This window comes from Podarcis filfolensis, assembly GCF_964270895.1.
Source record: "Podarcis filfolensis genome assembly, chromosome: Z".
In the NCBI taxonomy this organism is placed as follows: domain Eukaryota; kingdom Metazoa; phylum Chordata; class Lepidosauria; order Squamata; family Lacertidae; genus Podarcis; species Podarcis filfolensis.
In genome coordinates, this window is record NC_139617.1 from 33,807,991 (window position 1) to 33,880,079 (window position 72,089).

General features: G+C 45.6%; 3 long non-coding RNA genes across 3 annotated transcripts; 1 reads left to right on the forward strand and 2 right to left on the reverse strand.

Annotated features, from left to right (window-relative positions):
* Window positions 1-6,847: 6,847 nt before the first annotated feature.
* On the forward strand, window positions 6,848-9,384 carry LOC310754685. The gene is made up of 3 exons (XR_014543957.1): window positions 6,848-6,934; window positions 7,397-7,564; window positions 8,584-9,384. It is a non-coding gene; the product is annotated as an uncharacterized lncRNA (long non-coding RNA).
* Window positions 9,385-24,274: 14,890 nt separating this feature from the next.
* On the reverse strand, window positions 24,275-25,739 carry LOC310754597. Its single transcript, XR_014543908.1, has 2 exons — window positions 25,577-25,739; window positions 24,275-24,413 (listed from the first exon to the last, which is right to left on the reverse strand). It is a non-coding gene; the product is annotated as an uncharacterized lncRNA (long non-coding RNA).
* Window positions 25,740-36,656: 10,917 nt separating this feature from the next.
* Window positions 36,657-42,038, reverse strand: LOC310754612. Its single transcript, XR_014543924.1, has 2 exons — window positions 41,845-42,038; window positions 36,657-38,170 (listed from the first exon to the last, which is right to left on the reverse strand). It is a non-coding gene; the product is annotated as an uncharacterized lncRNA (long non-coding RNA).
* Window positions 42,039-72,089: the final 30,051 nt, after the last annotated feature.

Genomic DNA, 72,089 nt, shown 5'->3' on the forward strand with positions numbered 1-72,089 from the left:
GAATATATCCAGATTGAAAACTTTCATCGTCTTAACTGAATGAAAATTTTGAATTGATATGTGAAAGTAAAATCACTATTTTCTCTTGATAATAAAGTTTTGATTTTTCATTTTGAATGATTGATTCACATAATTTGTTCACACTCAAGCACACATCACTTTGTTTTTTTAGGACAACCATATTTTTGTGACTGCAAGTTATTTTAATACTGTTACTAATATTGTGTTTTAGTGCTGTAACCTGTCCTGGAATCTTAGGGTAAAGGGCTGGGAATGAAGAAAACGACAACTACAACTACATCAAGTACAGTACCTAATGAAACTGGCTGCGTTTACACCTTACATTTAAAGCACAGTGACACCACTGTAAACACACATGGCTTACCCCAAAGAATTGTGGGAGCTGTACTTTGAGAGTTGTTAAGAGATACCAATTCCCTTCACAGAATTACAATTCTCAGATTGGTTGTGCAATCAATCCCTTTTCCCAAGGTACTCTGGGTACTTATTGCCTCTGGCAGTGGAGGGAGAACATAACCCACATGACTAGTAGCCACTGACAGTTTGTCCCCCATAACTACTGACAAGTCAGCTTGATGTTGACACCAGGAAAAGCCTAGAACAGATAATTAAACAGTCGGTCTGTGAGCGCTTAGAAAAGGATTTTGTGATTACTAAGACCAAGCATGGGTTTCCCAAAAACAAGTCATGCCAGACAAATGCCATTCCTTTTTTTGATAAGAGTTAGAAGCTTGGTAGATCAGGGGAATGCTGTGGACATAGTGTATCTGATTTAAGCAAGGTCGTGCACTTAGGTAACAAGAACCAGTTGCCCAAATAAAAGGTGGGGGACACCTGGCTTGCCAGGAGTACATTTGAAAACGGTCTAGGGATCTTAGTAGACCACAAGATCCCTAGATCCGGGAGGGGGGCCATTATTGGCTTGTTGTTATTTTATTTTGATTATGTATTTATGTGGTTTTATATTCTGATTTTATTTTGTGATCTGCCCTGAGACCTGCGGGTATAGGGCAGTATATAAATTCAATAAATAAATAAGCTGAACATGAGTCAACTGTGTGATGCAGCAGCAAAAAAAGCAAATGCAATTCTAGGCTGCATCATCAGAAGTATCAAGTCCAGATCAAGGAGTAGTACCATACTATTCTGCCTTGCTCAGACCAAACCTGGAGTGCTGTGTCCAGTTCTGGGTGCCACAGTTTAAGACATATATAGACAAGATGAAAGGTGCGCAGAGGATGGCGACCAAGATTATCAAGGGTCTGGAAATCAAGCCTTATGAGGAATGGCTGAGGGAGCTGGGTGCGTTTAGCCTCAAAAAGAAAATACTGAGAGTAATTATGAAAGCCATTTTCAAATATCTATAAAGATCTGTCACATGGAAGATGGAGCAAGCTTGTTTTCTCCTGCTCCACAGGGTTGGTCCCAAACCAATGGCTTCAAGTTACAAGAAAGGAGATTCTGACAACACCAGGAAGAATTCTCTGAGGGTAAGAGCTGTTTGGCAGTGTAATAGTGTTGGAATCTCCTTCCTTCAAGGTTTTAAAGCAGAGACTGGATAGCTATCTATCATGGGTGCTTTAGTTGAGATTCCTACATTACAGGGGATTGGACTGGATGACCCTTGGGATCCCTTCCAACTCTACAATTCTATGTTTTTAAAGCAATCCATGAACCAGTGTGGGGGTGGAGAGAGAGAGAGACGATAGAATATTAGAAGAGCCCTGCTGGATCAGACCATCTAGTCCAGCATCCTGTTCTCACTACAGCCACCCAGATGCCCCAGTGAGAAGCCTGCAAGCAGGATGTGAGTGCAACTGCAGCACTCTCCCCACTTGTGACTCCCAGCAGCTGGTATCAAACACCCAGCAATGAAAGTAGAACACAGAAGACCTAAAGAGCCCTGCTGGGTCAGGCCAAATGGACCAATTAAGACCAGCATCTTGTTCTCACCATGGCCAACTAGATGCCCAATGGGAAGCCCAAACAATAGTGAGATGGGGGGGGCAAAGGGTTCTGACAGAGTCCTCTCACCTCCTTTCCAAAGCCTAGCCAGCACTTCCACAGCTTTGGGAAGGAGGTAGAAGGGCTCTAGGACCCGGCCAGAGCCTCATGATTCCTTCCCAAAGCCTGGTGCCTGGCAGCGCAAAGGCTGGGGGATGTCAAATGTTGGCCTCGCTCCTCCGCCCCTGCAGCAAGCAACAAGGCAGTGTGCAGCCCACAGCCAGTACTCTTGAAACCCACTTGGTGCCACCTATCCTGACCTAGAATGTCTCTTCTTGACATGCCCCCATTTCTTCTTAACTTGTAAGGGTTTTCGCAAGGAGGGGCAGAATGACAGCACCTTCACCCACAATTCCAAAATGGTAGAGTTTGCCCTTCAAGCCACTCATTCTGATTACAAAGCCACTCCCTCAGATGTCCAATGAATCTCCAGGCAGGCAAGGGACACATCCCTTTCACCTTTCATCTGGGCTGCTTTTGCCTTGGGTCGCAACCAGGACATACCTTTAAAAAGCATATTCAAAGCTCTTTTAAAGCACCCTGCTTCCCTCACCAATGAATCCTTGGAAAAGTCAAGGACTTTGGGACTCACTTCCACAGGAGGCGGTGATGACTTTTAAAAAGCATGTTTGTTTTGTTTTGTTTTAAAAAAGCTACTTGGACTAATTTATGGAGGAGAGGGCTATCGATGGCTACCAGCCATAATGGCTATGCTCTGCCTGCACAGTTGAGGGGCAGCAGTGCTTCTGAATGCCAGCTGCTGGAAACCACAGAAGGGGAGAGCTGCTCTTGTGTTTGAGGGTTGGTCACTGTGAGAACAGGATGAGGGACCAAACAGGCCATTGGCCTGATCCATCAAGTTCTTCTTATGTTCCTATTTCTGCATGTTGGGAACTGTGGCTCTGTGGGAACCACGGTTCCCAGGACTCTTTGGAAGAATATATGTACCTTAAATGTGTGGTGTGCTTGTGACCTCAGGATCTTTTTTTGATAAAGCAAACAAACTTCACTTCCTTTTGGAGGGGGGGGGGAGCAAACCCTCTGCGCATCCTTAGTGAAACCCAGTTCAAGGACCAGCATTTCGGGAGGGGAGATGGAAAGCACCAAAAGCCTACATTCACACAGCGTCTTTTCAATCCTGTGCTCAAACCCCCTGGCCATGAGAGCGGGAGAGGAGGACGGCTGTTTCTCAAAATGCTTCACTGATGTCAGGCAACGTCCCAAAGGCTGAAGGTCCAGAGCACAAGCCCAGCACCCGGTCAGCAGTTCTCTTTCCTCCCTGCAAAGCTTCTCTTGTGCCAGCAACTTTTTTCCTTCCAGCCTTTTCTCTCGCGCGCTCTGCAACCGCTTCCCTGGGTTAAAAATAAACTCAAGTTTCTGGGAAGCCGGTTCTTCCCCCTCCCCTTCCCTAGAGCCCCTGAGAATAGATCTCTGCAGTTTTCGAACCCAACAACTCCTCCTCCTCCTCTCTCTCTCTCTCTCTTTCTCTCCTTCTGTCCCTCCCAACTTCCTTAGACACCCCTCCTCTCCTCCTACTGCGATCTAGCGAATGTGCCTTGGTTTTGGCTTGCCAGTTCGACTGGAAGGGGATTTAACCACTTCAGCACCAAGAAGGACAGGGAGCCCTGACTCTCCTTAACGGGGCTTGTCCCAGATTTTTCTTTATGGGTGGTGGTGGTGTAGTACTTCCTATGCATCTGCTTAGTACATTTATCTGCTTGATTGATGGTTGCATTTCTATCCCTACCACCACCTTCCTCCTCTCCTCCCCCCCTCTCGTTTTATCCATACAATGACCCTGAGAGGTAGGCTGAGAGACAGATACTGACCACCCATGGAGCTTCATGACTGAGTGTGGCTTGAACCAGGATCCCCTGCCTATGCCCTAGCAGTACAGTGGTACCTCGGGTTATAGACGCTTCAGGTTACAGACGCTTCAGGTTACAGACTCCGCTAACCCAGAAATAGTACCTCGGGTTAAGAACTTTGCTTCAGGATGAGAACAAAAATCAAGTGGCAGTGGCAGCGGGAGGCCCCGTTAGCTAAAGTGGCACCTCAGGGTAAGAACAGTTTCAGGTTAAGAAGGGGATGTTGCTGAATTACAGCTCCTATCAGCCCCAACCAGCATGGACAATGACTAAGGAGGATGAGCTTGTCACTGCTGCTTAGCCTAACTTACTTCACAGGGATGTTGTGGGGATTAAATGGGGGAGATCCATGTACACCAACTTGCACCCCCTGGAGGAAAAAGTGGAATATAGATGTAAATATAAATACAGTGGTACCTCGGGTTAAGTACTTAATTCGTTCTGGAGGTCTGTTCTTAACCTGAAACTGTACTTAACCTGAAGCACCACTTTCACCACCGCCGCACGATTTCTGTTCTCATCCTGAAGCAAAGTTCTTAACCTGAAGCACTATTTCTGGGTTAGCGGAGTCTGTAACCTGAAGCGTATGTAACCTGTAGTGTATGTAACCCAAGGTACCACTGTATAAATATACTGTACATTAAAAAAAAAAATAGTGGGAGAGTGCTGTTGTGTTCAGGTCCTCCTTGTGGGGTATCTGCATTGCCACTGGAGGGAAAGAAGATGCTGGACTAGATAATTGATAATGATGATGATGATATAAATTCCTTCCCCATTCTTCCTCCCACAAGGAGCCCTGGGAGACTAGCATCAAAGTGGTAAAACGTGCTCTTAAAAAAAACAAAAAACGAACACGTGGAAAAGATTTTAAAACAATTATACACTGGCCTGATCCAGACGCGGCTCCTCTCATGTCCTTAATTTTCCTGCTTTCCTCAGGTCATGCCTCCCACCACCCACAATCTATGTCCCCCTCGAATGCTTTGCCTGGCTAGGATGTGAACATTTCTCTTGCTTACTTGGATGGAGTGTGTGTGTGTGTGTGTGTGTGTGTGTGTAAACTACTGGACATTTGTGTGCCTGGAGCATAGGATGTGGTACAGAAGTAAGAGGCCCATCTATATTGCCCCACCCAACACAGGAAACTGACCCCCATAAGGTTGCCTATGTTGGAGTGTGACCCTCCTGCTAAAAACATTTCCTTGCCTCCCCCCGCCCCCGCCTTAAACTGCTGGGAGTCAGAAGCTCTTGTCAAACTACTGCAGAACACCCAGGGTATGGGCATAGCCAGGATTTATTTTAGGGCAGCAGACTTTATGGGGGGGGTGGACCAAGTTTTCTGTGATGCAATTGGTCAATTAGTTAAGTATTTATCCCCCACTCAGCCAGGAAGCTCAGTGGGTGACCTTGTTCTTCTCTCAGCCTAACCTACCTCACAGGGTTGTTGTGAGAGGGAGAGATCCATGTACACCATCCTGAACTCCTTGGAGGAAGAGCGAGATATACAAATAATATTTATATAAGGTTTTATGCAGTGTGGCATAGGGGTTAGAGTGCCGGACTAGGAACTGGGAGAGAACAGCTTTCAAATACCTGCCCCACACTTAGCCATGAAGCTCACTGGGCGTGACCATGAGCCAGTTACAGTGGTACCTTGGATCTCAAACTTAATACGCTCCAGAAGTCCGTTCCAAAACCAAATCGTTCCCAAACCAAGGCGCATTTTCCTATATAAAGTAATGCAAAACGGATTAATCCGTTCCAGGCTTTTAAAAACAACCCCTAAAACAGCAATTTAACATGAATTTTACTTCTAACAAGACCATTGATCCATAAAATGAAAGCAATAATCAATGTACTGTACTATAAAATAAATAAGACAGTATTGTAGATGATAAAAATTAAAATTTAAAAAAAAATTCTTACCTGCACTGGTTATAGTCATTGTTTGGATGGGGGGCTTTTATCCATTTCCACAGTCACACAATCAGTCAATCAGTAGCTGAACTGGGTTCCACACAGTCACAAAAATAAATTAACCGAAAAAGCCTCAAAAACAAAAACGCAAAATAAATAGCAAAAACAAAAGCGCCAAACTTAATCTGTTATGTAAGTCCGTTTGACTTTTGAAATGTTTGAAAACCAAGGCAAAGCTTCTGATTGGTGCAGGTGCCCGGGAAACAATAGCTAACAGCCGCATTGGACAAAACTGCCACTAAGCCAGCAGTGTACATATGCTTGCAGCATTGACGTCAAAGCCATCCTGTTCACCATGAATGAGTTTGTGCAGGTGTATGACATCATCAGTGGTCCTGATAACAGCTTGAAGGATGACTCACACGATGGAGACTCTTTAGGCTTCATTGATGTTGGGAAAGAACGAGTCATCAGGGCTTGGCAATGTTGACAAATCCTGAAGAGGTGCTCAGACAGCAAGCACAGACACAGGCATGACCAGTGCTATTTTTATAGAAAAAGAGGGGCCGTAACTCACCATGAGGACCTCCCTTGTTCTCTTTTAATAGCAATGGCACTCACCTGAGAGGTGCTGGAACTGAGTTCCGGCTGAAAAAAGCCTTGGGCATGCTCTTCCCCCTAATCTCAGTAGAACAACCATGTCAGCCTTCAGGAGTGACTCTGTGCTTGGCTTCATCTTGGCTTGGCCTTAATCAACCCAACACATGTACTGGCAGGTTTCCTTCAAGTGTGCCTCTGTCAATGTGGTCCAGGGATGGGAGACGATTATCTTTTGGTCTGCATTTTAAGTTTAGCCTACCTGTGCTTCCCAAAACAATCAACAACCCAAAATGTGATTCTTCCAAAATCCTCACTTCTCTGAATTTTGCACGATGTGGTTCCAATTCTTCCCAAAATGTGTGTGAGCGTGAAGCATGCATGGAAATTATTATTAATTTTATTTGTATTTGTTATTGACTATCCCACCTTTTTTTCCAGGCAAGGACTCAAGGCAGCTTGCACAAATTAAAACAACACAGATAAATATAATGAGCCAAAAACATATAGAAGATCATCATTAAAAAGTAATTAAATTCTAATAGAATTAAAACAAAAAAAATGCCTATATTCATTAAAATAAACTTTCTAGAAAGAATTGTGTTAGGGGAAATGTTTTGCAAAAGTGTGTATATTAGGGAAAAATTTCCATGTGGAAATACACACTAAAAGGGTGATGAATTTCTATCAGGACTTTATATCTTTCTATATACATAAAAATGTAAGGTGTCGTCATGCTCTGCAGTTCATGCCAACTGCAGCCTGAGGAACAGCAGGTGTGCTGTGAAGTGCCTCTCCCCTCCTTGAAAAGGGGCTGGGGGAGGAAGGAGGAGCTTGGATGAGCTGCGAGGTGAGGGGAGAGGGAACTACGAGGGATAGTTGAAGGGGGTTTGAGGGGTAAAGGGAGGGAGATTATTCAGGTGCGAGTGTAGGTGCCAAATAAGGATGGAGGATATTGATGGACTTACATCTGGTTTGCATTTCATGAGTGTGCAGCCTTGTGCCGTTATCCACCAGTGTCCTCTAAGAAGCAAGAGGGAAACTTCAAAGAGCACCACAAGGGCCTGCTCCAAAATTAACGGTGCAAGATGCAAATGTTTCTGAGTTCACACGCTCCTCCCCAAGTTCAACCCAAGGAAGCTAGAAAGCAGAAACAGGTGAGTCAGTTAGTTTGCGCTTGGCGCTGATAACACCAAGGTCACAGGTTCAATCCCCATATAGGCCACCCACATATTCCTGCATTGCAGCGGGTTGGACTAGATGACCCATGGAGTACCTTCCAACTCTACAATTATATGTTTCTATGATTCTATGTTCAAAAGCACTAAATGAGGAGTTATTCCTAGTAGGTGGCTGCAACAATTAAAACTAATTTCACTTAAAAGAATGTCACAAGGGGTGTGTGGGTGTGTAAATAAAAACAAACAACAACATTTAACTTGCAGAGAGGACAGTGTGATGTAGTGGACATCACAGAGCTGCATCTGTGAAGGGCTGGAGTTCCTGGTGAGGGACATGTGAATGTAGAAAGCTGCCTTTAAGTCAAGTCAGGAAATTGATCTATCTAGCTCAGTATTACCTGCACTGACTGACAGCGGCTCTCCAAGGTTTCATACAGGGAGTCTACCTGGAGATGTCATTGGGAATTGAACCTCGGACCTTCTGCATGTCAAGCAGATGTTCTGCCTCTGAGCTACAGCCCACCGCCTTAAAATGAATTAAACTTCTAGTCCTCATCTTTCTGAATAAAGTGCTGAATTATTTGGCAACAAAGGAAGCCACCTTATGCCAAATCCAGCCATTTGTCTGTCTAGCTCAGGATTCCCTCTAGCCACTGGCAGCGGCTCTCTGCGGGGGGGGGCGGGTCGGGTCACAAAGGGAATCATTCTCAGCCCTACCTGGATTGAACCTGGGACATTCTGAATGCAAAGCATATGCATTACCACTGTTACCCCGTGTCAGTCCTACTCAGAATAAACCCACACTGAAATGAATGGCAGCTACTAATTCAGGTCCATTCATTTCAATTGGTCTACTCCGCGTAAAAGCTAGTTCACACACAAAAACACATTTATTTGATGCAAAGGCCATCTGTATCCAGTTCTACCTTTTTCGTAATCAAGGCTCAGGATGACTAAGGGATGCTTTCTTTCTTTCTTCCTTTCTTTCTTTCCAGTAGGGAAAAAGGAAAGCAGCTGAAAGAGTTGCAAAGCCTTGAGCAACGGGTGTGGGGATGTGAGCGGCTGCAATGACTCACGGATGAAACCAGCTCTGCAGTCAACTTCCTCTTTGCTTTATGTAAGCCTGCTGAATCCACAGTAATTGCCTTCCAGCCCCCAGCCCCTTCGCCTCTTGGTTCTGCTTTATCTGTAGCCTGCCTGACAGAAGTTCTGTGCAACTCCTGACAGAAGTGAAAAAGGAACCACACCCCACTCTCCAATTTTTGCAACTATATGGCCTCCAGGCCTGGGCGGACTTTGGTAATCTTTTGTAATACACAGGTACCCTGTGTGAGCCCAAAATTTTGCGCCTACAAATGGATCTTCTCAATTATTGATCTTCTCGATTTGGTGCCCTGTGTGGCAGAACTGCTTGCACTGCCCTAAATCTATGCTGGCTCATGTAATGTCTCTCTTGTACTAGTTATGCAACCAATTTCCAGTGCAAGATAGACTTTCAAACCCCTAAAATGGAAGGGAAGGCCAGGTAGAGAGGCCGGGGGAGGGGGTACATTTAGCCCCGAGGCCCAAGGTTCCCCTCATTTTGTCACACACCACCCTTGGTCACCTAGCAACCATCAAATCATCTCAAAATCCTGCATCCACATAAATTCTAGAGACTTCTCAAGGGCTCCAGAGAACAAGTCAGAAAGCTGCAAGGTGTTATTGCAGAGGAATAAAACTTTTTTAAAAGTGGAGGATGTCTTATTACTATTAAACAATTATTCGTGACTGTTCATGAAACCTAGAATAGCATTAGTCTGCTAAGACCCCCCAGATCCTTTTCACGTGTGCTACTACTAAGCCAAAAGGGACACGAGTGGCACTGTGGGTTAAACCACAGAGCCTAGGACTTGCCGATCAGAAGGTCGGCGGTTCGAATCCCCGCGACGGGGTGAGCTCCCATTGCTCGGCCCCTGCTCTTGCCAACCTAACAGTTCGAAAGCACATCAAAGTGCAAGTAGATAAATAGGTACCGCTCTGGCGGGAAGGTAAATGGTTTTTCCGTGCACTGCTCTGGTTCGCCAGAAGCAGCTTAGTCATGCTGGCCACATGACCCGGAAGCTGTACGCCGGCTCCCTTGGCCAGTAAAGTGAGATGAGCACCGCAACCCCAGAGTCGGCCACGACTGGACCTAATGGTCAGGGATCCCTTTACCTTTACCTTTTACTAGTAGGCCAGGTGTCTCCCATATTATATTGTGTGGCTGGTTATTTTATTCCAGTTTATGTATCCAAGCAGTGCGTTCTAGGTCTCCTAGCCACATCAGGGGCTCATAAAGGGAGGGCCAACTTTAATAAAATAGGGGGGGCCGGTAGATCCCACCCCACATAATCAATCACATGATGTGGTACGGGCATACCATTTGAATGGCAATGCCCATCAACTATTGGGGGCCCAGCCCCTTGAATATTTTATTAGGAGGCCTGAAGACGCCTCGGCCCCTAGGAGTTGGCTGCTATGGCATCCACAAGATATGAGGGAGAAGTCGAATTCAGCACACATTTAAAGATGAACTTCCGTAATCCACACTTATAAATATGAAGTAAAACACGGCCATGCATGATTTCACTATGCCCTTCTCCAGCCAAGTGAAGTGCACAAACAAAAATGCATATTTATACCAGAATAAGATGTGCATGGGACGTGGGTGGCACTGTGGGTTAAACCACAGAGCCTAGGACTTGCCAATCAGAAGGTCAGCAGTTCAAATCCCCACAACGAGGTGAGCTCCCGTTGCTCGGTCCCAGCTCCTGCCAACCTAGCAGTTCGAAAGCACTTCAAAGTGCAAGTAGATAAATAGATACCGCTCTGGCGGGAAGGTAAACGGCGTTTCCGTGCGCTGCTCTGGTTCGCCGGAAGCGGTTTAGTCATGCTGGCCACATGACCCGGAAGCTGTACGCCGGCTCCCTCGGCTAATAAAGTGAGATGAGCACCGCAACCCCAGAGTCGGCCACAACTGGACCTAATGGTCAGGGGTCCCTTTAACTTTACCTTTTAAGATGTGCATAAAATGTCAGTGAAAATAACATACTAAGATGCATTATGTTAAGGGAAATTGCTGTGCAAAAATTTGTGCATTAGGAGAAATTTGGGCTGTGACGCTGATTTTATTTTATTTTTAAAATGCAAATTGATGTGGAAATGTGGAGAACTGAACTTAAGATGGAAAAAACTTCCAAACAAAACTTCAAACAAAAAATATCAGATTCATCCACCCTGTTCTACCACACTGAACAGAGACACTCTATGCTGCAACAGAGGCTTGCAGTTCCAACTTGCTTACATTGATTACACCCCAAATCATGCTCCAAATGTCTCACTACCCTGGCATTTTGATCACTAAAACATACTGTCCGTGGCAATCTTGAAATAACCAGCCAGGAGGGTCTGTTACTGGTGTGTGTGTATTTTGATATGATCATAATACGTTTTAAATTGTCTCAATATGTTTTAAAAATTGTTTTTAATAACAATAAAAAACATTGTATTGTTTTGACACAGAATCATAGATTTGTAAATTTGGAAGGGACTCTGAGGTCATCTAGCCCAGTCCCTTGCAATGCAGGCATCTCAACTGAAGCACCCATGGCAGGCAGCCATCCAACCTCTGCTTATAAACTTCCAAGGGAGGAGAGCCCACCACCTTTCGAAGGAGTCCGTTCTACTGTCAAACAGCTCCTACTATCAGAAAGTTCTTCCTGGTGTTTAGTCGGAATCTCCTTTCTTGCAATTTGAATCCATTGGTTTGAGTTCTATCCTCTGGACTCATGAGAAAACAAGCTTTCACCCTCTTCCTTGTGACAGCCTTCAGATAGTTGAAGATGGCTATTGTATCTCCTCTCAGTCTCCTTTTTTTTTTTTTTGCACGCTAAACATACCCAACTCCTTCAACTGTTCCGCATAAGGCTTGGTTTCCAGACCCTTGATCATCTTGATTGCACTCTGCTGTACACATTCCACTTTGGTGTTTGAAACCCTGGTCTCCTTTGGGTGGGGATAGGAATTTAATAAATAAACAAACATTCCATTTCCCCTCTCTCCCCACCCGTACATCCATCCAAGGCTGGCCAGGTCATGAGAAAGAGTGGCCAGCCCTAGTTTCCCTGCCCAACCAGCTTTGGGGCTGAACAGAGATTCAAACCCTTCTCTCTCCCAGGTTAGAGATCCAACCCAGTAGTCATACCTCGGGTTACAGATGCTTCAGGTTGCGTTTTTTTGGGTTACGGACTGCTGAAACCTGGAAGTACCGGAACGGGTTATTTCCGGGTTTTGGCGGTGTTGTATGCGCAGAAGCACCAAATCTCAACCTGCGTGTGCGCAGATGCACCACTGCAGGTTGCGAACATGCATCCCGCACAGATCACGTTTGCAACCTGAGCGTCCACTGTATTGCAGAGGTTGTCAATGCCTGCCTCACTCGACGCTGCTGGATTGCAACTCCCTGCGCCCCTATCTTGCTATGTCTGTTGTGGGGCTGTAGGGAGTTGGAGCCCCACAAGGTCTGAAAGCCGCCACAATGGCAAATGATAAAAATTATATAGAAGGGCTGTCTTGCTCGGCTGGGGTTGATGCGCTCCGGGTGCCGTTCGGCACCACTCTGTCCAATATTCAGCTGAGTATTCGCTACCCGCTTATTTGACTGTGCTGAAAATTCTGTTGCCACCACCATGTGGATAAATGATGAGTTTTGCTACCTGGTTTAGGAGCAGCAGGTGGCTTAATGGGTAAGGGGTAGCAGGGAAGAGAACTGTTGTGCCCCTGCAACTCAACCAGCGGAGCTGACTTGCCACCTTAGCCCACCCAAGGCCAGGAAGACAAAAGCCAGCTGATGGCACTTGGCGGTGGAAAGCACAACTCTCCCACAGCCCAACTATAGCCCTGACATGGAGCCACAGTTGCACCATCGCCACGCACTGGAAGGAGGGGGGCTAAGTTCGTTATATCCTGGTTTATGGCTGAGTTCTGGGGGAGTAGAGAGGGGGGAATCAGCAATTAAAGAGATGTCGTGTCAGGAAAAAAAAAAGGTTGTGCAAAGGGGGAAGGGGGGGGAGCGAGCAGAACCCTCCCTTCCAAACTGATGAAAGTTGAAGGCTCTGTTTTCTTCTCTCTCTTTTCGCTCATCAAGAGAAGAGAATAATAAAAAAAAAGAAATAAATACAAACCCTGCCTGGAAAGAGTTGTGTTCTGCAAGCACCCCCTCCCTCACCGCCCGCCCCATTCCCAGCGCTCTGAAAGGAGCCCTCGCATCCGTCTTGCTGTGTCCCTGCATTTTAATTACCACCTTATTAATATTCATGAGGCTAGGCACTCAAGGGGGATTACAGTCTGTCATTCTCTCTCTTGCTCTCTCGCTCTCTCCCCCCTCCCTCTCCCTTTCCATGTCCCCCCTTCCCTCCACCGCCTGCCTCCTCGGCTGAATCTGTTTTTCAGCCTCCCTAACAGCCACTGCAGAGCCTGTAGAGATATATAGATACACACACACACCCCGCAAGCCCTTTTGCATCTACATAGATGATTTGGGGTGAGTGGCTCAACTTAGCGGGTGTGTGAGGGTACATACCAGTTTGTACGTGTGCGGGTGCATTTGCCTGCCTGTGAACGCGTGTGAGTACCCATGTTTGTGTTTGTCAATGGGTGTGGGTGCAGGTGTGAGTATGGGTGCATATGTGAGCATGTGTCTCTATGTACATTTGTGAGTATGCCATGCATGAGTGTGTGATGCTGTCCGAGATTGTGTGGTTATATGTGTGCATTCGTGTGTGTGGATGTGTGCATCAGTGTGTGTGTGTGCATTTATGAGTGTGTGCAACACACTCATATAAGAAGCAACATTCTTCCACTGTATGCAAGAGACTGGATAATTCCTCTACAGTGGTACCTCGGGTTACATACGCTTCAGGTTACAGACACTTCAGGTTACAGACTCTGCTAACCCAGAAATAGTACCTCGGGTTAAGAACTTTGCTTCAGGATGAGAACAGAAATCGGGTGGCGGCAGTGCAGCGGCAGCAGGAGGCCCCATTAGCTAAAGTGGTGCTTCAGGTTAAGAACAGTTTCAGGTTAAGAACGGACCTCCGTAACGAATTAAGTATGCAACCGGAGGTACCACTGTATATAGAAGAAGAAGAAGCACTCTGAGAAATGGGAGAAGAGGCATTCTCTCCTGAGAGGAAGGAAGATGCTTCTTCTTACATCAAGGAGGGGGAACCTGGCACTCCAGGTGTTGCTGAACTCTAGCACCCCACAACTATTTAATCTTTTAAAAAAAGGAGTTTGGGAGCCACTTCTTGACTAAGTCTGCAGCCTGACCCCCACCCCGACTTCACCTTAGCCACTCCCTGGCCCCTCCAAAGCTGTCGTCTTCTGAACATAGTTCCATAGTTCTCATTTTTTTCCAGTCTCAATTCAGCCCTCGACTCTTCTGCATCAGTCTGCAATCTCTTTTTTAAAAAAAAGTTCAAAAAACTCTTTTTAAAAAGTCCTCATGAAAATTAATTAGCATTTTAGTGTGAATTTTCTCTTAATATACATGCACTTTATATGCCATTTCCCCATGTTCTTCACATTTTTGCACATTGGTTTCTGTAACAGAATGTGTTTTAGTATGTCCTTTTCACTAAGATATACATTTCCATGCACACTTTACCTCAATCTATGCACTTTGGTACACGTTATTTGGTTGGAGAACTGGCCTTGCAAAACCAGGAGCAGTGCCCCATGGTGGCAGCTATGGCTATGACAGCCCTTCAACACAGGGAAAAGCCCAATGAATCTTCTCCAGCTCGGATTTTAATTCGAGTCATGGGAGAATTTGGAAGCTTCTACTGCAAGGGGAACTGATATTGTCTCTCCACATCCATAACTAGGAATGGCCATATCTATATCTATATCTGTTGTTGTTCAGTTGTTTAGTCGTGTCTGACTCTTCATGACCCAGAGCACGCCAGACACTCCTGTCTTCCACTACCTCCCGCAGTTTGGTCAAACTCATGTTTGTAGCTTCGAGCCAGTGTTGTGTAGTGGTTAAGAGCGGTAGACTCGTAATCTGGGGAACCGGGTTCGCGTCTCCGTTCCTCCACATGCAGCTGCTGGGTGACCTTGGCCAGTCACACTTCTCTGAAGTCTCTCAGCCCCACTCATCTCACAGAGTGTTTGTTGTGGGGGAGGAAGGGAAAGGAGAATGTTAGCCGCTTTGAGACACCTTCGGGTAGTGATAAAGTGGGATATCAAATCCAAACTACTCCTCCTCCTCCTCTTCTTCTTCTTCTTTGAGAACACTGTCCAACCATCTCGTCCTCTGTCGTCCTCTTCTCCTTGTGCCCTCAATCTTTCCCAGCATCAGGGTCTTTTCCAGGGAGTCTTCTCTTCTCATGAGGTGGCCAAAGTACTGGAGCCTCAGCTTCAGGATCTATATCGATATCGATATCTACAGGGCCGTCTTAAGTATATCCGGCACTGTGGTGCAAAGATCCCTCTGGCGTTCCCCCGCTGTTTCCCAGAGTTGCCAACCTTTTTACTGAGCTGCTAGCAGCTTTGCAGGGTTGGAGGAGGTGGGCAGTGGCTGGAGGGAGGCTCCTCCAGCAGGGAAGAGGCGGAGGCTCTGGGCGTGGCACTGCTTCAGCGAGGCGGGCGAGAGCGGTGAGCTGATGCCAGGAAGTGCCGCACCCAGCCTCCTCCTCTTCCCTGGCACCCATGCCGCAGTGGCCATGGCAGGCAGAGGCTCCGGGCATGGCGCTGCTTTGGCACAGCATAGCGGAGGTGGGCGACGGCAGCGAGCTGATGCCGGGAGGCACCGCGTCCAGCCTCCACCTCTTCCCTGGCGCCCTCCAGAACTTGGCGCCCCGGCGCCCCGCGCCACCTGTCTATATCATCTATATCTACATATCTCCATTTCAGTTTATCTCAATTTCTCGTTCTTTCCAATCTTAAGTTTAGTTCCCAACATTTTCACATCAGTTTGCAATTTAAAGAAAAGTCCTCATGAAAATTCATCAGCGTTTTAGTGCAATTTTCTCCTAATTCACACATTTGCTATATAAGAACTAAAGAAGAACCTTCTGGGTCAGGCCAATGGCCCATCTACTCCAGCCTCCTCTTCAACCAGATGCCCATTATGAGAAACCTGCAAGCAGGACCTGAGCACAAGAGCTCTCTCCCCTCCTGCAGTTTCCAGCAACTGACATTCAGATGCATTACTTCCTCCAACTGTGAAGGCATCACAGCTTTGTAACCATTGATAGCCATGAATTTATCTAATCCTCTTTTAAAGCCTTCTAGCTTGGTGGCCATCTCTGCCTCCTGTGGGAGGAAGTTCCATAGTGTAACTATGTGCTGTATGGAGGACTTCCTTTTATCTGTCCTGAATCTTCCAAAGATTTATATAATATTGTCTAAAGCACACGTTTTGGCAAAGCAATCTCCCCTAATTACTTAACACATTTCTGTATGTTATTTTCACAAATATATGCATTTCTCGGCAAATTTTGCCCCAGAAGATACATTTTTGCACACTTTACTGAGCTGGAGAAGTGTGTGGCAAAATTTGGAGGGGTGTGAATATTCTAAGGGAGGCTGTGTTTCAGTTCATGTATTTGTTCTGAAAAGTGAGGATCAGGAAAGTTTGCATTTAAATGTGAAGTGAATCGAATTTCTCTCCCCTTCCTCATCTCCATCCCCATTGATTCAGTTTCATGGAGTTTGCAGGAACCAAAACCTAACCATCCTTCCACACAGTCACATTCCCAAATTTTGCAGTGAGCTTCTCCAGCCAATGCATATGTACAAAATGGTAAAATGTCCATAAAAAATGCATGTATTAGTAAAAATATAATTGGGGCTATGGATCAAGTGAGCAGCATCCTTCCCCCCCCCACTAAAAAATCCTCCAGCATCCCTTCTAATTTCCACTCTGCTATGCAGACCAGTGCAGAGGTGGAGGGGAGCCAAGTACACTTACCCCCAGCCTTGGCTTGGGGGAAGGGGTTGCCATATGTCCTCTTTTTCTAGGACACACCCTCTTTTTCATGGGTAAAGTCATAATAGCGATCCATAGTTTAAAGTAGAAGTCAGCAAATGTGTCCTCTTTTTTGCTCTTCAAAATATGGCAACCCTAGTTTGGGACCCCACCAGGGACCTCTAAAATGCCCCATGCCTCCTAGCTGCAAGGTGACTTAATAGGCGAAATGGCCATGGGCAAAACATCATTCCTGTCCGTATGCATTGTAAGGCTTGGGTAGTAAAATCGGGACCTGCATTACTGAGTACTTGTCAAAGGCCGGACTGAGGAGGAAAGGTGGGGGCTGCCCCACCTTCTCCTGAACCTTCCCAAGAACAGGAGGACAGTATAGATTTAGAACAGTGGTTTGCAGAAGGACATAGTTCAGAGACTGCAGAGGGGAAAAGCTGGGAAATATTGGAAGAGGAACAGCAGGAAGAAGAAACAACCGGGGAAGAGGCAGCTGACAGACTCAGTGTCTTTGGAGAGCATTTCTGAGCCCCCCACTCCTAGGACTAGTTGTGCATTAAGGGTAGTAGAACAGAAAGCTCAGAGGCAGAAAGCCCAGATCAGACAGCACAGGGATGACGTAGGATAAGACAGATGGAGGCGGTTGGGCTTTACTTGGAGCAATGTCATCATTGAAATAAGAACCACATTCCTTTGTCTCCCTCTCTCTGAATACTGAATAAATTATGTGGTCAGGATTTTTTTCCATTTATCTGCTTTTTTTTTTGGCTGCCACCGTGGGAGGGATAGGATTCCTTGGACCTTGACAGTACTAGGGTGTAGTGTGAGATCATATTAGGCACCACCACCATGATGGCACATCTCATGGACAAGACTCCCACACCAGGCCTCAGACAAGCTCTGCATGCACCTGTTACCATGAAGCTCATTGATAGTTCTGTGCATGAATCCCTGATCTTAAATCAATTCAGGCCAAGTTGAGAATCTGCTGGATAGTGTTAAAGCAGCCCTGGATTGCCCCTAGTTGGGTTGGGTTGAACTGGATCAATCCAGGGCTGACAAAAAGGGGCCAACTGCCAGAGAAGGATGACTGGGAAGAAGACATGCAGGCAGCCTAAGGTAGCCTAAGGCAGCCATTTTTCCCCTCCATCTGCCTGACTTTACAGTGCCTCCAGGTCAATTTGGGACCCATATCAGGTTGGCTCAGCCCCAGATCATCCCATGTTGGATCAGGGCTGCTCCAAAGTGATGTATCAGACCCCAGATTACCATGCATTGTATTCTCCATAAGAATACAAAGTGGGGTTGGTACAGTCCCTCATGAAAAAGAGGCCACATTAACACCATCCATTTAAATCACTGTGACAGTAATGGCTTCCTCCAAAGAATCCTGGGAGCTGTAGTTTGCTAAAGGTGCTGAGACCTGATGGGAGACCCCTTATTTTGCCAATTCCCAGTGTTCTCTGGGAAGAGGGATTGATTAGGAATGCAGGTAGCTGCCTTATACCAAATAAGACCATTGGTCAATCTAGCCCAGTACTGTCTATGGTGACTGGCAGCGACTCTCTAGGATTTCAGGCAGGAAGGCTCTCCCAACTCTACGTGGAGATGCCAGGGATTGAACCTCGGACCTTCTAAGAGCCAGTGTGGTATAGTGGTTAAAAGCAGTAGACTCATAATCTAGTGAACCGGGTTTGCTTCCCCGCTCCTCCACATGCAGCTGCTGGGTGACCTTGGGCCAGTCACACTTCTCTGAAGTCTCTCACCCCACTCACCTCACAGAGTGTTTGTTGTGGGGGAGGAAGGGAAAGGAGAATGTTAGCCGCTTTGAGACTCCTTAGGGCAGTGATAAAACGGGATATCAAATCCAAACTCCTCCTCCTCTTCTTCTTCTTCTTCTTCTTCTTCTTCTTCTTCTTCATGGAAGGCAGGCACCCTGCCACTGAACTATCGTCCTCCCTCACTCTGGGAATTGGAGCCCTGGAAGGAGAACTGGGGTCTCCCAAAAAGTCTCAGGACTCTTAACAACCACAGCTTCTAGATTTTTGGGGTGGGGTGGGGGTGGGTAGCTGTGCTTTTTAAAATGGTATGATATTACTTGAAATGTTTGGTAAAAGGTAAAGGTAAAGGGACCCCTGACCATTAGGTCCAGTCATGACCAACTGGGGTTGCGGCGCTCATCTCGCTTTACTGGCCGAGGGAGCCGGCGTACCGCTTACGGGTCATGTGGCCAGCATGACTAAACCACTTCTGGTGAACCAGAGCAGCGCACGGAAACACCATTTACCTTCCCACTGGAAGGGTACCTATTTATCTACTTGCACTTTGACGTGCTTTCGAACTGCTAGGTTGGCAGGAGCAGGGACCGAGCAACAGGAGCTCACCCCGTCGCGGGGATTCGAACCGCCGACCTTCTGATCGGCAAGTCCTAGGCTCTGTGGTTTAACCCACAGTGCCACCCGCGTCTGGTATGAATGTGCATTTGTCTTCCTCCTTGTTACTTTTGTCTTCTTGTCTTTTCAGGGTCCCTTTAGAAGCCCATCCCCAAAGAAATCACACTGTCTGCCCTTGTGGCTGCAAACAACCCCTCACCTCCTACCCAAAGTGCCTGCTGGATATATGTATCCCACCCCCTGCTGCCAATGCCTGCCCAGGCCCTTGCGCTGGTGAGCAGCAGATGCACGGCAGTGCCCCCATCGGCATGGCAACAGCACGTCTTGCCCAATGCAGTGTTACCACAAGCAGCTGCACCCAAAGCACAGGGCACCTGAGCCCCAGGCTCCGGCGGTTTCACAAAGCTGCATTCAGATGCTATCCCTGGCGTGGTTTCAGGAGAAGGGGGATGCTGAAGACAAAACAGACACGAAATCAGGAGAGAGAGGGAGAGAGAAAGACTTTACAAGCATGGAACTGTTGCATCATTAGCATCTTTTTTAAAATCCCTGCACCAAGCAGGATTGGAGATCTAGTTTGAAACATGGCAGCCTGATTGTCTCAGCTTTTATTGTTTGAGAAAACAGAAGTTCCTAAGACTTTTGGGGCATTTTTATTTTTTTTCTTTGTAGGTGCCAGATGAACTATTACAGATTGAGCCACCAGACTGCACACATGCATGGATCGTGTATTTCAAACCTATCCTGCAAGTTTCTTCTTCTTTTTTAAAGTCCATGTAGTAAGCTAGCTTATCTATTACTACTACTACTACTACTACTACTACTACTACTACTACTACTATATTTATACCCCACCATTTTCCCTGACAGGGACTCAAGGAACAGTGTGGTGTAATGGCTAGAGCAGGGTGTTGCAACATGCAGCCCAAGGGCCACATGTGACCAAGAAGGCCTTTCTTGGTGGCACTTGGCAACATTTGATGCCCCCCTGCAGCCCTCATGCTGCCTTCCCCAAGCCAGATAAGCAAAGCACTGGGCTGTGGCGAGGATGCATGTGGGCTCAGACAGGGTCCTGGTGTCTTCCTTCCTCCTTCCCAAAACCTAGTGAGCACTTTCCCAACTTTGGGAAGAAAGTGGGAGTGCTCTGGGACCCTTCCCCAAGCCCAGTGCCTTGCTTAGTTAGTTTTGGGAAGGCAGTGTGAGGGCTGGCAAGGCTTAAAATTTTAGCCTTGCTCCCCTGTGCTACCACAAGGCAATGTGCGGCCCGCAGATTGCATGTCAAAGTACTCTTGCGGCCCACTTGGTATAAGTTGGACCACCCTGGGCTAGAGAGTCAGGCCAGATTCAAGGGGGAGTTGGTACCCCAAGCACTGCTGTGGGGTTGTGATGTCTCTCCATCCCCTCATCATGCCCTGTTTTCCCCCTCTGCTGAGCACCTGAAAAGGCCTGCAAGGAGGCACCCCCCCCCACTCTTCCCCCCTTATGCCCCCCCTCCATGAAAGCAGCTCTGCAAATATTTGAATTAAGGTCCCCCGGGGAGTCCCCATCACCAAGTCACTGATTTCTCCTCCTTCATTATATCTCAGTGTAATTTACTGAGGGATGGCGTGTGCCTCTGATGGAGAGATTTCCCAGCAGGAGTCTCAGAGAGAGCTCACAAATCAAGGATGGGGGGGGGGGAGGCGCATGCGGAGGGCCATTAGAATATGAAAAGGTGAGGCAGGCTGTGGGGTGGAGAGGGTTCCCCCACCAACCCTCCCTCCATTCTTGCTCTTGTTCTCCAGGACCTAGGAGTGGAGCATTAGCAAATGATGTGCTAAGACTGTTTGTGCCTTCACACTGAGCCAACGCTCTCCCAGCAAGGACCAACAGCATTGCTTTGACTGTAAAGGTGCTGCCAGTGTCCCTGGTTTCATCAAAGAAGAGCACTGTGGGTATTCTAAGGATAACAGACTGGTTGTAGCTAGGCCACAAGGTGTCACACAAGATTTTGCCCACTCCAATCATCTGTTTTATTAGGAACGTGAGATGAGGCCCATCTAGTTCAGCATTCTCTTCTCATAGTGGCCAACCAGGTGCCCCAATGAGAAGCCCACAGGAAGGACCCAAACCCAAAGTTTCCAGTAACTGGTATTCAGAATTATTAATTGCGTCCATGGTGTAGGCAGAGCATAGCCCTTGTAGCTAGTAGCCATCAATAGCCCTCTCCTCCACAAATTTGTCTAATTCTCTTTTAAAACCATCCAAGTTGGTGGCCATCACTGCCTCATCTGTAGTATACATTTAAAGCAGTTTTTCTACCATTTTAAATAATTGTGGCTTCCCCCAAAGAATCCTGGGAAGTGTGGTTTGTCAAGGATGCTGAAAGTTGTTAGGGGACACCCACCCACCCCACACTTCATTCCCCTCAGAGTTTCCTGGGATTGATTGTTAAGCCGCTCTGAGAGTTGTCATTAAGTCAATGGATCTACTCTGTGTAGAATTTAGTTGGACTCAGCTCTCTCTGTTTGCTGTATAAATTAATATGGTTTGAGAGTTAGGTTTTGTGGGGTTTATGACTGGCTTTTAATTCTTCATGTCAGTTTTACCAAGAAATTTGATGATCAACAAGAACACATGGATGAGTCTTATCCCAGGATTCTTACTATATATATTTATTTTTTATTTAGAAGGTTTATTCAGGGGTCACCAACCCTGCACCCATTAAGGCATCCAATTTGTGTGCCCAGGCAGAAGGTTTTTCTTTCTTTTTTAAGCAAGTCTCTTAAACCCCCCACCCCCTCCCCCCAAAAAAAGAAAACTAGGAAGCAAGTCAAGGGAAGTCATAGTACTGCTCTATTCTGCCTTGGTCAGACTACAGTTAGAGTCCTGTGTCCAGTTCTGATAGGCTGGAAGATGTGCAGAGGAGGACGACCAAGATGATAAAGGGACTGGAAATCAAGCCTTGTGAGGAATGGTTGAAGGAGCTGGGTATATTTAGCCTGCAGAAGAGAAGACCAAAAGGTGATATGGCAGTCATCTTCAAATAAATGAAGGTCACATGGAAGAGGGAGCAAACTTGTTTTCTGCTGCTCCAGAGGGCAGGACCTAAACCAATCGATTCTGATGGTAAGAGGTGTTTGACAATGGACTCCATCAGAAAGTGGTGGGCTCTCCGTTGGAGGTTTTTAAGCAGAGGTTGGATGACCACCTGTCAGGGATTCTTTAGTTGTGATTCCTGCATTGCAGGGAGTTGGACTAGATTATCTTTGGGGTCACTTCCAATTCTACAATTCAATGATGATTCAGAATGTGCCAGTATTGGTAGGATATCCAGCTTCATATAACCAATATGCTTCACTCTAATGCACGAAGGGGTTAATACCATAGAGTAAGCTGTCCTGACGGAATTTGCTAGGTCTCTGCCTCTTACCTTGGGTGGAAGGGTTACCAAACCTTTTTCTTTCACTTCTACCATGTGAGGTCTAAGCTGCATGCTCCAAGGTTACACCATGTGGCTTAAGCCAGCCAGCTTTGTGCTTCTATACAAATAATTTAGAAACATTTTATCCAGGCGTGCCAAGTGGTGGGGACTGAGGGGTCTTCAGCCTCCCTCCCCCATTTTTCAGGGTGGGGGCTGAGCTCTCCCCAAATCCTGTGGCCTGCTATGCCTCCTCCTCCCCGCCCAATGTCACACGGGGAGGAGACCAAACGCGGAGCCCAGCTGCATGTTCTCCATTCCCCACCCAGCACACAAGCGCCAGCATCACAGCAGCAGAACACCCACATATTCCAGCTCATGTGCTAGGCGTGGAGGAGACAAATCACATGACATGTAACATAACGCATCACATGATGCACCCCTGCAATGTGGGGGGCAAGTCAGCGCCCCTGATTTTATCATTTTGGAAGAACCTAAGTTATACTGCTTGACTTTTCTTGCTGCTGTATGGAAAAGCACATGACCTTTGAAGTTTAAGTAAACCATTTAAAACCAAATGTGTGGTCTCTTTCTATGCTAAGGGAAGAGGGGAACTTTGGAAGCAACTTAGAAATGGATATTTTAAAGGTATAACAGCCTATATTTCCACGTTTTACTTTGCTGCATATTTTGTGATTTTAAATCTTGGCTGGGGCTCTCTCACCAAAGAGTACTTGCCCTAAAACTGGATCTAGGAATCCAGGTAATGTTCCTTTTTAATTTTATTTTATACATTTATTTTATTTTATACTTTTAAACTAAATACAGAACAAAAAAACAACACTATGCTCCTAAGTGACTTTTGTGAAATGAGCCGACCTGCTTCCATGTGTCACAGTTATTCACCAATGAGCTGTGATTAATAAGTGAGTAATTTGCACATCAGGCAATAGGAATCCAGGAGTTCTAAAGTGCTTTTTTCTCTCCTCCTCTTCAGTATTGCTTCTGTCTTATTTTCTAGTAGTCTTTGGAACCTCTGCAGTTTGCCCTTTTCCCCTAGCAACCAGGAGGCTTCTTTCCTGACACGGGTTCGTCTGAGATCAGGTACTCCCTAGCATTTCTGCAAATGCTACCACACAATAACTGAAGGTGGGTATTAAAGTATCCTCTCCTCAAGTGGTAAGTGCAAAATGTGAAAACTGTGCTTTGGCATGTTTCTGTCTGTGCAGGACATAAAGACCCAGCAACTAATAAAGAGTTCACATTCCACATGCAAGGCAGGCGGCACTCTGCCAAGGAGCGACAACCCTTCCCCTATGAATGAAGTAAGATTCCAGTTCTCTTTGTTCTGAATTTAAGGCCAATTTAAACAAGAACATGGGAAGCTACTGTATACTGCAGAGTCAGACTAGCGGTCCTACATGGACTAACAGCAGATTTCTAGGGGGTTTAGAGTAGGGGATATTCCCTGCCCTACCAGGAGAACCTACAGGTTGAACCTGAGACCTCCTGCATGCAGAGTAGATACCCTACTATTGAACTAACCAAAACTTTTCCCAAGAAAGAGTAAATTGACTTATGCCCCAATGAACATAGTAATTTTCAAGCTTCTCTGCATTGCAACAGACCAGCACAGTTGTCCACTGTGGAAATTAAAACCACAGGGCTACTTCCATGCTTTCAATGGAAACATGGAGTACGACTCATGCAACATGTTGGCGACTAATAGACAGAAAAGTAAGCAAGAGGCCGCTGTTTGCCCAATGGGGTCCTTTTACTGGGGCTTGCAGGTAGCACACTCCCAAGGTAGTTTTCCGGGCTACTTCAGTGGTCTAATCTCAAAGCCTTGAGATGTATATTGATATTCAATTTCATAGAGAATACTATTTCTTGGCTTAAGATCTTGATTACTTGGACTGCCAGGGCGAAACAACTTTATTAACATCCATCTACAACTTCACTAGCATCTCTCGGTATTGTGAACAACATCGAACTTATCTTTTGTTTGTATCTTAATGAACTTACCTAAAAAGATAAAGAAAACAAAAGACTGAGTTCAGCACTTGAAAAATCCATTGAAATCAGACAATTTAAGTTCATCTCAGGTTGGGTAGTTCGCAAGTCTCTGTGGCTTTGCATAAGTTTGTGTATTTTTCTCAGAAGATTAATAAAGAATGCATAATTATTTTGGTAATTATTGTGTGTATGTTAGTTGCCAACATGTTGCATGAATCGTACTACTTCTAACAGCAACACAGGTTGCATTTTTCTAGCATTATAGTATTTTCAATGGAAACATGGCAGGACCTATCATGGCAAATTTTTTGAGAACATTTGATCCCACATCAAGTCTTGGTGAAACGAATGCTGCCTGGTCTCTTCTTGGAGCGGACCAGCCTTCTGTTTAAATGTTTTGATGTCTGTAGTCAGACAAATGGTGAGCTGGTGTGAGGAAGAGAGATCGTTGCCACCTTCCTCTAAAACAAAACAGAACAGTCCTACGTGAAAGCTGGCCTTTGAGCCAGGAGAGGCTGTGCTGGGAGACCTTACCACTTCCCTGCGATGTGTCAGAGCAGAGTTCTTCAAAATTACTGACCCACCACCAGGGGAATCCGATTGCAACAATCTGTGTGGCAAGCAACCCCTCGCTCATCTGCCACGGAGGCCCTGCGTGGAGAATCTCCAAGCTCCTATGAATAGAGAGCGCTGGATTCAATCTACGGTTCCCCTGAGGACGTGCCTTACAGGAGAAGTGCAGTGATGGGGAGCAGTTCAAGGGGGAGCCGCTTGTGGTAGTTTGTATCCGGGGAACAGGGAGGTGTTGTGTATCGGCTCAGACTGCTATTCTATCTGCACTGATTCCCTGACACATAAAATCATAGAATTGTAGAGTGGGAAAGGACCTCAAGGGTCATCCTGTCCAACCCTCCTGCGATGCGGGAATCATAGATAAAAAATCCATGACAGATGGCTATCCAACCTCCACTTACTTTTATTTTATTATTTATTAAATTTGTATACTGCCCTTCATCCATAGATTGCAGGATGGTTCAAAACATAAAAATACAAGATAATAAAAAGCAAAAAATACATTAAAAGCAAGAAAAAGAACATGCCAATAGCCCCGCCAATGAAGCGGAGCCTGCCACTTTCTGAGGGAGCCCGTTCAACAGTCAAAAGGCACTTACAGTTTAGTCAGAATCTCCGTTCCTGTCATTTGAACCCATTGGTTTGGGTCCTACCCTCTGGAGCAGCAGAAAACAAGCTTGCTCCATCTTCCATGTGGGAGCCCTTCAGTTACTTGAAGATGGTTATGAAGGCACCACTAAGCCTTCAGTGTGGTGTAGTGGAAAATAGGGACATTTCAGGATAAAATTAGAAGCCAGGACAGAGCCAGTGTGGTGTAGTGGTTAAGAGCGGTAGACTCGTAATCTGGTGAACTGGGTTCGCTTCCCCGCTCCTCCACATGCAGCTGCTGGGTGACCTTGGGCTAGTCACACTTCTCTGAAGTCTCTCAGCCCCACCTACCTCACAAGGTGTTTGTTGTGGGGGAGGAAGGGAAAGGAGAATGTTAGGCACTTTGAGACTCCTTAGGGCAGTGATAAAGCGGGATAGCAAATCCAAACTCTTCTTCTCTTCTCTTGGCTAAACACGCCCAAATCCTTCTACCATTCCTCATAAGGCTTGGTTTCCAGACCCTTTATCATCTTGGCTGCACACATTCCAGCTTGTGAATATACTTCTCAAACTGTGATGTCAGCTTGGTATTGTTCAAACTGGCTGGCAGCAGCTCTCCAGGGTTTCAGTCCTGCCCTACTTGGGAGATGTCACTGGGGATGGAACCCTGGACCTTCATCATGCAAGACAGATGCTCTACGACTGACATTCACCCTTTCCTCTAAAACTGAAATAAGATTGTAGTCCTCATGTTTCTGAATAAAATACTGTATTAAATAGAAACAGAGGAAGTCACATTATCCTGAGTCAGACCACTGGTCCATCTAGCTCACTATTCTCTACCCTGACTGACAGTGGTTCTCTGGGGTTTCAGAGACAGAACTATGGCCCCTCCTCCAAAATAAAATAAGATTCTAGTCCTCATCGTTTCTAAATAAAAGCATGATTTAAATAAGGAGCTGTCCTTTGCTGATTCAGAGATTGGTCTATCTAGCTCAATATTGTCTACTCTGACTGGCAACAGCTCTTTGGACATTCAGACAAGGTTTTCTCCCAGACTTACATGAAGATGCCATCTGGGATTAAACATGGGACCTTCTGCATGCAAAGCAGATGTCCTACCACTGAGCTACAGCCATCTTTTCAAATGTATATCCCGCCCTTCCTCCCAAATGAGCCCAGGGCTGTTCTTTGTCACTCGTTTATCATGAGGAAAATGTGAAACCTCAAACCCCAACTTTGGAGTTCTAAATTTGTCAGAAACTGATATTTTGGTGCGGCAGCTCCTGCACTTTGGAACTCCCTGCCTGTTGACACCAGGCAAGTGCCTTCACTATACTCTTTTCAGCGCCTGTTTAGGCTAGCCTGTCCAGATGTTTAGAAAGCTGATACGAGTTTCAATGTTTTTAACCTACTGTTATTTTAACTTTTTGAAAGTATTAAATCGTCGTTTAAATTTTTTCATATTGATACTTTTATTGCTATATATTTTTTGTAAACTGCTTTAAAAAAAACCCAAGCGGTGTATAAATTTTATGAAATAAATAAGAAAATAAATAAATAAAATTTCCCTCAAAGAATCCTGTAGTCTGTTAAGGGTGCTGGGAATTGTAGCACTGTCGGAGTGGTAAACTACAGTTCCCAATATTCCTTTTTTGTGGGGGTGGGGTTCATGTGATTTATATGTGTTTTATGATGTGGACATCATAACAGGGAATCCTGGGTAGACCTGATGTCTACCCAGCCCTGCATTAGGTAACCTATGTTATTTCATTTTCAAATTTTCTGAATCTTGTACAGAGTACTGTACAGGTTAGAGTCCCTTCCCTCTGCCTCTTTTACTCATGCTCTTTACCAACATGCAGGAGACCAGGCATGCTTTGCTGAAACCCTATAAAAACAAAGGCAGGAAAGAGTCTGAAAGCAGCCCTGTGTGCAATAAAATCACATCAAGACCGCCTTCCTTTCCCCCTTCCAGTGTGGTATCAATGCGCACGCATGCTTTGGTAACCCAGAGGATTTAAAAAAAGAAGATGCAAATGAACAGATGGAACGGAAAGATGAGGCAGAACGCCCGTGCCCTAATTCTGGAAATCATTTTAAGAAATTCTCCTAGCTGAACTGGAATCCAGAAGGAAGAAGACAGAAAGCAGACAGGACCATGGGGGAAATAGGGGGATGGAATAGATGGGAGAAATTTGCTTGTAATAATGTAAGAACCACTAGTCCATCTAGTGCAGAATCCTCTTTTCACAGTAGCCAACCAGATGCCCCAAAGGGAAATTCACTAGCAGGATTTGAGCACAAGAGCAACTCTCCGTTCCTGTGGTTTCCAGGAAAATTGTATTCAGAAGTGTTGCTGCCTCCAGCTGTGGAGGCAAAGCATAGCCATCCTGGTGAGCAGCCACTGGTACCCTTGAACTCCCTGAATTCCCAGAAGATGCTTCTGACTGGCCACTGTGGGAACAGGATGTTGGGCTAGATGGGCCTTTGGCCTGATTCAGAAGCGCTCTTCTTGTGTTATGGAAAATCAGCATTGAGGGGGAAATGTGCCTATTAGGCAAAAACGCCATACAAAGATGTTTATATTAGGAGAAATTCACACTGAAATGCTGAAAATTTTTCACATGGGCTTAGAGAGAAATTGCAAACTGACATGGAAATGAGGAGAACAGAATTTAAGAAAGGAAAAACGAGAAGCAAAACTGGCATATTTGATGGTCCTCGCACACACTGCCACTGGACCCCCTCTTCATAACCTGCCCCGATCCTGCCTTATACTGTGCCTGATTCTTCTGACGGGCAACAAAGCTTCAGGTAAGGATAAAAATAAAAGCGGCAGTGGGGATACAGAGATAGCATGGTACCTGTTGCAAAATAAGTGGCAGCCCATCATTGCTGCCTATCTCTGCTTCATCACAGGGTGCTGTGCAGGATAACTTCCTGGTGGATCATGCCACCTGTTAATTTCTGTGCAGGGAGGAAACGGCCATTTGGATTTTCTGCCTTGAGTACCAACAGGTCTTGAACCAGCCACCTGCAGATCATTCTTCCAGATGGACTGAGCTGAAATTAACCTGGAGAGAGAAACGGGAAAATTTGGTCCGGCGGCACCTATTCTTTGAAACTCAGTGCTTGTTGACATTAGGCAGCTACACTCACTGTTGATGTTATTTATTTTATTTATGGATTTCATAAAATGTATAAGCACATAGCTTGATGGTAAAAAAAAACCACAACCCACCCAAAAATCAAACCCTCAAAGCAGCTTGCAAAAAAACATAAAGCAATAAAATTATGAATAAGGAAAAGGAACAACCATAATGTTTTAAATTCAAAAAGTTAAAGTAGCAAGAGACTAGAAGCAGATTAAAACTCACATCAACTTTCTAAGCACCTGGGCAGGCTTGCCTAAACAAAAATGTTCTTAGCAGGTGCTGAAAAGAGTACTGTGAAGGCACCTGCCTAATATCAATGGGCAGGGAGTTCCAAAGTATAGGTGCTGCCAAGCTGAAAGATGTTGACAAGTTTTAATCTTTTTAATGGTTGGTTTTAATTATTTCTAAATGTCTAAATTACTTTTAACCACTTTTGATAGATAATTTTAATATTTATCGTAATGTGCTTAGAGGCTTTACTACAATCAAGCAAAGGTAAATCATTTTTCTCTCATTGTGGCTGATCAGAAGAGCAGGACCACAAGCGGTGGCACCCCTGGCTCTCAGTCCAAAACCCAGATGTGCCCACAGGGGTCTAGCAAGTTTGGCAACCCAAGATTGGGAGAGGGAAGTTGCATGATGTTCCTGTAAAGCTGAAGCTGTCTCTGTGCTTGCACCCTTCCAAAATCTGTTCAGCTGAATGTCTGCCAGCCGTTTCATGAGGCTACAGCAAAGCAAGGAAGAGAAAAATGCATATCGTTGTCCCTCTCTTTCAGAGCAGCTGAAAGGTGCTCCTCTCCTTAAACTTCCTCACCCCTGCTGGCCATTAGAAGAACTTGTAGCTAATAACTTGTGTCCGAGTTTGCTTAGCTCCTCCTCCCTCCTAAATCTCTTTTCCCTTTGTGCCTTGTCTTTTAAGATTGCATGTTTGTTCTTTCCCCTGATCTGTAAGTGGAAACCTTTGGCTGAAGAAGGGGGTGAATAATGCCCCCTTTTGGCCAATTTGACACCTCAATACAATCCCATGCATGGTTTGTTAGAAGAAAGACCAATGGGGTTTATCCCAACTAAGCATCTAGGTGATGGGTCTAGATATTTTTGGGCTCCAACTGCCATCAACCCCAGCCAGGGGTGATGAGGGCTGGAGGATCACAGATTAGCCTCCGCAGCTATTATGACTGCAGACTTCTTAAGCCTGCACTGCACATCCAGTAGGATGAAGTTATTGGTAGAGACCTAAGTGATAAGGTAGACTATACCCTTTCTAGCTGGTGGGGATGACGGCAATTTTTGATGTTCCCTCTTGGACCCAAACAAACAACAAAACTCCCTGCTAGTAGAAAGCTAGCACATGTCAGAAAGGCAGGAAGATTCTCCAACCCTGTATTCTTCAATCATTTCAAATACAGGATCCATATTCAATTGAAATGTAAGATCATAAGAAGAGAATGGTTGCTGGATCAGGCCAAAGGGGGCCTATTTTGGTGGGAAACCTGCAAGCAGGACCCAAGCACAAGAGCACTCTCCCCTCTTGTAGTTTCCAGCAACTAGTATTCAAAAACATTGCTGTCTCCAACCATGGAAGTAGAGCGTTGACATTGCGGCTAGTAGCCCTCAGCCAATCCACTTGCAAAGCCATCCAAGCTGTGGGCCATAACTGTCTCCTGTGTGAGAGACTTCCATACTTTTAAAATCATTGCCACTCACTTCAATCAGGCTGTATTGAGGTCCTGGCCCAGGAGTTGAAGAGTGATGTGGACCCTATCTTATTCCCTTTCCTGCTAGCTTTCTATTTGCAATGAGTTGGTGTGATTTACAGTCATTGTTGCCGACTCAGATATCTAGTATGCTGGTGTGTATTTAGTTCATGACTGGTTTTAATTTTCTGAATGTTTTAACTGTTTTTACTAAATAATTCTATTGTTTTATTCTTTTTGTAAACTGTTTTGAGGCATTTATTTATTGAATTTATATCCCCCTCCCCTCTATGGAGCTCCAGAGACTCTCCTCCTCCTCGTTTAATCCCCACAACAACCCAGCAAAGTAGGTTAGGCTGAGAGTGAGCAAATGACCCCCACTGACCTTCGTAGCCAAGCGAGGAGATTCAAACTCCCAAGTCCTAGCCTGGTGCTCTAACCCCCACACCAAACTAGGTAGCTTTCAAAAGATTATTGTTTGTTTTCTACCATCAAGCAGTATATAAATTTTGTGAAATAAATAAAAAATTAAAATGAATGTGGGGGGGGGGTTGTTTATAAAGGTGAACCTTCCTCCAGCAAGCTCCTAGTGGTACAGTCCCTTCTAGAGCCCCAGCACAAAGGGACTCAACCACTTCTTGACCAGAAGCCAAGCAGGGCTTTTAAATCTAGTGGACTGTTCTGCAGATGAAGTCGGGGCAAGCTTTTGGAGGTGTGGGAGGCAAGCAGCTGGACTGCGATGGAGGGAGCCAAGCCTGCTCAGTTTGGTTTTCTGCGAGGGAGGGAAGAGGCAGAGAGAGGGGAACAGCCGTGTTCAGTGGAAAGGAATGTCCTCCAGGGATGGCTCGGCTGAACCTCAGCCAAGAGTCCCTGTGAAGCCAGCTCTTTTCCAAGCCTGCAACCTCAGGCTGTGTGTGTGTGTTTTAAGGAGGACAGAAAAGCACACAACTTTGTTTCTTTCTCTTTCGAAAATTTTCATGACTCTTCTGGAAATGTTCTTCCACACACCCCAACGTGGCTCACACACCCCACATGTGTGAGTTTCCAGGAGAGGGTGGGAGGGAGCAGTCCCCCCCCAAAAAATAAACCATAAACCCCAGTTCCCCTCTCCTTTTTTTAAAGAGGTAAGTTTTTAGGATTTGTAGAAGCTGAGGTATGAGGCAAAATGTGCAGGCAGCGATCTCATTTGTCGTGAGGGAAATTAACCCTTTCCATAGTTTACATTTATTTATTATTTAATGCATGTGTTGTTGTATTTTATTTACAGAACGTATATCCCTTCTTTTTCTCCCAAGGCGCTCATTGTGGCATATGTGGTTATCGCCCTCATTTAATTCCCACAATCACCCTGTGTGGTAGGTTAGCATGAAAAAAGGCTGAAGGTCAGGGCCGTAGCTAGGGGGTGGTAAGGTGGGCTCCCGCCAGGGGCACAGGTGATTGGGGGGCACAAAATCAGCTAAAAATATGTCCAGAAATATAAATATTGATTATTAAATGGTTATAAATAGAGGGTGAATTGAATGGGTGGAGGGGAGGGGGTTGGAGGAGAGGCAGAAAGAAGAGCTAATTTGTCCGTGGCTAGGGGGCGCAATCTGAATGGTTCTGCCAGGGGCACAAGATCACCTTATCTATGGCTCTGCCCAAGGTCTCACAAAGTGAGCTTCATGGCCTGGTGGGGGTTTGAATCCTGATAAACAGCACTCTAACCACTCCACCCCATCCCTGGAAAAATTTCTGTGGGCACCCAGATAAGCCCACTGAGTCCTCCCCAATAAATGGGTCTAAAAAAATATCACAGCTGAGGGTTCAAACCAAAGTGTGTCTAACCAAGAGGTTAGGCCTCAGACAAGGTAGGGCAAAGGGAGCATTTTCCACACCTGCAATGAACCCCCATCCCCATATTTCATATATACAGAGAGAGAAATTTTATAGGATTTACAGAAGCTGAGATATGAGGCAAAATACATAGGCCATATTCTTACTCTAATTTGTTTTATGAGAAACTAGCCTGCTCTCCTCGCTTTCAGTATTTTGATTCACCCCCCCTCCCCTCAAAAAAATCCCATGGAGCCAATCCAAAGGTGCTTGCAGACTAGGGGTGGTTGTGGCTATTTTTCAATACAGCAAATAGGTTGTCACAATCTTGCAAACGAGTTGTAGGATGCAGTTTTGGGGGGGTCATACAAGCTGCATAGACATCTTACCTTTAAAGCACATTCCTGCCCCCCAAAATCCTGGGGACTGCAGTTTGCGCCTCAAGAGAGAGAGCTACCATTCCAGCACCCTCAACAAATTGGAGTTCCCAGCATTCGAGGAGGGGTATGCTTTGAGCATGCTTTAAAGTACACAGTCTCAGAGTAGAACCACTGAAGTTAATGGGCATGACTAAGTTACATATGCTACTTTCATTGGGTCTGCTCTGTGAAAAACATGGTGGTTGTGCTGGTGTTCTTTCATTTGTTGGATTCCCCCATCAGGAAAGTTAACAGAGAGGAACGGGGTAAACAAAATACAGGATGGTGAATAATTTCTGTGTGTGAGAAGCACTGACCCCATAATAAGCCCCAACCTCGAAAGATCATAGGATGGTATTCAATGATGGAGGTGACCCATTGAAGTTAATGGCCATGACTACTTTAGGCCCGTTTATTTAAATGGGTCTACTCTGAGGAGGAGGTAGTTGAATGCAATCCATAGAAATGAATGGACCTTTCTCCAAAATAATACAAGGTTCCAGACCCCATGGTACAAAATAAAGGGGTGACTTAAGTAAGAAACTGCCTCATACTCAGATCCATCAGTCCACTTAGCACAGTATTATTTGCACTGAGAGGCAGCAGCTCTCCAGGGTTTTGAAAGCGGGTCTCTCTCCCAGCCCTACTTGGTTGGCTGAACCTGGAACAATCTGTATGCAGATACTCTACCCACTAAGCCACGCCCCCTTCCCCAAACCAGAAGAACGTAAGAAGAACCCGCTGGATCAGGCCAGTGGCCCATCTAGTCTAGGATCCTGTTATCATAGCGGCCAATCTGATGCCTGCAGAAACTGATGCCTGCGGTTCATTTGCACTGTGAACCGCTCTGAGACCTCTAGGTATAGGGCGGTATATAAATTCAATAAATAATAATAACTTAAGCAGGACCTGAGCGTAACACCTCTCCCCTCTTATGGCTTACAGCAATTGTTATTCGGAAAAATTGTTGCCATTAACCTTGGAGGCAGAGCCATGGTTAGTACCCATTGATAGCCCTAGTTGTTTATTTTTTTTATTTAAAAACCCTGCATAAATCCCCCTCCTCCGCAGGTTCGAATCCTGACCTCTCCCTTCGCGTCCCCAGCTCCGCGAGTGTGTTTGTGTTTATTCCTGCTCTCTCCCTTGAAGTAATCCACACACCAGCTGCCTGCCTGCCTGCCTCTCTCCCCCTTCTCGTCCTCCGTCTCCTTCCACCCCCCCTCCTCCGTTTTTTCTATAACTCAAAAGCTTGTCAGCCTAGTTCCAGACTACTGGCGCCAACCTTCTCTCCGGGAAGGGGAAGAAGAGAAGCGGGAGGGAGGGGAGAAAAGGCTCCTCCACATGAACGCACATCAAACCAGCCCTTTATCTCCCCGGAATGCTTTTCAGCTGCACTTTTCCTTCTCCCTCCACCCCCCGCCCTCCTTAAACCTCTCCCTACCCCTGCAAAAATAAAATACCATTGCTACCCTTAATGAAGGAGGCTGCAAAGGAGAATATTATATATGCGTCTGTCTGCATGCAGTGTGTGTGTGTGTGCGCAAGCGAAGTGAGTCTACTCGGAAGTAAAGGGGTTGTTGCTTTGTAACGGGGTTGGCTCCGCTGGAAGGGCTTGCAAGCCTAAATAAATAGCGGGTGGAGAAACGGGGGGGGGGGGGTGGAATAGAAAACACCCAAGCAAACACGGCATCTATTATTTATCCAGGCGATTAATTATTGAAGGCGCTGTCGGGGGGGGGGGCACCGAAAAATAGGTGTGTGTTAGAGGGAGGGGGAGATGCAGAAAGTGCATGTAAACCCTGGGAATAGGGAGAGAAAGGAAATAAAATGGGGGTGTTGTTTTGCAAAGACAATGAAGGGCGCTGAGCCAACACCCCCCCACACACACAGAGAGAGAGAAAAACCCCTCCCGCCAACTCCATACAGGAAGGAAGGGGGGTTATCACACAACTCAAGTTTGCGAAAGAGATCCAGATTATTTTTTATGGGGGGGGTGGAGTCCACAGTTGACTTTTCATTTCCCAAAGCGGGCTAATCCTCTCCCCATTACCACTAAAGGGGGTGTTTCATGCAAGACTCCTACTTCTGGAGGAACGACTTTCCACTTTTTCTGGAGCAGAGGAGGCAGGGGAGGGGGGGGGACCCTCAAAGAAGAGTGTTGGATTTTATTGGATCGGAGACTCCGGGTTCTCAAATTCTTGCTTGGGTCTGAAGCTCCCAACTGGTTTGATCATGGTCTACTCAGAAGTAAACAATGAAGCTTTATTTGCAGGAGAGTGCGGGGTAGGCTTGCAACCTAAGTGACCTTGCTGCTCGCCCCCCCCCCCGCCCCGGTAATATATAGGATTGGTAAAGGACTCTTAAACAGCAAATGACATAGGAGAGGGGGTAGTGTGTAACTCGCTTCTCTCCCTGCTGTGGAATCGCTCTGGATCACCCCTTCCCCAAAGCATCTGTTACCCCTGCAGAGGTTCTAAATGTGTATTTAAACCAAAGTTTAGGAGTGGGAGAGCAGGAAATGGAAGAGATGACCTCCCTGAAAGCTGTTTTCCGGAAGTGGGTTGAGCTAAAGAGGTTCAAAATGTGTATTTAAACATGCATGAAAATGGGGGACAGGACCAGGAAAATATGGGGGGGGTGGAGACATGACAGGTGGGGAAAGGGTTATGTACCCCTTCCTCCTGCCTTAAAATTGCCCCATCTCAAGCAGCTTTCTCCATGTGCCTTTCTCTTCAGGGGTTCCAAATGTGTAAATAAACACGTTTTAGAAGTGGGGGAGCAGGAACTGGAAGAGATGGGATAATGGATAAGCAACGAATGTGGAGAGAATGCACCCCTTCCCCCTATTTCTCTCAAAGTGGCTCTGGTTTTTGCAGGCCTGGCGCGTAACCTTTTGTGCAAAAGGGGCAAGCCACATCCAATATTCTGCCCACTTTGCCTCCGGCCCAACCCACCACTGGCATGTGGCCCCCAGAGGGTCACCAATGACAGAACGTGGCCCTCCAGTCTGGAAATCCCCTCTTGCTCTATGCAGTATTTGTGAAATTTCCCAGAGGCACATAACCAGGAAATAGGGACACGGGTGGCGCTGTGGGTTATACCACAGAGCCTAGGACTTGCCAACCAGAAGGTCAGCGGTTCAAATCCCCGCGACAGGGTGAGCTCCCATTGCTCGGTCCCTGCTCCTGCCCACCTAGCAGTTCGAAAGCACGTCAAAGTGCAAGTAGATAAATAGGTACCGCTCCAGTGGGAAGGTAAACGGCGTTTCTGTGCGCTGCTCTGGTTCGCCAGAAGCGGCTTAATCATGCTGGCCACATGACCCGGAAGCTGCACGCCTGCTCCCTCGGCCAATAAAGCGAGATGAGCGCTGCAACCTCAGAGTCGGCCACAACTGGACCTAATGGTCAGGGGTCCGTTTACCTTTACTGTACTCAGACTGATCCCACAGACTGAATCTTAACCAGCCATTCATCGTATGAAGACTTGCAGTTTAAAACATCACAGAGGGGCATTTGCTTTCTCATCTGTGAAATGGGTTCAACTGATCCACCTTGCAGAACTGTTGTGAGGAATATAAAAACTGAAAAGATTAATTGTGCTTGGAGAGTTCAGGACTCCCATGGCAGGGACCACACCTGGTTCCTGTTGTTGGTTTCACTTTTCTCCTCTCGGCATCAAATGCAGGGAGCAGGGATTTGATTCAAGGGAGCACATCTTCCAATCCAAAAGACCTCCTGTGACCTGAATAGGCTCACCAAATTTCATTTCAATCACTTGACATCCACAGGAGCACACCCACCAACATTTGGAACAGGAGACTTGGACAAACAGGGCAAAGATGTTTGGCCAATTAAAATTTGGGCCACCACATTCAGACATGAGGCGTCTGAATGGGGCTGATTCAGACATGGGGTGTGTGTGTGTGTGTGTGTGTGTGTGTGTGTGTGTTTTCCTCCCCAAGACAAAGTGGAGGATTAATAATTTCAAGCTGAAAAATCCAAGTGAGCATTTGCAGGAAATTTATTTTCTCTTTTAAAAAATCAGATCAGATCTGGAGTTAGGAAGTATCTCAGTGTCCTGCTTAATTTCTCTACCACCGCCACCACATTCACCTTCAGACAGGCGATCAGATCTTAGCAGCCGAGAAGAAAACTGGTGGGAAAGTGGGGGTTGGTTTGCTGGTTCAGGAAAAGCTTTTCTGAGCCTTGAGAAAAGACTCCAAGGAGAAGGTAGAAGGAAAGTCAGCTTGACAAGCTGGGGTGGGGGGAGCGAGCACGAGGTACATAATGTATTCCAGACATGCATGGCAGGAAGCCCAGGAAGAAGGAGCAAAATGGGGGGGGGGGGGAGAGAGAGAGATGGCTAAGAATTTGCCAGGGTTGTGGAAGGGAGGAGAGCGAGCCCGATTCCAATTGTAACTCTTTAATAGGTGCTCAGCGAGGAACAAGTGGACCTGTCCATTTCAGTTTTGCCACTCTTCCAGTCTTTGGTTCCATTATGCACATTCCCTCATTGGTTTGCCATTTTTTTATTTAAAACCAAACATGGTCGTTTGGGAAATGACCAAAGCTCAGTGACAGAGTATCTGCCTTGCAAGCAGAAAACACCTGGCTCAATCCCCAACAGTATCTCCAGATAGGGCTGGGAGAGACTCCTGCCTAAAATCTTGGGAGAGCTGCTGCTAGTCTGTGTAAACAGCACTAAGCTATATGGACCCATGGTCTAGCTCTGTACAATAGAACTTCCTATATAAGCCCTCATGAAAACCCACCAGCATTTTAAGTGCAAAATTCTTCAGATGTATACATGTTTGATTGATCAAGTGGAATTATATCCCACCCTTCCTCCCCAAGGATAGCAAACAATGACAATTAAAAATATTCTACATTAATGAAAATCATGATCCAATGATCTTAAGGTTGCCAGGAACAGTGTTCCTTGGCAACCAAATTCCTGGGGTAAATAGGACTGTTTTCAAATTACTCCTTAAAGTTAATAATGATGGAGATAGGTGCACCCTGGGAAGGCATTCTGCAACTGTGGAGCCACCACTGAAGAGACCCTGTCACAGGTCAGCACCAACCAGGCAGCCCCTGGTGGAGGCACCATCAACAAGGCCTCACCTGTCCATTATAATCGCAATTTTGCCCAACATACACATTTTGACAATGGAGTTTCCAAATACATTTTCACATGCTGTCCCCCCCCATCCTATGCATTTCTATATACACTCTGCCCCCCAATTACTGCATTTCCATACACTTTGCCGGGAAACTGCATTGCAGAATATGGAGAAGTGGATGGCTCTGTTTCATCTGGGGTATTGTTTTGGAGAGTGTGACTTAGGTTGGTTCGTCTTTAAGGGTGACCTGAATTGAACTGCGTCTCCTTAGCCCTTTGTACAACACAACCTCTTTTCAATGTATGCCAGTTCCTGAAGTTCCCTGAATTTTGGTGCATGACTGTCTACTCTTCCCATCCAGAAATCTCAATAAGTCTAGTGTTTGGGCATGGATCTGTCTGGCAATATTAAAAAAATAGGGGACAATACAATATACAGTTCTAGTCGCCTCACTTAAAAAATGATATTGTAGAACTGGAAAAGTAGTGTCTCCAGTTCTGGGCCTCACAGTTTAAGAAGGATTTTGACAAGCTGGAATGTGTGCAGAGGAGGGCGACCAAGATGATTGAGGGTCTGGAAACTAAGCCTTGAGAGGAACAGTTGAGGGAGTTGGGAGTGTTTAGCCTAGAGAAGTGGAGAGTGAGAGGAGATATGATAGCCAGTAACTGCAGGGCTGTCCCATGGAAGATGGAGCAAGCTTTTTGGGGAGGACCCAAACCAATGGATCCAAATGACAAGAAAAGGGATTACAACTACACATTTGGAAGAACTTTCTAAGGTTGGCTGGCCATCTGTCAGGGGTTCATTAGCTGTGATTCTTGCATTAAAGGGGGTTGAACAAAAAAAAAACCAAAAACCCAAAACACCTAGGGGGTGTTCCCTTCAAACTCTAGAATTATAGGATGATTATGAATATAATAAATAAATAAAAGATTTAAAAAATAAGTCAATGTGAATATGAATAGGAATATGTGATGAAGATTGGGGAAAGGGAAGTTACCCCATTTGTCCATTCCCTGCACAAAGGAAGGGGCTGAGAAGTCCATCTCCATTGGCAAAACAACCATGCATGGGCATCCATAAGACTAGCCCCTTTCTTGTTGCGAATAAGGAAACCGCAGGCATGAAAAGCACCTTTGCTCCCCGTCTGTATCCTGTCCTGCTTCCCTTTACACCTGAGTGCTCATATTCCGCACCCAGCTCCCAACCCAGTGAGGTCACTTCCTCCTGTTCTCTTGACTGCCTCCTTTCCTCTTTCCATGTACTTCCTTTCTCCCTTAGTTATGCCAAATCTTGTGGCACCAGTCCACTGAGAGGCATTGAGAGGAATCTTTTTGGAAAAGATGTTCATTCTGCAAAAAGAGAGAGAGAGAGAGAGTGCCAGCCAGCAGTTCTTGGGAAATGTTATCTGGTTTTGCAACATAAAGAATCAGGGAGGAATCAGCAACTGTAAAGATAGGAGAGTTTATAGGTGTGTCACTTTGGGGCAGAAGCCCACTTCATTCACTTGGCAGGAGGAGCTGGGTGCCCCATCCCCAAACACCAAAGGAGTGGCTTTTACCATAAGAACATAAACACAGAATATCAGGCTAGATCAATGGGGGCCAATCTAGTCCAGCATCCAGTTCTCAGTGACCAACCAGATGCACATTTTGGGAAACCCACAAGCGGGACCTGAGCACAAGAAGCCCTTTCCTCTCCTTTGATCTCCAACAACTGGGATTTAGAAGCATTACTGCCTCCGACCTTGGACGCAGAGCACAGCCATCATGGTTAGCAGCCATTGAAAGCCTTATCTTCCATGAATTTGTCTAATCCTCTTTTAAAGCCATTCAAGTTGGTGTCCATCACTGGCACCCATGGAAGCAAGTTCCAGAGTTCAACTATGTACCAAGAGAGATGCCAGGGTTAGAACCTGCCACTTTCTGCATGCAAAGCAGATAGATGCTCTGACAACTCCCATCATCCTTGAACATTGGCCATGCTGGTAGAGACTGATGGGAGCTGGGGGCTCCATCAACAACTGGAGGGCCACACATCCCCCCTCTTCCCATGTCCATTCTTATGATCATTGAGGCAGAGCATAGTCACTGTGACTAGGAGCCACTGGTATCCTTATTTTCTGTGAACTTGTAGAATTCTTTTAAATTACAATAATTTGAAATCTTCCAGTGTTAGGCCTCATCTGCACCATGCATCTAAAGCAGTATCATACCTCTTTGAACAGTCCTAACGTCCCTCAAAGAATCCTTGGAAATATAGTTTCTTAAGGGTGCCACGAGTTATTAGAACCCCATTATCCACAGAGACCTAAAATTCCCATGGTTCCTGGGGTGAGGGATTGTTAGTTAAACTTGTGGAAGATTGCAGTCAGACATAACTATGCATGAGTGCTTGTTAGTGTATGAAGGGGTTAAGACCACAAAGTTATATCCCTAGACTAAGCTAGATCATGCCCCCTCTTCTCTGATGAGGAATTGAAGCTTTCTCTTCCTGGTCCCTACCTCTCTCCATGCCATATAACTGACCAAGGAAGATGTGTCTAAGCTTTGCTGCAAGCTTAGAGCACATGTTTGAAGCTACCTTTTTGTATTTTCTACCCAAGAATATTCTGCCTATATTCTCCTAGCTGCTGCTTGGATAAATGTATGCACCTGACCTTTGGAACCTTTTGTAAGTAAAGCATTTTAAACATACTTAACAGTGTATGCTCTGTTTATTGCAAGAGGGGTAGAAAGAGGGGAGCACTTTGCAAGCAGACTAAATGCAATATGCTAAAGGTTTAACAGCCTACATTCCTAACACTTCACTGTGCTGCTTGACTTTTTGAGTTTAAATTCTGCTTCTGGGGGCTGTCTCCTGCTGGAGAGTGTGTAATGCCCCGCATTTTGAATCCAAGCATCCAGCCAATTATTTTATTATTTGCCACACAGGGACCTTATATTTTCCCTCCCACAAAAGTAATCTGGGAATTGTAGTTATTTGAGGGGAAAATGGGTCCCCTAACAACTCTAAGCACCCTTAACAAACTACAAGCCCCATGATTCTTTGGGGGATGCTATGACTGCTGAAAGTGATATGATACTGCTTTGAACAAATTGTGCAGATGGGGCCTACAGCATGCTCAGAATTGACCCACTGAAATTCATGGTCACAGTAAATTTAGCTACATTAATTCCAACAGGTCTACTCTGAGAAGAATTTAGTAAGCTGCTTTCCATTATTGTCTGAAGAGCCCCCCCCCCAACCCCATAAAAGCAGTTCTTAGCATGGTCCACCTAACTCAGTCTTGTCTACACTGACTGGCAGCAATTGCCCTCCCAGGGTTTCAGTCAGGGGACATTACCAGCCCTACCTGGAGATATAATCATGTATTAAATCTGGGACCTTCTGCACGTGAAGCAACAGTTGCTCCACTGAGCTATGTCTGTTTTCCTAAAAATACAACAAGACTGAGGTCCTCAACATTCTGAAAAAATGGATGAAAAACAGGAACATGCCTTCTTCTGAGACAGACTGGTCGTGTCAGTCTAGCTCTGTGCTGTCTACACTGACTGGCAGCAGCTCTCTAAAATTTTAGGTAAGGGATGTTCCAAGCCCTACCTGGAGACACTGCCAGGGATTGAACCTGAGACCTTCAGCATGCAAAGCTGATGCTCTACCACAGAGCTACACTTTCCAAGTCAGACCATCTAGCTCTGTGCTGTCTACACTGACTGGCAGCAGATTTCTAGAATTTTAGGCAGGGGATATGGAAATGCCAGGGATTGAACCTGGGACCTTCTGCATGCAAAGCTGCTGCTCTAACCAGGGAGCAGCAAGCCCTTTCCCACCATCTGCCCCCTGCACTCTTTATGTGTGTTGTTGTTCCTAATAGATTAAAAAAAATGCATAAAGTCTCATAGAATCATAGAGTTGGAAGGGACCCAAGGGACATCTAGTCCAACCCCCCTGCAATGCAGGAATCTCAGCTAAAGCACCCACGACAGATGGCCATCCAACCTACTTTATCATGCCTATGATGAAATAAAACAAAAACGTAAGTGAAAATATAAAGCAGAGACTTGCACACAATGCAAAAGAGGTAGAGAGAGAGATAGATCGTCTGCCATCTCTGTTGCCCAGCTGAGTTTCTGCGCGGTGGTGCAAGGGGCTGTGAGCTGCCTCCTTCTCCCACTGCCTCCTCGCCTCCTCGCCTGCTGCCTCCCTTGGAAGTCGATACAAAGGCTTCCTATCCCAGCAGCCTCCACTAATGGCCGACCTCGCTGTTGTCCTCAATGCATTGCCTGTCCCAGATACAGCGGCTGGTTGCTGTAGCAACTGAGCTCTGACTAATCATTTGCGCAATGACCTTTTTCCCCCCAGAGAGAGGGAGGGAGGGAGGCAGGCTTGCAAAGCGAGCTTGGGAGAGAAATAAGCTATAGAGAAGCGAGTCCAGAGCGGAGGCTCCAGAAAGGGGGCGCGGGGAGAGCGCTGAGACCCTCGCCCACAATCGGCTTGCATTTCTGGATTTTTCTTTAAACGGGTGATTGCGGTTTTTGATGCTGCATTTTTCTGGGGCCCTTAGGCAGCTGCCTCTGGTGGTAAAAGCTAGGCGAGGGGGCAGGTGGGAACCCGCCAGTTGTTTATCCTGTGCTGCCCGCCCCTTCTACTGTATTCTGCTCAGTGGGAAAATAGGTGGTGGTCTGTGTGGTCACATCCACAACATTCACATTGAACACCTACTGGAAGAATCCTGAAAATTGTAGTTTGTTAAGGGTGCTGGAAACTGTAGTTCTGCAAGGGGAAAGCAGCAGCTCCCAGGATGCTTTTGGGGAAGCTACTTGCGGGTGGCGCTGTGGGTTAAACCACTGAGCCTAGGGCTTGCTGATCAGAATGTCAGCGGTTCAAATCCCCGCGACCAAGTAAGCTCCCATTGTTCAGTCCCTGCTCCTGCCAACCTAGCAGTTTGAAAGCATGCCAGTGCAAGTAGATAAATAGGTACTGCTCTGGTGGGAAGGTAAACAGTGTTTCCGTGCGCTGCTCTGGTTTGCCAGAAGCAGCTTAGTCATGCTTGCCACATGATCCGGAAGCTGTCAGCGGACAAACACTGGCTCCCTTGGCCAGTAAAACAAGATGAGCACCACAACCCCAGAGTCGTCCGTGACTGGATCTAACAGTTAGGGGTCCCTTTACCTTTTCCTTTACTTGCATTAAACATGCTTGAATTGTACAGCATAGAATCACAGAATTGTATATTTTGGAAGGGACCCAGAGGGCGAATAGTCCATCCCCCTATAATGTAGGAATCACAGAGCCCATCTTCCATGCATTAAATCAGTGTTCTTCAAACTTTGGCCTTCCAGATATTGCTGGACTACAACTCCCACCATCCTGACTGGGGGTGATGGGAGTCCTGTAACATCTGGAGGGCACCAGGCTGGGCAAAGCCGATCTTAGGTACCAGACCCCATTAACATTTCATCTCAAACTCTGGGGAGAACTTAAGGTTCACACAGGAGAATATGGGACTTGATATATCTCAGCCCTGCACTACGTCAGACTTTTTAAGTCATTTTGAATTAAGCCTGGAAACCAGCTTTAAGACCACGTCTCTCTATAGAGGGCAATCCGCTATTTGGAGGCATTATTTGTTGCAGTGTTCTTCAACCCTGAGTGCTCTGGGTGCTGCTAGACTACAATACCTATCATCCCTGACCATTGTCCAAGCTGGGAATGATGGGATTTGTGGTGCAACCTTGGGTACCCAAAGTTGAAGAACACCACCATAAATGAAGGTCCTGCCCTCAAGTGTGCTGGAGGATGCTCTTTCTTGCTGGGAGTGAAATCAGATTCCAACTGCTATCCCAGTGGGCTTCTGTTTGTGGGATGCAGTCCAGGAGTTGGACTTGTGTGCAATAGCAATTCTCCACACCTCTGATTCCTAGGAAGTAGTATCCAGAGGTATACTGTCTCAGATAGTGATGGTAGAACAACAGAAGATCCTGGCTGCTGGAACAGGCCAAAGGGGGCTTATGTAGCTCAGCATCGGTAGAGCATGAGGCTCTTAATCTCAGGGTCGTGGGTTTGAGCCTCACGTTGGGCAAAAGATTCCTGCATGGAAAGGGGTTGGACTAGATGACCCTCATGGTCCCTTCCAACTCTACTACTATTCTGTCCTGTTCTCAGAGTGGCCAGCCAGATGCAACAGTGGGAAGCCTACAAGCAGGACCTGAAAATAGATCTCCAGCACAGGTTTCCATCAACTGGAATTCAGAAGCGCACAGTCTCCTGCAGTGGAGGCACAGCATAGCTAGTAGCCATTAATAGCCTTATCCTCCTCCACAAATTTATCTCATCCTCTTTTAAAGCCGCCTAGGTTGGTGGCCATCACTGCCTCCTGTGGGAGGGAGTTCCACAGTCTGACTACGCACTGCATGAAGGACTTTTTTTATGTGTCCCGAATCTTCCAACATTCAGCTTCATTGGATGTGCCCGACTTCTAGCATTATGACAGAGGGAGATTTTCTCTACACTAGGCATAACTGTATCTACCTCCATCATGCCTCTTCTTTATTGCATTTTCTCTAAACAACAACAACAAAGACCCAAATTGTTGCAACCATTCCTCATAGGGGATTTACTCTATCCCCTCTACCATTTCCATTGCCCTTTTCTGAACCTTTTCCAGCTGACAAGTCTGGTGGCATCATTATGGGGGACTTGGGTGATCCAGCTCCTGTGAATAAGAAGGGGGTTGGGGGTGTCTGGGAGTTCTCAGTTTCCAGCCTCTTTGGTTTACCAAAATGATATTTAGGGGGGTGGAATCCCCAGGGACACAGTGGAGAATAAGTCTGCTAGTTGGGTGGTTGTGAAGCTGCTGATCAGTGGCTAAGTTCACTTCCATGATCAGAGGAAGTGGGCCACTGAATACATAATCCACAGCAGCCATTCTATCTGGCTCTATGAGAGGAAGAGAACTGGAATTATAGTACCTCTCCATCTGCTCTCCTGGAAGACCAGCTACTTTTGGCTCCTTCTCTGCTTGAAATTTTTCCATTCCAGATGGTCTTTACAAGAACTCTACAACTAAGAAATAATTCCTGAGTTGTTTTTCTTCTTCTTCTTCTTCTTCTTCTTCTTCTTCTTCTTCTTCTTCTTCTTCTTCTTCTTCCCTCCCATTCCTTTTTCCTTTTGTGTTATGTAGGTTTGGATAAAAATGCTTTAAAAAAAAGAAGATAGTACTGGGCGTCAACAGGAGCGGCAGGCTGTTGCCTTCTTTTCAAATAATTTTAGTTGAAATTTAGAAGAAAAATGAAAAAGAGATGAGAGGGAGGAGATACCCAAATAGAAGCATTATATAGCATCCACACAGGCATGGAACATGAGTACAGCAGAATATTGCTAAGGTTTAACAAAAAACTTGCACATTTTTAGAAAAGAAAATACGTTGAAAATGTGGTGGATCAAACAAAAATTTAATGAATCTTAATTTCCTTGCTTATTTATCATATATACAACATAGTAACAGAGAGATGATAAAAATAAACTATGATAAAATAAAATAGCATGGGTGTGTTGTATCTTATTGAGTGTAGTTTCATGTAACCCATATTGTAGAATAAGCTGCTAGAGGGCAGGGGTGGCCTGTGCCATTTCACATCCTGAGGCAAAATGGGAAGGTGCCACACCACCACTACTACCCCAACTTGCTGCTGCCCATTCCTTATTGAAGCCTTGTTTGCTGGGGTCATACAGCTGTGGCTTTCAGGTTCCAACACGATCTCTCAAGAGGAGGTCTATGAGATCTCGCTGGGACCTGGGAGCCACAGCCATGTCTCCTCACTTCTCCCGTGGTAAGAGTTGTTTTTCAGTGGAACAGACTCCCTCGAACGTTGGTGGGCTCTCCTTCGTTGGAGGTTTTTAAGCAGAGGTTGGGTGACCATCAGTCAGGGACCCTTTAGTTGTGATTCCTGCATTTCACTGGCCTGGACTGAATAACGCTTGAGGTCCCTTTCAACTCTACAATTATATGATTCTATTATTGTCAAAGCACACTGGGAAATGTAGATCTGTGATGGCAACTGGGTGGGGCGGGGGCGTCCTAAGAACTCTCACTACCTTTAACACAATACAGTTTCTATAATTCTTTTGAGGAAGCCATTGACGATTGAAAGCATCATCATAGTGGTTTCACTACATGGTGTGAATGTGGCCTGAGCGAGCCACACTTTGATCCAGCAAGGTGCTCCTTCAGGTTGTTAAGCGAGAGTGCAGACTCAGCATCACTTCACACACAGAGATCAGTTCTAACGCCTTAATTCTTCAGAGAGTTTCAGATGTAAACTCCTGTTTTGTATATGTAGCTCACGTCAGCAGACCGGGAGAATCCAAGTGAAAACAGAAAGCAGAACATGCCTTAGAGGAGTGGGAAATTGATGGCCCTCTAGATGCTGTTGGACCAGTGCGTGTGGCCAAGCAGGGATGATGGGAGTTGGATTCCAACAACTGAGGGAAGCGGGAATGTGTGGCCCTCCAGTTGTTGATGGAGCCCCCAGCTCCCATTAGTCTCTACCAGCATGGTCAATGTTCGAGGATGATGGGAGTTGTCAGAGCATCTACTCTGCATGCAGAAAGTGCCAGGGTCTAACCCTAGTATCTCTTTCACTCAGTACATCGCTGAACCATGGAACTTGCTCCCATGGGTGGAAATGATGGCCACCAACTTAGACAGCTTTCAAAGAGTAGACAAATTCATGGAGGTTAAGGCTTTCAATTGCTATAGCCAGGATGCTTATGGCCTGCCTCAATGGTCTGAATCCCAGTTGATGGAAATCACAGGAGAGGAAAAGGCTCTTGTGCTCATGTCCTGCTTGTGGGTTTCCCAAAATGGGCACCTGGTTGGCCACTGAGAACAGGATGCTGGACTAGATTTGCCCCCATTGATCTACCCTGATCATCTTTGTTTATGCTCCAGCTCCTCCTGCCAAGTGAATGAAGTGGGCTTCTGTCCCAAAGTAACACACCTACAAACTCTCCTATCTTTGTAGTTGCTGATTCCTCCCTGATTCTTTATGTTGCCACACCAGATAACAGGCAGCAATGCTTCTGAATCCCAGTTGCTGGAAGCTACAGGAAGGGAGAGGGCTCTTGTGCTCAGGTCCTCCTTGTCTCAATGAGATGAACATTAGGTGGGCTGGTTCGCCATCAGTCTAGGTCCACATAATCTCCACATCCCTATATCACAAGGGGACTTCCTCAGGCCTGGGATCCAAATGCAGCCCTCCAGGCCTCTCAATCTGGCCCTTTGGTACTCACCTTGGGCTACACCTTCTCAGCCAGACCTGCTCTCCCCAGAGCGCACCCTCCGTATGCACTTTTGGCTGCCTGGAAATGCTCCCTCAGACTCTTACCATGGCTCTCATGTGCCTCAGCGGATAGAGGAGGAGTGGGAGTGATCAACTCCCAGCCGGAAACCAATGTCCCCACTGCGGAAGGACGTGTAGATCCAGAATTTGCCTCCACAGTCACTTACGGACTCATTGTTAAAACCATGTTTATGGAAGACAATCTTACTCGGCTACGAGTAATTGCCAAGGAAGAGAGAAGGAGTGCATGAGAGGTAACAGAAAAACCAACCCAGTACTGTGCTAAAGCAAAAATGTACACTTGTCGCTCTGCCCATGTTCACCTCTGCCCATCACACACCCTAGCATGTGGCCCGCAAAAAGGTCATCCGTATGGGAATGCAGGTCTCGGTCAGCAACAAAGTTCCTCATCACTGAGCTGCAATTCATGCAATTTTGGAAGCTATTTGCAGCAACACAACATTCAGCGTTTCATGGGGGCCCAGTGGTGATTTTCCTCCTGAGTCGAGGGTGAGGGAGCTGCCCCTAGCAAAGTAAACAGGTACAGGAGCATGGATTTGAAACCCTCTTTTCTTTTGGTAACAGCACAGCAGCGTTCCAAAAACAGGCTTTTTCTCCCCCCCTTTTTTTTTCTTTTTTGCTTGCTGGTGGTGTTGCCTGGGTTTCATCAGAAGAACCCAACACACGGAGAGAAAGACACAGTCTGTTTGTTTGTTGGTTCCCTCTCAGCGCACAGCAAAGAAGGAACTCAGATTTCAAGACCTCGCCCTAATCCTGTGGAGAGCCCCATCCTGTTCTTGTGCAACCGGGCTGCCGGGAATGAGGAAGTGGGGCAGACAGGGTGGAGCAGGGAGGGGGAGGAGCGGTCAAACTGGAGACAGGCTGCCTCTGAGCTGTGTTGCCTGGAAGGCTCTTCTCCGGCAGACGGCAGCGGAGGGAGGGAGGGAGGACGAATGTGCAGAGCCTCCGTGCTTAACTTGTGTGCGAGGCGCATTCCTCAGCACAGCCCGGATCTCAAAAGGCAGCAATTCGGGTTTGATTGCACAAGCGCGCACACACACACACACGCCCACAGCATTTCCTCTTATTTTCTCCAACATATGCTCCAACAGGCCCTTTTTACTTAGACAGTCCATAGTATTTTTTCCTGTCAATTTTGAACCAAAACTCTGCACATTATTCCAAATGTGGCTGCATGCATACATACATTTAAAGCATTCCCACCACCACCACTACTACTATTCCAATGGGGCTGTGCAGCATGCAAGAAAGGAAATTCCTGCTTAACATCAAGAACAACTTGCTGGCAGTAAGAGCTGTTCAGCAGTGGAAGTGACACCCAGGAGAGGTGGGTGGTTCCTTGGTGGTTTTTAAACCGAGGTTAGATGGCCATCTGTCTTGTATGATCTAGTTAAGATTCCTGCATTGCGGGGGAGGGGAGGTTTAGACTAGATTATCAGGTACCACGAACTCTAGAATTCTAGGGTTTATTATTAATTAATCCAAATGGAGCTGAGTACAATACATTTGGGACGCGGGTGGCACTGTGGGTAAAACCTCAGCGCCTAGGACTTGCCGATCGTCAGGTCGGCGGTTCGAATCCCCGCGGTGGGGTGCGCTCCCGTTGCTCGGTCCCAGCGCCTGCCAACCTAGCAGTTTGAAAGCACCCCCGGGTGCAAGTAGATAAATAGGGACCGCTTACTAGCGGGAAGGTAAACAGCGTTTCCGTGTGCTGCGCTGGCTCACCAGATGCAGCTTGTCACGCTGGCCATGTGACCCGGAAGTGTCTTCGGACAGCGCTGGCCCCCAGTCTCTTAAGTGAGATGGGCGCACAACCCTAGAGTCGGACACGACTGGCCCGTACGGGCAGGGGTACCTTTACCTTTACAATACATTTAAATCATTATTATTATTTTCCAATAAGGCTGTTTACCAGACATTTAAAGCATATTCATTCATTCATTCATTCAAGGGAAGTCATAATATGACTCTACCTCGAGTTAAGAACTTAATTCATTCTGGAGGTCCGTTCTTAACCTGAAACTGTTCTTAACCTGAGGTACCACTTTAGCTAATGGGGCCTGCCACTGCGCTGCTGCCGTGCAATTTCTGTTCTCATCCTGAAGCAAAGTTCTTAACCCGAGGTACTATTTCTGGGTTAGCAGAGTCTGTAACCTGAAGTGTCTGTAACCCGAGGTACCACTGTATTCTCCCTTGGTCAGACCACACCTGGGGTCCTGTGTCCAGTTCTGGGCAGCACAGTTTAAAGAACATTCTGACAAGCTGGAAAGTATGCGGAAGAAGGTGATCAAGATGATGCAAGGGTTTTGGAAATCAAGTCTTGCAAAGTCTGGAGGTTCTCCACCCGTTAAAAGGTAGACTTGGAATATTAGTCAATTGCCTTGTAAATGATGTGTGAATTTTAGCCTATCACTCCCCACCATCATGCAGAACAGGTAGGAGACTTGCAGAAACAAGAATATCGTGACTTTGGCCCCCCTTGGGTCGATTGTGGCAAAAGGGCTTTGCGAACAGATTCACCCCACCCCTACGCTTCTCTGGGTAATGTGGCAGCAATATAAACAAGCAACACAGAAGCCACCTATAATCTGACAGCTGTCCCTGACAGCATATCCTGTCATTTCCAATGAGGTGTTCCACCTCCTGGTGAATATTCACTTTGTCCTCACTTCTGGTCCAGCCCAACTATGTACTAGCCAAGACTGGGGAACGGCCCCACTTAGGTGATAAAGCTGTCACTACAGATCATACATCCCAGGTCAATTTCTCTCTGGTGGAGCAAGCAAGTCCTCAGAGGGGAAACTGACATGACATTGATAGGATCTCATAGATGGCCGCTCTTGCGTTCTGATGTTCTACCTTCATTGTAGGAGGCAGTATGTCTCTGAACAGTAGTTGCTGGAAACCCCAGGAGGGAAGATTGCTCTTGCACAGTTCTTGCTTGTGGGTTTCCCATAAACATCTGGGTAGTCACTCTGAAAACAGGATGCTGGACTAGGTGGACCTTTAACCTGATGCACCAAGGCACTTATTAGTTCTTATGATCATGCATGCAGATCCGGCAAACAGAGGAAGATTTCTTGACATGTGAACCCCAGTGGTTGCAAGCCCTGAGAGAACAGCTGTTTCATTTCTGCCCAAGGAATCAGCCTACACACTAAACTGTTAGCTAAGCTTGGGGAACTAGTGAAAATCAAAACAATTATTTACGTCTTGAGAATGATACTGCTGTTAGACTGAAGGCTGCTTTTCAAGCCTCATCAGCCTTGCGGAAAACTGATATAAGAACATAAGAAGAGCCTGCTGGATCAGGCCAATGGCCCACCTAGTCTAGCTTCCTGTTCCCACAGTAGCCAATCGGATACCCCTTGGAAAGCCTACGAGCTGGATTCAAGCACATGAACACTTTCCCTTCCTGCAAATTCCAGCAACTTGTACTCAGAAGGATTGCTGCCTGCAACTGCAGAGGCAGAGCATAGCCCTCATGGCTAGTAGCCATTGACAGCATGCTTCTTTATGAATTTGTCTCATCCTCTTTTAAAGCCATCCAGGTTGGTGGCCATCACTGCCTCCTGTGGAAGGGAGCTCCATGATTTAACTATGTGCTGTGTGAAGAAGTACTGTCTTTTATTTCTCCTGAATCTTCCAACATCAATTTTCACAGGATGTCCATGAGTTCTAGTTCTATGAGAGAGGGAGATAAAGGCTCAGAAACTTGAGGACTAGCGTACAGTGGTACCTCGGGTTACAAAAGCTTCGGGTTACGTGTTTTCAGGTTGCGTACTGCGGGAAACCCGGAAGTACCGGAAAGGGTTACTTCCAGGTTTTGTTGCTTGCGCATGCACAGAAGTGCTAAATCATGCTTTGTGCATGCACAGAAGCGCCAAATCGCGGCATGTGCATGCGCAGACGCGGCACTGCAGGTTATGAATGCTGTAGGTGCAGACGTGCCTCCGTCATGGATTACGTCCGCAACCCGAGGTTCCACTCTACTGTCTATTTTTCACTTTTCAAGAAAATAAGAATGGTGTGTATGGGGTTCAGTTATGAATGATGTAGACTTCAAAGATCACTAGTCTTCCAGGAGAAGCGCTCTGGGGGCTTATGGTACCTCTGGTTACGACCTTAATTCGTTCCAGAGGTCCATTTTTAACCTGAAACCATTCTTAACCTGAGGTACCACTTTAGCTACTGGGGCCTGCTGCTGCCACTGCGCCGCCGCCACACAATTTCTGTTCTCATCCTGAGGTAAAGTTCTTAACCCGAGGTACTACTTCCGGGTTAGCGGAGTCTGTAACCTGAAGTGTTTGTAACCTGAAGTGTTTGTAACCTGAGGTACCACTGTAATGCTTCCTCAAGGGAGAGGCAATAATTAGAATGGGGAGAGGCAAGGTGGCTCCCTCCAGATGATGTTGAACCCCCATTAACCTCAGCCAGAATGGCCGACGGCCAGAGAAAATGGCCGTGGCTGGGTGAAGGACAGTCAGTTCCATTTCCCATGAAAGGGAAACCCATCTAATTCAAACTTTCTGAAACATGGCAATAATAACACCAAAACACAACCATCCTTCAAAATCCATTCATTTCTGCACTTTGCAATGCAGTTCTCAGCCAGGTAATACTTGCAAAAATGCATGTATTGAAGTAAAGTGTGCATAAAACGGTGCATGTTTTGTGAAAATGACAAACAGAAAGGCATTTAAATATTAGGAACAATTGCTTTGCCAAAATGTGTGTGTTAGACAAAATTGTATACAACAGAGGGGTATATTCCCACTAAAATGCTAATGATTAAAAAAAACAACGCAGGCTGATGTGGAAATGTGAAGAACTAAACTTAAGATTTGAAGAATGAAAAACTGAGGGAAACTGAAATGGGCAAATTTGTTCATCCCTAGTTGAGGATGCTGAGAACTTGAGGATGACTATCCCTCAGGCCCAATGGTGACTGGAGCCTATTGTGGCTGGTGGAGCAGAAGGCAGGGAGCCCCCACAGTAGGTGGAGCCAGAGCCAATCACAGATGGAGCCAACTAGTTCTAGTTTTGTCCCCATCCTTCTCCTTGCTAAGTTATGCAAGGGCATCACTGAGACTTATGGAGGAGGAAGGGCAGGCAGGGCATCCCCTTGGACTGGTTATATATAGGAAGGCAGGCAGGTGGGGGCTGGCTGAGGGCAGAGTGAGGTTGGTGCCCCATTTGCCTGAATGGACCAGCCTCCACTGGTAGGGCAGAAGTCAGGGAGACCAACAGTAGGTGGTGCCAGAGTCCACGCCAGGCAAAGTCACACCCTGATTGGTTGTACTAAGAAGTCAGGCAAGTGGGGACTGGATGCAGGCAGATTGAGGCTGGTAGAGTCCTGTTCCATCTGCTCTAAGAGACCAGCCCCTACTGGTTAGTCTACTCCCTGCAGCCTAAAATGTAGCCAGCCAAAGAGTACGGAAGAAAAGGTGGGAACAAAACAGGATGTTCTAGTTAGAATTTCAGATCCTGGGATGAGAACCTGGGGCCGTTTCTTCCCTTCCTCCTTCTCCCTCCCTTGTCTAGCTTATCGAGCAGGCAGGGAATTTGTGGGGTGGGGCAGGGGGAGTGCTTTTGAGTGCCTGCCAGGAACTCAGATATGCGTCTCTGCCGTCACCAAGCCGAAAGAGATTATTCTCTGGATCTCCTGTGCTGTTTATCAACAGCACTTAGGGCTGCAGATGTTCCGGTTTGGAGGGGGGGGTTAAGAGAAATAATTTCTGTAACCTCAGAAGGAGTGAAGAAGTGGGGGAGAGAGCAGGCTTTTTGCAAACAAGGAAGAGACATCTACAGTGAAAGCCGAGGTTGTTAACGAAGCAGCAAGTGATCACCACCCTAGGAGGCAACAAAGCAGAGCTAAAATTCCTTCTGGAGGTGTGGTGGACTTGATCCAGTGGGACATTCTCCCACACAAGCATTGACACCATGAGCACATACGCAGAGCTTGCTGGAGCAGATCAATGGCCCATCTAGTCTAGCATCAGATGCCCATTATAGGAAGCCCATAAGCAGGACCTGAGCACAAGAGCTCTCTCCCCACCTGCGGCTTCCAGCAACAGGCATCCAGAATAATTGCTGGCTCAGACAAAACAGTCATCGCAGCTAGCACCAATTGATGACACTATCAATAAGACTTGCGCAAGATTATCTCTGAGGGGAGAGGCGGCAAACCTCTGGCCTGTGGGCTGGACCTGGCCCCAAGGCATCTCTCTCTGGTCCTTGGAATCTGGTTGGCCTATGTGAGAACAGGATGCTGAACTAGATTGGCTTGGTATGCAACAACAGCAGCAAGAATACTTATTGCAAAGTATTGGAAGACACAAGAGTTACCCACCCTGGAAGAGTGGCAGATGAAGGTGATGGATTATATGGAATTGGCGGAAATGACTGGCAGAATCCGAGACCTGGGAGAAGAGTTGGTGGAAGAAGACTGGAAGAAATTTAAAGACTATTTGCAGAAACATTGTAAAATTAATGAATGTTAAAATGATGTTGGATTGAAAATAAGTGGCATTAGCAACAAAGTTAATAAGAATATGCAAAAATGAATTGATAATGGATGAAAATATAGAGTTATAATATGTTAAGATATAGAGTTAAGATAAACGAAAGAGGGTAAGGATTTGCTGATTTGATTATTTAAATGGGAATACAAAAAGGGGAGGTGAGAGGAGGCCAAGGAAACAAGCAAATGAGTTTAAAGTTACAAAAAACGGATTTGTTTTTAATTCTTTTTTATCTATTTTTTGTATTTCGTATTTTTAGTCTTCTTTTTTCTTTTTTATGTATGCTCTCATTTTGGTATCTTTTTCTTTCTATATGACTTTTTTCTATTTTGTAAACCTATGTTTTTGTAAAACCTCAATAAATATCTTTTTTTTTAAAAAAATGAACTAGATTGGCTTGGTTCAGCAGGCTCTTACATTCTTGTGTTGTTAATCTAGAAAGTGTCAGTTCAGCAAATGTGAAAGAGAGGTATCTGCAGCAAACAAAATCAGCTTTGTATGGGAAATCACCTTGGACACTGGTATCTCGTCCATCCGTCCCCCCCCACACACACTGCTGCCCAGCTGCGTCTCTGGATGGGTGTCTTCTGTTGCCCCTCTGTGGATGTGTCTCCCTCTGGCAGGATGCCTCTTTTCCACTGAGGAGGGGAAGCACCCTTCAAAGGCCAGACTTAGCTCCTCGGCTCACAGTGAGAGGTCCACCATCCAGCTGAGCCACTTCAACACAGACCGCAAGTAAATCAACCAGACAGGAGGGGAGGAAAAAAACAGGGGAGGGGGACAGGATGAGATAACTGAGAGAAGAAAAGTTGTGTGGGGGTGGTGGGATAGCAAAAGCCAAAGAGGAGAAAAAAGAGAAGGAGATTCCATACAGGAGAGTAAGGCACTAGACCAGCAGGAGCTCAGTAGAAGATGGAGCAGCAAATCCCTGAGTTGCTCTCAGCAAATATGATTCAGAAACTTTAATAAGAAGGTTAGAGAGGGTGATCGAACCTGCTCTTGTTTCCCAGGGCAAGGAGATCTCCTTGGCTGAATCCCTTTCCAAGCAGAGTAGAGGGACCTTTTCAGTTTTTGATGTCCCCTGCATTTTGGTGCATACCTGCCTGCCCACCTGGAAATTCTGACAAGTCTACTATTTCGGCATGGATCTGTTTGGTATTATTAAGGAACAGGGAACAATTCCATGCACAGCACTGGTCTCCTCCCTTCAGAAAGGATATTGCAGAGCTGGGAAAAGTCCAGGAAAGGACAACGCAAATGATCAAGGGGATGGGATGACCCCCTACAAGGAAAGGTTGCAGCGTTTGGAACTTTTGGGTTCAGAGAAAAGGCAAGTGAGATGCAATGTGATAGAAGCAAGCTTGTTTCCTCCTGCTCTGGAGGCTAGGATCCAAACCAATGGATTCAAGTTACAAGAAAGGAGATTCCAACTAAACATCAGGAAGAACTTTTTGGCATTAAGAGCTGTTTGTTGAACAGACTCCCTCATGAGGTGGTGGACTCTCCTTGCTTGGACGTTTTTGAACAGAGGTTGGGTGGCCATCTGTCATGGATCCTTTAGTTGAGATTCCTTCATTGCAGGGGGGGTGGACTAGATGACCCTTGGGGTCCCTTCCAGCTCTACAATTCTAAGATTCTGTGATACTAAGTGCATTAAATTATTCATGGCATGGAGAAAGTAGATAATACTAGAACTTATGGACATCCCATGAAGCTGAAAGTGGGAAGATTCAGGAGAGATAAAAGGGACTTCTTCATGCAGTGCAGAGTTAAACTGTGGAACTCGCTCCCACAGGAGGCAGTGATGACCACCAACATGGATGACTTTAAAAGAGGATTGGACAAATTCAAGGAGGAGGAGAAGGCTGTCAATAGCTATTAGTCATGACGGCTGTACCAGTGTGGTGAAGTGGTTAGGCAGCCTTTCTCAACCTTGGGTCTCTAGATATTGTTAGACTACAACTCCCATCATCTTTAGTGAAATATACTCAGAGTCACTAGCAGGACCAGTGGTCAGGAATTATGAGAGTTGTAGTCCAACAACTTCTGGGGCCCCAAGGTTGAGAAACGCTGGGTTAGAATGTTGAACTGTGATATGTGAGACCAGGGTTCAAATCCCCATTTGGCCTGGTCTCTCAGGTCCTAGGTCAACACTCTAACCACTCCAACACACCAGATACAACCTGATATAAATATTATTTGTATACCGCACATTTCCCCCAAGGAGCTCAAGGTGACATACATGGTTCTCCCAATCCAGGTTTAGTCCTACAACAATATAGTGTGGTAGGTTATAGGCTGACAGTGACTGGCCCTGAAGGTCATCTGGTGAGCTTTGTGGCCAAGTGGGGGAACTGAAGTCCACATCTCCCAGGTCCTAGTCCAACACTCTAATCACTACACCAGACCAATCCTTGAATCACTGGGTCCCGATCTACACTTCAGCCCAGGAGCTGCAGGTCTGGCCAGCACCTGTTGGAATGTCACAAAAACCAAACCCCTCAAGCAAAGTGTAAGCTTACAACATCTGCGGCTTTCTTTGCATCATGAGAATGTGACACCCATGTGGTCCTTGCATGCGCCATGGCCTGGGTGACAGTTCAAATAGTGTGTTCATCAGTCCACAGCACATTGCACATTTAGTTGCACATTAGCTTCATATGGGGGAGCACTACATTTCTACATATTTCCCAGAAGCAGGAAATCTGCAATCAGAGCTCGGAGGCACAGGAGTTCCAACTCAGAGGAAGTCCACTAGGAGTCTAAGAAGGCAGATTTCCCACCAGTTGCTGCTCAGTGGTAGAGCACCTGAGCAGGAGGAACTTGCAGCAAAGTGTTGCCACTCAGTGTTCTAGCCTGCCAGCCACACCTCTTTCAAGATACAGTGCTACCTTGGTTCTCAAAAGCCTTGATACTCAAACAACTTGGAACGTGCTCTGTTTTGAGTATTGCACTTCCAATTTGAGTGCCATACTTCCATTCTGAATGTTACGCTGAGGTCTGTCTGTTTTTGCTATTTATTTCGCATTTTTGTTTTTGCGGCTTTTTTGTTTTCTTTTTGTGACTGTGTGGAACCCTGTTCAGCTACTGATTGATTGATTGATTGTGTGACTGCAGTACATTGTTTATTGCTTTCATTTTATGGATCAATGGTCTCGTTAGATAGTAAAATTCATGTTAAATTGCTGTTTTAGGGGTTGTTTTTAAAAGTCTGGAATGGATTAATCCATTTTGCATTACTTTCTATGGGAAAGTGTGCCTTTGTTTTGGAACACTTTGGTTTTGGAACGGGCTCCCAGAACGGATTAAGTTTGAGAACCAAGGTACAGTCATACCTAAGGTTGCGAATGCTGCGGGTTGCACGTTTTTGGGTTGTGGACCATGCCAAACCAAGAAGTACCAGAACAGGATACTTCCAGGTTTCAGCACTCACGCATACACAGAAGCACAAAATGACATCATGTGCATGCACAGAAGCGCCGAATCACGAATTACGAATGCTGCGAGTTGCGAACGTGCCGCCCGCACAGATCACGTTCGCAACCCGAGGTATGACTGTACCACTGTACTCAATTTCATGCCATTCCCCCACTATTTTTCTGTTCCTTTCCCAAAACGGTTGGTCAGCATTCTCCAGCCGCTGAGTATTTTCAGGCTGGATCTAGACACATCAAAAAAACGTTTCAGGAAAACGCGTTGTAAACTTCATAATGGGAAATCAAGTTGCCAAAAGACAGACCTCTATAGCACCATCTGGGGTCACAGTGTTATAACACATTTAAAACGTTTTTTGTTTGTTTGTGGGGGTTTTTTACTAACGTAGCTGAGTCCTCAGTCCTCATCAAGCTGTTCTTTGCTGAAGTTTTTCTTTTCTTCCTTTAAGAAACCATAGGGTTCCTTCAGGGGTGCTGAATCTTCCCTCTTGATTCCCATGTTAGCTACATTGTCATTGTAACCCAGTGCTGGAGATCGCTATTAGAGTGTAGAAGCAGGACCTGTAACTAGATTTTCACTTAACCATTTCTTAATTTTAGATCTTTGTAACCAACCCTGGGGTCTGCTGGTGTAGGGCAAGTACAGTCATACCTCGGGTTGAAGTAGCTTCGGGTTAAGCATTTTCGGGTTGCGCTCTGCGGCGACCCGGAAGTAACGGAGCGCGTTACTTCTGGGTTTCACCGCTCACGCAGATGCTCAAAATGACATCACACACATGCGCAGAAGCGGCGAAACGCAACCCGTGCAGATGCGCAGACGCGAGTTGTGTTCGCTTCAGGATGCGAACGGGGGTCCGGAACAGATCCTGTTGGCATCCCGAGGTACCACTGTACTGATAATTGTTGTTTGTTATTATGGTGTGCTCTTGTTCAGGGATCCAAGCCAATCAGCCAGATGTGCTCTTTTTCAGGCTCTCCTTTCCTCTCCATTCCTCTCAACTCACGTTTTCCACTTCCCATCCAATAGATAGTGAGTATTCCATGGCCCCTGAGTTCTTGTTTTCTCTCTAAGTTCCCCTACACACCCTTACCATAATTTTTATTACCTATAGTTTTTTGTACTTAAACCTTGGGGTTCCCCTAAAACTGCTAATAGCCCTCCCCATTTTGCGTAGGTACTGCGGTTTTGTCTACAAAATCCCTGTTTAGGGAAATTTTTAATGTTTGATGTTTTATCACAGGATGATGATGATGATGGGAGCCGCCCAGAGTGGTTGGAGAAACCCAGCCAGATGGGTGGGGTATAAATAACTTATGGACATCCTATGATCCTGATTTATACCTACGATCCAGTCTGCTGGAAAACTGGAAGATTCAGGAGTGTGTACCCCTCCACTCTGTCCATCTCACAAAAGATGTTGTAGAGCTAGAAAAGGGCTGTAGCTCAGTAGTAGAGCATCAGCTTTGCAAGTGGAAGGTCCCAGGTTCAATCCCCAATGGCATCTCCAGGTAGGGCTGGGAGAAACTCCCTGTGTGAAATGCTGGAGAGCCACTGCCAGTCAGTGTGGACAACACTGAACTAGATGTACCAATAGACCACAGTTTTAAATGGTCACATTTGTACTGAGTCACAATTTAAGGCAACTTCCTATGTTATGCAGCTGAAGCTCAGCTCAAATCTCAGAGAGGATGTGAGAGATTTATAAGGCATCATTACCTATGTTTTTGTTTAAATCAGCTCCTTATTCAGAACCACGAGGACTAGGGTCTTACGTTTTAGGAAGAGCTGAGCCTCAAGATAAAGCATCTGCTTTGCATACAGAAGGTCTCATGTTCCATTCCTGGCAGCATCTCCAGGTAAAGCTGGGAGAGACTCCCAGACTAAAAGCCACTGCCAATCAGTGCAGACAATATGGAGGTCATCAGATCCTGAGCCGGGATAACCTCCAGCAATCCCTGATCACTGTCCAGGTTTGCTGCAGCTGATGGGATCTGGATCCTAACATCTGGCAGGCACCAGGCTGGCTACCCCTATTCTGTACACAGTGTGTGTGTGTGTGTGTGTGTGTGTGTGTGTGTGTCCGTGCACATGCAGTGAAGGCAATGAAATCACCCTGCAGTTCAAAGACAGGAGAGGGGCTGGCAGGACTGCATTTGCTGGATTGCCTGGAAGGTCTCGTGCAAAACGTCTGATGGATTAGACAGCAGACAATTAGATTTCTAACACACACACAAACACACGTTTCTCCATCCATCTGCAAGGCCAGGGTGGGTGAATGCAGCTGTCCTATGCTGTCTTTGGAAGCCACACACAGCTGAATTGGGGGAAGGGGAGATCACCCACAGCCTTGTTTTTCAACAGCAGTCTGGACAGACACCCTCCCCCCCTAAAAAGGGGGGGAGAGGGAGAGAGGTGGGGCCCAAGGGGTGAGGCAATTGCATGGGGAAGAAGTTAACTCCTCACTGGCTAGAGTTGCCTCCCACTCCACTGGAACTCTCTGCTGCAGAGCGGGCAGTTAGTTGGATAGAAGAAAAGGCCATTATTATTGCAGGGCTTAGAGAAAAGAGGAGGAGGAAGTAAGAGGGTGGTGTGTGTGTGTGTGTGTGTGTGTGTGTGTGTGGAGGAAACAAAAGTATTAAAAAGGGAAAGGGGGAAGAAAAGAAGGAAGCCATGGAGGTTGTGCAGCTTAGTGGTAAGAGCAGCTGCTTTGCATACAGAAGGTTATCAATCCCTAAAGGCATCTCCAGGTAGGACTAGAGAAAATGTCCTTACCTGGAACTTAGAGCTGCTGTTTGTCACTGCGTGTGCATAGGAGCCCATTCTGAGGAGCTGCGCCCCAATAAGATATTTGAGGGGGCCAGTGCCTCCCCCCACAAAGTTAATGGGTATTGCCATTCACATGGTGTGTGCGCCATGTATTGTGATCCATTATGTGGGGCTCCCCATATTTTATTTAAGTTGGCACCCATGCTGTGTGGGCAACTCTAAATTAGAGAGGCCCAGGTATGGCTGGGAAACACATCCTTGCCTGAAACCCTGGAGAGCCACTGCTGCCAGCCATTGTGGTCAGTCCTGAGCTAGATGGACCAACGGTCTGACTCTTCATAAACAGTTTTTGAAGTTCCTTTATTCTGAATTATGAGGACTAGAATCTTAGTTGGCATTTAAGGAAAGGACTGTAGCTCAGTGACAGAGCATCTGCCTCACTATTCCATTCCTATTCAGTGCCACTCTTTTTTAAATTAAATAAATAAATAAACCTCCTAATCACTTAGATGAAATCCAATCCTCTATTCTGAATCTATTTGTAAAGCAGCCCAATTTGCATACCTTCACTTTGGATGACCTCATTTCCCATCTTCCTCAAATCCATCCAGTTGATTCATGTGGCGCAATCCCTGTGTGAGCAAAGGATACTTGACAGAGGGCAGTTCTCTACATTTTCTCCAAGGAGTTTGAGGTAGCATACATTGGTCTTCGCTCACTGTTAAATCCCCACAACAGCCCTGTGAGGTAGGCTAGACTGACAGGCAGTGACAGAGGCCATCCCCTGAGGAACAGACAAAATTCAAATCAGGTGAAGACATGAAGGGGAGCTAAAGATATTGTAGTTATTCCCACTAAAGTACTGTTACAAATATATAAAAATGATGTTATTAGGGCATTTATGATACCTATAATTTTAATTACAAATGTATTTATTATTTTGCAAGCCATTTTGAGTGCTTTTAAGCAGAAAGGTTGGCTTAAAAAGTTATATTTCGATTACAGACATTAGTATTTTAATGGGGCTGTTTTGTTCTCCATTTTGATTACAGCTGTTTATATTTTAATAGATGAGATTGGTTTTTATATTTCTAAACCGCTTAAAGGGCTAGTACGGTAATAAGTGGCACATAAATTAAAGAGGAGGAGGAGAAGAGAAACAGGAAGAGCAAATAGTAGTATTTTATTATTATTTATTACATTTCTATAAACCCTTCATCCAAGGATCATAGTGCAGTTTACAATATTGTATATAAATACAAAAATTCATACCATAATAACAGACGAAAACAACCCCTCACCCCAGTTTACAAGGCTACAGATTGTTTAATTAGCCAAAGGCCTAGGAGATTAATGTTTTTGCCTGATGCCTAAATATTTGTAAGGAAGGCGCCAGGTGAGCCTCCCTGGGGAAAGACTTCCACAAACAGGGAGCCACTGCAGAAAAGACCCACACTTGTGTTGCCACTCTCTGGACCTCTTGTGGAGGAGGCACACAAAGAAAGGCATCAGATGATGATCACAGGGGCCAGGTTGGTTTAAGGTTACCAGATTTTTTTTCCAATGAATCCAGGGACACTTTTCAACTTCAATGGCTTTTGTATGGGGACTAATTTGTAAATCCGGAGACTGTCCCAGGGAAACGGGGACATCTGGTAACCTTAGCGTTGGTTCATATGGGGGACAGACAGTCTTATGAAAGTATGCCTTCTTTGCTGCCTTCACTCCCATTCCTTGACATTTGACAGGAGGGTAAACCACAGAGTGGGTGCCACTGCCAAGAAGGCCTCTCCCTGGTTCCCTGCAATTTCACTTCACGCAGTGAGGGAACTGCCAGAAAGCCCTCAGAGCTGGACTTCAGTGTAGCTGTATTTATGGAATAATAAAATACATAAACATTTATCCTTATTGTTCCTTTTCAGCCAATTGATCAACAGATTTCTATATTTTCATGTTTAGAGAGGGGTGTTTGGGGTTTGTTGGTCTGTGACAAAGATACCTTGTCTACAATTGCTCCTGCCCACAAAGGAAACCAAGGGTAGCGATTCTAAAGCCTCTACTGTGAGAGAGGCAACCAGGCAGGTATGATTAGGATTCCACCGTGAATTTGATGAGTAGATATAGTAAGGATGATGGCCAGAGCCACAGTGAGGAAGAGTGGAAGTAGGGGAAATGAGACGGATTTACTGCATCAAGGGCCTATTAACAGAGCAATCAGGGTACCCATACACTTGGGTGAGTTATTGGACACCGCAACCCAGCACTGTAAACAGGCAGGTGAGGGGCCTTGAGATATATTCCCAGCAACCTGGGTGTCTTTCTCATCATCGTCATCGTCATCATCATCATCATCATCATTTATTATTTATACCCTGCCCATCTGGCTGGGCTTCCAACAAAATATTAAAATAGTCATGCATCAAACATTAAAAGCTTCTCTAAACAGGGCTGCTTTCAGATGTCTTCTAAAAGTCTGGTAGTTGTTGTTCTCTTTGACATCTGGTGGGAAGCCTACCAAATCCTCCCTTCGCAAAACAAGAAACAAACCTAGATACTGCAAACCTTTCAAACTAAACACTTCCTTGATTTTTTGCAGTGCTGTTCTTGAACCATAGGGTCATAGGAAGTGGCTTTTTACATATCATTGGTGCACTCAGCTCAGTATTGCTTACGGGAGTATGGGGGCAAGTTCAGAAGTGCAGAGGTCCCTTCATGGCAGTCATAGCACCTACATGGAGCCAACTATTTGCTCCGGTATCTTTTTCAGAGTTACTTAAGTTGTGTTTTCCTTGAAGTTCTGTTCTACTCTTGAAATTGAAGCCCCTTGTATTTTCAGCACTCCTAAATGCTTGCCTTCAGAGCAGACAAAACAATTCCTCTGTTTTTCCTGAGTGCCTTCTCCAGAGTGACCCTAGGAGCCCATCCTTGGTGTTGACTTGCCCCCTTTTGTCTGCCTGGCTTCAATCAGCACAAAGGGTGAGAAGACTCTTCCTCAGTCGCTAGAAAGCTCCCCTTTCATGTGGATTGGGCCAGTCTAGGACCCTAGAGACTGGGACCCTTGCACAGAAATAGTAATTGGTCTTCCACTCCCGGAGACCCTGAACCACTACACCTTGACTATACTGACTGGCAGTGGCTCTCCAGAGTTCATTCAGGCAAGGAGTATTTTCCAGCCCTACCTGGTGATACCACCACAGATTGAACTGGAACCTTCTGCATGCAAAGCAGGTTCTCTACCACTGAGCTATGGGTGTTTCCCTGAAAATAATCTAGTCTTCATGGCTCTGAGGAAAAGGCATAATTAAATAGGAACATCAATGCAGCTACTACAGTATTGTTGGCACTGGCTGGCAGTGGCTCTCAATGGTTTCAGACTAAAGTCTTCCCCAGGCCCAGACCCTTCTTTGGAGTGTGTCCAAAAATGTGTACATGGAAGAGAAAGAATGCATACGGATATATTTGTGAAAATAACACGTGAAAGTGCCTTATATCCAGGGAATTTTGGTGTGTTAGGCAAAATTGCACCCAAATTGTGTAAATTATGTTCACTAAAATGCATTTAGCCAAGCACAATCCAGCACAATACAGCAGATACTTAATTTTGGAGGAGCATATTTTACCCTGGCTATAATGAAACTGAGACTCTGAATTTAGGAAAACAAGAAAGCTATGTTTACAACAGGAAATACATGCTTGATAGGACAGATTCTGATTGTGTTTGACTAAGGTAGAGATGCCTTGAGCCATCCTTGCTCTCATATCTCAACAGGGGAGACACCAAAGATGCCTCCTCTCCCAAGGTGAGGATGAAGAAGGAAGTAGGAAATGAGGTCAGCTTCCTAGGAGTATCAGACTAGCACTGGAGGGAAAGTCAACACCAGTTAGGTGAGAAAGGACTGTCTAGGAAAATTGGGAGGTTCCTCTCCAAGGAGCAATGGTGCCCCAGGTGAAGGCCACCTTTGGCGCCCCCTCCAGTTGTTAAACTTTGAAGACTTTAATGTTCAGATTGGATTTGACACTGTTTCCCAACTTGGATTTGCTCGTGTCATTTAACCCTGCCATGTAAGGCAGCAATGGGGGAACATTTTTCAGCTGCGGGTCACATTCTCTTCTGGGGACTGCCAGTAGTGGGCAGGGCCAGAGGTAAAAGGGGTGGAATAAGGGATGCAAATTTTACTTTTGTCCAGTAAACTAGTTTCTACACACATCCCTCTCTATCCTTCATAAAGAAATGCAAGAGGGGTTCTGCTATACATTTCAGCCATGGGGTGGGGGAGAAACAATTGTGGTGTGAAGCAGAGCCAGTGAGGGTGCGATATTGGGAAAGGGTGTGTGGCCTGGGAAGAGTTCCAAAACAGCCAGGCAAAAAGGTCTGGAGGGTCACATTTGGCCTCCAGGCCTGAGGTTCCTCACTTGCGTTATTAGGTGATAAGATGACCACAACCCCTTCCACCATTTCTTTAAAGAACTGGTTGTCCTATTTGTTTCAGCTGCTGAACAGATCACTGAGAAGATCCTCCTAACCCTGTCACCCTCAGCATATGCCCCTCCATCCAGTTCCTCCTGCCTCCTATGTTTTCAACAAATGCTGATTTGCCAACTCTAATTTTATGAGACAATGTATGCCAACTCTACACACACACACACGGTCCCTTTCTGTGGGCAGAAAGACAACAGGGTCCTTTGGCATCAGGGATCAAACAATGGGCAGAAGCTTCCCTTAACAGATATCTACCTAACAAAACTACTGGCAAAAGCTTGGGAGTGCAAACCAGGGAGGGAATTTGCCAATCCTGGTGGGGTTCTAAAGCAAGGCACATCCCTAATTTTTGCGTGTCAGAGAGGCTGTTAAAGGCTCGTAGAAGTGGGAGCAAGCAAGGGGGGCGGGGGGGGGGAGAGAAAGAGCTGGCAGAGAAATAAAAACCCCAGTCAAGGCCCAGGAGCCGTTCTCGTTTGTTGCATCCCGACCTTCTTTCTATTTTGTTTTTGCATTGCTCCTTGAGAGAAGGTGGATCAGGGCCCAGAAATTTAATGAGCAACCAGCAGAGGGGAGGGAGCTGGCATGAAGCCTGGCTTTCATCGGCAGAGTCTCTTTGGAAACGCTGTCCCGCAGGCACGCAGGCAGGAACGCAAGCGGGGAGGGCGCAGAGAGGAGGAAGAAAGAGAGAGAGAGGAGGAGAGCCTCCGCTGCTCCTGGCTCTTTGCAGGCCTCAGCAGAACGCCTTTCTGCCATTTCCTGTTCCCCGTTGCCATAGCAACCATGCTTCTCTCTCTTCCATCTTTCCACTCTTTGCTTCTCTCTCACACACACACATATCCCTCATCTTCCTCTCCTCTCCCTCTTTCTCTCTCCTTCTGAGATCCCGCCTGTACAGTTCTTTTTTTTTAAAAAAAAAATCTTTTAAAAAAACAGTTTGACTGATCAAAGGGCATAAGGACATATGTGCTGGATCAGGCCCAGACTTCCAGTATAGTCTAGTGTGGCCACGGATCCTGCTTTTCAAGGCAACAGTCCTCTATTGGAGGGCATCCTCTGATCTTGAAGGTCTGTCCCAATAGAGGACTAGTCTCTGACAGTTGTTAGTACACCCTGATGCCCCTCACAGAGCTACGATTCCCAGAATGATTTATGCAATCAATCCATCTTTCGCAAGAGACTAGGAACTGTAGCTCTGCGAGTGGGAATAGGTGGGTCTCATAACAACTATCAGTAGTGTCAGGGGACAGTCCTCTGTTGGATGGGGGCCTCTAATTTTGGAAGTATTCTCTGATGACACCCACCACCACCATTATTATTATTACTACTACTACCAATAGAGGACTGTTCTCCAATGGTGCTAGGAGTTGTTAGGAGACCCCCTATTCCTCTTGCAGCACTACAATTCCCAGACAATCAGTCCCTCTTTCCCAGGGAACTCTGAGAGCTGTAGTTCTGTGAGGGGAATTAGTGGGTATCCTAACCACTCTCAGCACCCTGAAAAAAATGACAGTCTCCAATATTATTTGGGAGAAGCCATGACTGTTGAAAGTGGCATGATTCTTTTTTTTTTTTAATAAAATTTTTATTGGTTTTTTAACACATAATAATAGACAATACAAAACAATACAAGAACAAACAAACATATAAACACGTATAATTTCTTCACATTTTTTCTTAAACCTTCTTTCATCGACTTCCTCATACCTCCCTTTTCTGCATCCCTACTTTAAAGTTTTCCAGCAAGCCCCAATGTCAACTTATAACACTTTTTTTTCCTTTAAATCCTTTTTCTCATATCCAATTATTTGTCCCCGCAATTCTGTTTTACCTGACCCAAAACATTTTAACACTCATTAATTTTGCAACAGTTCTTGAGATAAACTTTAAATTTCTTCCAATCTTCTTCCACCGTCTCTCTCCCTTGGTCACGGATTCTGCCAGTCATCTCCGCCAATCCCATGTAGTCAATCACCTTGGTCTGCGAAAGTGGCATGATTCAGCTTTATTATACAGATAAAGCCTGATTCTCAAAACATACACTGCCTTTTAACCTACATATTCCACTTAACTAGGGCTTTTTTTCAGCTAGAACTCGCCAGAACTCAGTTCTGGCACCTCTCAGGTAGGCGATACAGCCATTCTAAGAGAACAAGGGAGACATTCATGGTGAGTTCTAGCACCTCTTTTTCTAGAAAAATAGCACTGCACTTAACTATGAGGGCTATCAAGTAGACCTGCAAAAATGTGTCCTCCCATAAAACCATGATCAAACTCCCACCACCACCCACAAGTTGGTCCGCAGAACCCACTTTTACCCAGAAGTAAGTCCCTTAAAGAAAAACAAGGTTGAGGGACCTGTCCAAATGTTGCTAGACTACATGTCCCATCATCCCTGACCATTGGTTATGCTGGAAGGGATTGTTGGGAGTTGGGACACCCACAACACCTCTGCAGAGAAAACTAAACAAGATGATCAAGGGCCTAGAACAATTCCCATATAAGGAAAAGTTACAACATTTGGGGGCCTTTGAACTTAGGGAAGAAGGCAAATCAGGAAGGATATGACAGAGGTTCTATCTCTGTTTGGGATAGTTTCCACAATTCCTGGGTAGGGGGGAACCATGTGCTTTAAATGTATTGTTGTGAGTTTGGGGCAAGTTCAGTCTGGATAATGCCCTGAGTCCTTTCCGGTTCTTGGGATCCTGTACCCAGTGAGGGTTTGAACCTAACAGAGGAGTTTGCGGAACTGGACTAGCTGAGGAAAGAGGAGATTGAGAGGTGATATGACAGCCATCTTCAAATATCTAAAGGGCTATCACATGGGAAATGAAACAAGCTTGTTTTCTTCTGCTCCAGAAGGTAGGACTTGAACTAGTGGCTTTAAGTTACAAGAAGGGAGATTCCGACTAAATTTCAGGGGGGATATTTTGACAGCAGGACCTGTTTGACAGTGGAATGGACTTCTTCACAAGGTTGTGTACGCTCTCTCCTTGGAGGTTTTTAAGTAGAGGTTGGGTGTTTCTCCATTGTGTGGAGAAAAATATCTTCTTCTTACATAAAACTAGAATATGAGGACATCCAATGAAGCCGAATGTTGCAAGATTCAGGACAGACAAAATGAAATCCTTCACGCAGAGTTAAACTGCGGAACTCACTCCCACAGGAGGCAGTGATGACCACCAAATTGGATGGTTTTAAATTAGGATTGGACAAAATTATGGAGAAGGCCATATTGGTTAAAAGATACAATGGCTATAGATATACTACCTCCATTACTGGTGGCACCAGCTAATGGGAATCATGAGTTGCTGTTGTGTTCATGTTCTGTTTGTGGGCTTCCCATTAAGGCATCTGGTTGACTACTGTGGGAACAGGATGCTGGACTATAACGGGCCACTGGCCTGATTCAGAAGGGCTCCTCTTACATTTGGAAGTTGTATCTCCACTTACTATGTAACACCAGCTGGTGGAAATATAAAGTGATGAGGGATGCTGTGGCTTTCAGGTCTTGCTTGTGGGTTTCCCATTGGAATATCTAGTTAGCCACTGTGAACAGGATGTTGGACTGGATGAACCAGCAGAGATCCACTTACATTCTTAAATGAGATTTACTTCCACGTAATGCGTGCTTAGGACTGCAAAACCCTAATAAATAAAGCCCTGAACAACTTGGGACACGTTTACCTATGAGATCTCCGTACCCCATATACACCCCCTTGACCACTTCAGTCAGCCGAACTGGCACTCTTACATGTGACACATAATACCGTTCCACACTTGTAAGAACTTGTATCTTTTACTGTGGCAGCACACACACTTTGGAACTCCCTGTCTATTGATATCTGGCTGATGTCTTCACTGTACTCTTTTCAGCGCCTGTTAAAATATTTTTGTTTAGACAAGTCCCCCCAAATGTTTACAAAGTTGGTGCGAGGTTTTTTTTAGTTTATTGCTGTTTTAACTTTTTCAAAGTTTAAAATTATCATTGTTAATTTTTTCTTACTGATAATTTATTTTGCTAAGAAGAAATAAGGAATAAGTAAATAAAACTCTGAACTGAGTTGCCAACTTCTTCAGCACTTCCTCCTCCTTTGCCCTTAAGCGCAGCTCGATCTACAGCCATCACCTTTGTGCTGTGGTCAGCTTCACCTGTGCAGTTCTTCAAATCGAGCTGCTGTCAAAGGCAGGCCAGGGTTTGTTTGTTTGTTTATTTTCTGGCCCATTAGCAATCCCACTTCTGAAACCTTTACATCATTCAGACTAAGGACCTGAACAAGCAAATGACTACCTTGTTTTCCAATTTTTTTCTGCGTTTCTTTTTAGAAAAGAAATGTGTTTACTCTGAACTGAGTCCCCGCTTCTCAACTAGATGTGCCAATTATGTTTGCCTTAACTGAAACTACACCAGTGTAAGGGGAAAGGTCAGAGCTCAGTGGTAGCACCCCCTGCTTTGCATGCAGAAGGTCCCTGGCTCAACCCCCAACATCTCAGGTTATAAATCAGGGAGTTGGGGGGGGGGCAAAAAGTTGCTTCAAAAAACCCTGCAAAATCCTGCTTGACTCAGGCAATGGTGGCAGAATTGTTTCCATAAACGAGGGGAAGTGGTAGCCTTCCTTATGTTTACTCAAGATGGGGATAAGATGGAAATAGTAGCCAGGTTTCTGCAACACACAATGAGGATTTGTGAATACTATACAGCACTAACGTAAGTGTTAGATGTAGGGTTTTTTTGTGTGAATGCATTTTCTTTTGGGTGTGTATTGAACCCTACTGGAATCTTGTACATAAGCCAATAAAGGTTTGAGAATCTAATTATTATTATTTTAAAATCTTTTTATGAAGCCCTTCAAAAATGCTTTTGGCTTTCTTAAAATCTGCTGCCTGTCTCCAGCCTTAAGCTGTGCATGCACTGTACTTCTAAAGCACATTTAATGCACATGACATCTGCTCGTGTGAACTGTAGTTTACCGCTCAAGTCCCAGCACCATTCACAAACTACAGTTTCCACTAGTTCTTGTTTTTGTTTATGCATTTTCCATATTTATAATTACACATCATACATAATTTCTGTGCAGACTTCTCAGCCTGACCTTCCATGGCACTCTTGATAAACCTTGCATTGCTGCATATCAGTTTATTAGTCCACCCTACTTTCCCACTTCTAATCCCTCATTGTATTTAACTGTTGTTCATAGGATTACCCCTGCTTGTACATTGATTTTGTATCTTTATCTATCATCTATCTATCTATCTATCTATTTCAAAAAACTATCCCATTCGCCCTTTGTCTTTTTTTCATCCTGATTCCTTCTTTTGGCTGTCATATTTGCAAGTTCTGCGAATTCTGTCAATTTGTTTGGGATAGTTTCCACAATTCTTGGGTAGGGGGGAGCCATGTGCTTTAAATGTATTGTTGTGAGTTTGGGGCAAGTTCAGTCTGGATGATGCCTTGAGTCTTTCCGGTTCTTGGGATCCTGTACCCAGTGAGAGTTTGAACCTAATAGAGGAGTTTGCGGAACTGGACTAGCTGGGGAAAGAGGAGATTGAGAGGTGATATGATAACCATCTTCAAATATCTAAAGGGCTATCACATGGAAGATGAAACAAGCTTGTTTTCTTCTGCTCTAGAAGGTAGAACTTGAACCAGTGGCTTTAAGTTACAAGAAGGGAGATTCCGACTAAACTTCCGGGGGTACATTTTCACAGCAAGACCTGTTTGACAGTGGAATGGACTCCTTCACAAGGTTGTGTACACTCTGTCCTTGGAGGTTTTTAAGCAGAGGTTGGGTGGACATCTGTCATGGATGCTTTAGTGGAGATTTCTGCATTGCAGGGGGGATGGACTAGGTGACTCTTGAGTTCCTTCCAGCTCTACAGTTCTATGATTCTACAAAGTTTCTTCACAAAGCTGGCCGCTTAAGTGTCTTCATCAGCATTCAAAAAAGAAGAAACTAGGCTGCAAGAACTACGACTAAGTGATGGTGCCCTGCAGGCTCCACCTCCACCCCATCACCAAACTGTTAGGTAGGAGAACAGTAGCCTGTGTAGTGGGAGAGCTGTGCTGGAAACAGGTTGGGACTGGAGACCAGGAGACATGCTTGCTCTGTGCTGGATTCAAAGCTTTGACTTAATATAAGGGAGCGGCTTTCCTCTCAAACAAAGGCGGGAATGCCTTTTCTCTGATGGCACTCACCATCTCTAGTTTTGCTCTGTGCTTGTATGCTTGTATTTAAAACAACTGGAACTTTTTTAAAAAGGGAAATCTACTAACAAGCTAGTCAGGCCCACTTTTAAACAATTAAAATATATTTTTTATTTTTTAAAAAATGAAGGAGTCTATTAAATCAACTAACGGGTGTAGCCCTTGTTATACTAGTTTATGTTGTTGTAGTCATCAACAACTAGAGACTGTACGAAAGGTTACAATGAAATGACAATATTAGAATTGGTCAAAACAATTTACAGTCAGAAGAATGGTGGGGTGTGTTCTTTAAAATATATACATTTCAGATGTCAAAAGCTAGGGTAGCAAGGCTATGCAATAATTCTATCTAAGGTTGAGTTAAGGAACATAATCATTAGCCAGTGTGGTGCATTTGTTAGAGTATTAGACTAAGACCTGGGAGACCAGGGTTTGAATTCCCACTTGGCCATGAAGGTCACTGGGTGACCTTGGGCTAATCACTGCCTCTTAGGGTTGTTGTGGATATTAAACGTGGAGGAGGAGAACCAGGTATGCTACCTTGAGCTTCTTGGAGGACAAGGTGGGATATAAAATTTAAAAATAACGATAATAATAACCACAACCACCTTTGAATTTGGCTCTCACCTGAATTTTGTGATCCTATGATCAGCTTTGGAAAAGTGCCAAAATGTACTAAAAGTGTATATTTTATGAAAAAATATGTTTAGAAATGCATGCACTGAATATGGATTTTAAATACAAATTGTGCACTGAACTTTATTTAAAAACAAAAACAACCTCGCAGATTAACATGGAAACGGGACAGATTACACTTATGAATGAACCCAGGTGAAATTGACATGAGCTGCTCAGAGACTCATCTGCCCAGGACTATTAACTTGTAACTGCTCATTTTTACTAGTGACAAAATATTGCCAAATCTCTTTGAAATATACTCAGAGTCGCAAAGTGATTTCATGCTCTTTATTCAGCTCATAGTGGTGAGGAGGAATGAATGAAAGTCCCCTCAAAGCATCTGCTTTATATACATTATTTACACAATGGGCTGCACATGATTGGCTAATTCCGGAATTCTACTGTAAGCCAATCAGGTTGTGGATTCACTTCTATCTGGAGCATGATTGGGTGGTTCCTGCCAACCAATCATACTGCTGCATTGTTCTAGGACCAATCAGACTGCTGCATTCTGAATCCTATTGTTCTAGGACCAATCAGACTGCTGCCTTTTGGATCCTATTGTTCTAGGACCAATCAGACTGCTGCAGTTTGGATCCTATTCAACTCAGTACATAACACTCTTGCTCCTCTCTTCTGACAATACTGCTCCCCACCCTATCCCTGAAATTGCCTCCAAGCCAGTGCCTCTATGCTCACTGCCTTCTGCCTCCCCCTCCTGCCAAACGGAGATTTATGGGAGACACTTATTAAAAAACATTGTAACCGTTTCCCCATTTTTTATGACACTGACGGTGAGCGTTATTTACTGTTATTGTTTTGCGGGGCCCGGGTTCCTTTACAAGCCTGTTCCATTGCTC